General features: G+C 65.2%; 1 protein-coding gene across 10 annotated transcripts; it reads left to right on the top strand.

The window, feature by feature from the left end:
* The first annotated feature begins 16533 nt into the window (after positions 1-16533).
* KIF26A (kinesin family member 26A) lies at positions 16534-59140 on the top strand. 10 transcript variants are annotated; one of them, XM_086708662.1, is made up of 18 exons: positions 18768-19015; positions 19348-19593; positions 31976-32428; positions 36769-36859; positions 37711-37805; positions 39070-39260; positions 45352-45541; positions 49647-49856; positions 50343-50436; positions 50700-50962; positions 51068-51251; positions 51362-51524; positions 51858-52020; positions 52696-55549; positions 56238-56443; positions 56560-56580; positions 56947-57097; positions 57921-59140. In XM_086708662.1, the coding sequence occupies exons 1-18, from the start codon at positions 18974-18976 to the stop codon at positions 58100-58102; spliced, it is 5799 nt and encodes a 1932-aa protein (XP_086564788.1). In that variant the 5' UTR covers positions 18768-18973; the 3' UTR covers positions 58103-59140. The 10 variants fall into 10 exon arrangements, with proteins under 10 accessions (XP_086564792.1, XP_086564798.1, XP_086564788.1 ...); XM_086708665.1 differs by having other exon boundaries at positions 57834-57969; XM_086708666.1 differs by lacking the exons at positions 18768-19015; positions 19348-19593 and adding an exon at positions 16534-16706.
* The last annotated feature ends 8479 nt before the right edge of the window (positions 59141-67619 follow it).

Here is a 67619-nt window from a genome sequence, read left to right as displayed (position 1 = left end):
GCAGGGGAGGGTCACCTTCCGCCACGTGCTAGCTGATTACGTCCCCACTAGGCTGCCGCAAGGGCATGGGCTTCTCTTCCCTCCCCTTTCACAGCTGAAGAAACTAAGGCCCGGTCCTGCGCTCAGGCTGCACGTTGGCACACCGGGCCATGGACCCGCCTGGCACTGGGGCAGCCTCCTCACCTCTCGAAGGCGCCCCCGGGGGACACGGCACGGGGGCTGGGGTGAGCTGTGGGAGCTGGTGCCGGATAGACGTGGGAGGCATCCTGAGCCCCACGGGGTCTCGGCGGTGGCACCAGGAGGAGACCTGCGTTGCTCACACCCACTAATTTCGCTTTGGGAGAGGCCTCAGCTCCCAGCGGCCCATCTCAGATCACCGGGATCCCAGGGTTATCTCTGGGAAACATCTGTTTCTCACTTAGGCCACTATCTGTGTTTACCCAGTGTTTTCCATCATAAAGCCAGACTTCTCAGGGCCCCCAGGCCACCCCACTCACTTCTCTTCATGGCAGGACGTTCCCTTTCGGGACACGCTTCAGTATCTTCTGCTGCAAGTGGGGTCCACAGGTTCCTGTAATGTCACCCTTCCGTCACCAGTCCTGTCTGGTGCTGGACACAGTGACCCACTTTTGCTGGATTGGGGGGGCGGGGGTAGGGCGTGTGGGGAGGGGGTCTGCCCTGGACCAGGGCTGCGCCCGGTTGCTGGAGACGCAGAGGTGCGCTCTTCCGGCCCATGTGGTGATGGCAGTGGTGGTGACGGGGAGAAATTCCCAAGCTCTGTCCCCTCGGTCACATGCCTCTGTGCCCCCCCATCCCATCCCCCACCCCTGCCCTGGTGCCTGACCTCAAACACAGATGCTCAGGCCGTGCACTCAGCCGCGGTGCTGGGCACTGGGTCCCCACCAAGAGCGGTTTGGCCTCTGAGAAGTCCCGGCCCCTCTGTGAACGTTTCTCCAGCTGCAACATGGCAGAGGAAAACCTTCGCTACCCCCTCTGCAGGGGTACGGCTCGAAACCACAAACAGCGCTGGTGAAAATGCCTAGTGGCCATCGTGACTCGGTGGCTGCGGCGTCCTGGCTTGGGACCAACTCGGGCGCCTGAGCCAAGAGGACGCTGGTCTCCTGGGGCTGTGTGTGTGTGTGTGTGTGTCGCCCTGAATTCAGCCCCCGCCACCCTCCCCCAGGCGGCCACACCAGCGGCTCAAAATGAGGGCTGAGGACTTCAGGTTACTTCCGTCCACACTTTCTCTCTTTCCTAAAGCTTAGACCCCCACAAGCCCCCATTTGCCCGCAGCAGGCAGCTCCCTGCAAGAGTCCCTCGAGGGTGCTGCCGGTCGGGCCCCAACATCTCCAGGTGACTAAGTGGGCCGGAGCGCCCGGGGCTGTGCTGACGCATGCTGGGGGGGAGGGGGGCATGGCGTGGGCTGTGGCCCCGGGTGGGGGGTGGGGGCAGCACGGGGCTCCCAGCGCGGGCCCTGGGGGCTTGGGCAGGGGGCCGCCGGGCTGTCCTCCTTACTCTCTGAGAACCAGGGTCTGAGAACCAGAAACCGGCTGGGCGCGTTCCTTCCCTCCCTCTCGTCCTCCGTCTAGTTTCACTTTCTCTTTGTTCCCCCCTCCCACGAAGTTCCCTTTGAAGTGAGAGGGGCAGGGATGGGCGTGTCCGGCCCGCGCCCTCCGCCCTCCCCCCTCCCCACGCCCGACGGGGAGCGCACTCGGGCCGCTGCCGGCTGGGGCCTCACCTGCCCGGCCGCCCCGCGCCCCAGCTGGGCCGGTGGCGGCCTCCGCCCCCTGCGGCGAGTCCGGGTGCCGGGGAGGGGGGAGGGGGGGAAGGGGGAGGGCCGGAGGGAGCGGGTGTGGTCCCCGGGCCCGCAGCGCGGAGCCGGGGACGCCAGGTGCCACCCGGCCGGGCGCTGGAGGCGGGGACGCCGGGCGGGGCCGAGGGGCCGGTGAGTCAGGGCCACCCCCGCGCGGGCGCGCCGAGCAGGTACCCGGGCCGAGGACGACCCGCCGCGCGACCCGTCGGCCCGGGAGCCGCTCGGCCCGGAAAAACCGGTCGGGCCGGCGCGGCGCGGTCGCATTCCGGAGGCGGGGGAGGGCGGCCGCGTGGCTTAAAAGGCGCCGCCGCCGCACGGACGCAGCCGCCCGGCCACGCGTGGCGCGGGCCGAGGGGACGCGCCGCCGGAGCTCGCGGGGCTCGGCAGTGGCGGCGGGGCGCGGGCGGCCGGGCTTTCTCTCCGCAGCGCGGCCGACCGCGGACTTCACCCGGCGCGCTGGGTCCAGTGGTTCTTAACAGTTCAACAGTTCTGTAGCGCAATTGTGAAATGTTTAGGACCACTAGACCCGGCGGGCCTGGCGGCGACGGCGACGGACGCGGCCCGGCGGCAGGGGCAGGGGCGGGGGCGCGGCGCCCCGCCGACCCGACCCCGCTCCGCACCCGCGCCAGCACGCCGGGGCCGGGCCTGGGAACCGCGGGCAGAGGGCGCGCCGGCCGGCCCACGCTTCCTGGCTCCTGCACCCGAGGGCCCCACCCTTCTCGAAAGTCCGCCGAATTCCCACCGGGACCGGACGGCGTCCCCCCACCCCCTTCCCCGGAGCTGGTGCCGCGGCGGCCGCGCCCCGGGTAGGGTCGGCCGGGCGGGCTCGCTGGGAGCGCTGGGAGCCGCGCCGCGGGAGCCCGGGCCCCGTCGGGCGAGCGCGCGGACGGAGCCGGGACCTGGCGGACAGAAAGTGGACGGGGACGCGGTGGACGACGCCCGCACACCACGCGCGGGGTGCGGGGAGGTCTCGCGGGACCTCCGCGTGTAAGCCCCGGGCGCTCCCGGCCCCGGGAAGGGCCGAGCGCAGGGTCTTTGCGCGCCCCGCTCCCGCTGGGGAGACGAGGCCGACTTTCCCCGGAGCCTGCCTGGCCCGCTGGTCCGGCCGCACCCTCTGGGGAGAGGTGGGGGCGTCCCTCAGGTGCCTGCCTCCGTGGCCCAGTGTTTAGAGACGCTCCGGGACAGCCTGGATGGCAGGTCGGACGGGTCTGGGTCTGAGGTCACCAGGCACTGCCCGGCTGGGTGGCCTCGGGCCAGTTCTCTCCCCGAGCCCCACCTGCACGTGGGTGTGTGAGAGGACGCGAGAGGTGAGGTGGGATGCTGGCTGCAGGAGGGTGTGGCCGCCGCCCACAGTGCAGGACCCCTGGCTGCCTGGGTGGAGGAGGTCGTGTTCCTGGAGGTCCACCCCCGCAGCCAGCACTTTCCCCTGTGGCCCAGCAAACTGCTCCGTGGCCACCTCTCAGCAGCAGCAGCAGCAGCAGCAGCAGCAGCAGCAGCAGCAGCGGCAGGAGGAGGAGGCTGGGGCCGTGGCGCCGAAGGGTCCGAGGATCTTAGGTGCGGCCCCCTGACCGCCAGTCAGCTGGTGGCGATTTAATTCTACAGGGTGTCTCTTCCATGTTTGCAGTGAGCCGGGTTCCCCTGCTGAAGCTGGTGAGGGCCAGGGCGGGGCGGGGGGGGGGGGCTTGCTATGGGGTCCTCCGTGTTCTGTAGCTTGGAATCATGTCGTCCAGTGTGGGTATATGCATTACAGACTGACGCAAATAAACGTGTTCAAAGCTTCACCCTGTCCTGGGGCTTGCTGTCCTTTCTTCCCCAGACCTGATGGGACCCCTCCCTCTTCCCTCCAATCCCAGAGGGATGGAAATGAAGTGGTCGTGGGTGGCGGTGGCCAGGTCCCCACCCTGCACCCAGCTCCCAGCCTCACCTTGCTTCTGGCCTTCTAGTTTCCCAGCAAGGCCCGCAGCCTGCTGGCAGCCGTCTTTTAGTGGGGGAGGGGCACCCCCAGGACCCAGCAGACCCCCTCCACCTCCCCTGTCCACACACCCGCCTGCTGCAGGAGCCAGGCTGAGGAGAGGGGGCCTGCTTGCAGCCTCACCCTATACTGGCCCCCTGGCCAGCTGCCACCCGAGCCTGGCAGGGGGCTCTGGCCATGGGCAGGGGCGAGGGTGGAGGGCTTAGGGGTTGGAGTGACGGAGGACCATCTCTGCTCTCCCATCCTGACACAGACTGAGAGTCAGTCGTGGCTTCAAATCCCAGCCCTGCCGCCCACCAGCAAGTGACCCTGGCCGGTCCCCCTTCCTCCCAGAGCCCTCCTGTCTCACCCCTGCAAAGAGGGCGGTGGTACCCACCTCACAGGACTTGCCGGAAAGCCCAGGGGACCATGCAGCCAGACTCCCGGAGCGCGGATGTGGGACGGAGCGAGGGTTCACCCCAGGGGTGGCAGTACCTCCTGGCGGGCGGGTTGGTATGGGGAGCCCGAACGGGGCTGGGCACTCACAATGGCCCCCTCGGTCCCTGGGGGCCCCACAAGGACAGGCAGCTCCTACTTTGGGTCCCAGTCTTCGTTCTCTTTAATTACGGAAGCCCCGAGTGTTCGCTGAGGGCACAGCCCCCTGCACTGTTAGCGGGAGGCCCTGCCCAGAGCGGGGTGCCCGGAGAGACAGCTACCACTTAAGACCTGCCTCGGGAGGACATTGTCCCCACTTCCTCTTTCCCCTTTCCGGGCAGAACTGGGCTCTGTGGTGCTGAGCCCGCTCTCGCTATGCAGGTGGAGGGCCGCCGTGGGCAACGGCAGAGCCTCCCTGGACGGTGCCCACAGGATCACCCCGGTTTGCCCGGGACTTGCTGGTTTTAGCCCTGAAAGTGTCGTGGTCTAGGAGGCCCCTCCGTTTGGGCAAACTGAGACACTTGGTCACTCTACCGGGGACCAGCTCGGGAGACACATCACCCTAGCTCCTTGGACCAGCCCATCTTTTCCACGAGAAATAAACCTGTCTTGTTAAAGTTGCTGTAGTTCTGGTCTCTGTAAGGTGGCTAAACCAGTATTCTGAGTCAGTGGTGTTTACGCTTCGCCGTGTGGCTAAATCAAGGGAGGGCTAGTGAAGAGCACCAAGGCTTGGGCCCCGTGGATAGGATGGGCCAGGAATCCACACCCCTACCGGGTTGCCTGGTGATTCTGATCGAGGCCTGAGGCTGAGGACAACTGTCATTAAGTAGTAGACCTCATCAAGAGAAACAGGATGGAGGAAGGGGACACAGACCCTGAACCTGTGGCTTTTGGAGCTGTTCCAGGCCACTAAACCCCAGGGGAGGGGGAGCCCCCGAACAGAACCTGCCAGTGACCCCCTCTGTCTCTCGGTACCCATGCCCCCAGCCCCTACCCCGCAGGCAACCCACTGGGGGCCCACACCAGGCTGCCCCCGTGTGTCTTCAGCTGCTTGTGGAGCTCATCACGGCAGGGATGGGGAAGGGTGGATGATGGCTTCTTACCTCCTCCACACCCTGGGCGACTTGGCGAGCCCCGTGGGAAGCAGATCTGTCCGCTGTGCGAGGGCTCTGGGGCCAGCTGCCACGGGCTCTCTGAACTTCCGCCGTGGTTCTGAGAGGTGGTTCCAGTTTAATAAGGTGGTTCCAGTTTACGTAAGTACACCTTCAAAGCGTACAATCTGATGACTTTGGACATGTGTACACCCATGAAGCCACCCACCCCCACAATCAAGGTGAGGGACACATCGGCCACCGACAGGATTCATCTGGCTCCTTGTGGTTCCCTCCTCCCTTCCCAATTCCCTGTCCCCGGAGTTTGCTTTGTTAGAAGATTTTCAATTGCTCAGGTGAATTTCAGCCACCTGAAGTTGTCAGATTGTGAAGTTACGCATGATACTCCGTTATCATTCTTTTAATATCCGTAGGGTCTGTGGCATTGCCTCCTCTCCCATGCCTAATATCGATGCCTGTGTTTTCTATCCCTTTTTCAGCTTGTTTAGAGGTTTACTTTTAAACATTTATTTATTTATTTTTTTTGGGACAGAGAGAGACAGAGCATGAACGGGGGAGGGGCAGAGAGAGAGGGAGACACAGAATCGGAAACAGGCTCCAGGCTCTGAGCCATCAGCCCAGAGCCCGACGCGGGGCTTGAACTCACGGACCGCGAGATCGTGACCTGGCTGAAGTCGGACGCTTAACCGACTGCGCCACCCAGGCGCCCCTAGAGGTTTACTTTTATACCGACTTTCTGAAAGAACCAGCTCTTGGCTTGATTTTTCCATATTATATTTCGTGTTCTATTCAGTTGATTTCCACTTTGATGATTTCCCTTCTCCTCACTGTGGGTTTATGCGCTTTGCTTTTCTAGTTTCTTAAGGTGGTGTGTGTGCATTGGGCCACTTGAACTTTGTTCATTGTTTATAGCGTTTTGTTTTCTCTGTGTTTCACATCGGGTAGTTTCCATTTCTATCTAGACACTTGCTTCTTCTGCAGTGGCCAATTTGCAATGAATTCTGTGGGTGTAATTTCCATCCTGGATGTTATATTTTCCATCTATTGAAGTTTGATTGGATCTGTTTTATACTTTCATGGCTCTTAATGTATCCGATCCTTCCTAGATCTTTCTGAACATATTGGAATATAATTACAACATAGTTTTAAAGTTCTCGCCTGTTGATTCTACCATCTGCATCATTTCTGGATCTGTTTCTATTCATTGGTTTTTCTCCTCATCCTGTAGTTTTCTGTTTCTTTGTATCCCTGGTAGTTTTCGATCGGTTGGGAAACATTGTGAATTTTGTGTTGGTGGATGCTGTGTAATTCTGCGTCCTGTGAGTGTTTATGAGCCTTGTTCTGGGACATGGGTCAGCTGATTGTGAAGCGTTTGATCCCCCTGACGATCCCGTTACCTTCGTTGGGACCGGCCCCACCTCTATTCTAGGGTAAAGTTTTCCCCAACGGGGAGGCAGCCCTTGTGAGCACTGTCCCCCATGTCCTGTGAACCACGAGCCTAATTCCTTCTGACGGATTGGAACACACACCGCTCCCAGCATGTATTTTTTAAGATGAATTTTGGGAAAACGTACGTAACGTAAAATTTACCACTAACCATTTTAAGTGTGTAGTTCGGCCGTGTGAAATGCATCACACGGCTGTGCAACTAGCACTACCGTCCGTCCCCAGGACTCTCTCATCTTCCCCAAACTGACACTCTGCCCCCTCCCCCCAGCCCGTTCAACACGAACCCCCACCTGCTCCCCCGGGGCCCCCCCTTCTGCTTCCTGTCTCTACCGATGTGACTCGTCTAAGCACCTCATACAAATGGAACCACGCGATGCTTGTCCTTCTGTGAGTGGTTATTTCACTGAGTACAACGTCGTCAGGGTTGACGCGGGCTGCAGCCCGTGTCACAATCCCCTGCCTTGTTCAGGGCTGAGCAGCCCTCCGTGTAAGGACCTCACTGCATGGGTGGACCAGTTAGTCTCTCCCTTTCCTCCAGCGCCAGACGCGGGGGCTGCTTCCACCTTTTGGCTGCTGTGACAGTGCTACCGGGGACGTGGCTGCGCACGTGTGTGTCCGGTCCCCAGCATGGCTGGAGACACAGGTGGCTTTGCCACCTTTCCCTCTCCTCCTTCCACGTGGCTCCCTCTCTGGCCTCAGAGAGTTTCCTTTCCTTCGCGCCTTGGTCTGCTCTCAGCTGAACGTTCAAGAGGAGCCCTCGCAGACCCCCCAGGGCCACGTTCTCTTCTCTCGGGACACTCTCCCCTGCAGACCCAGAAGCTTGGCTCCCCCAGACTCTCTCGACCATAGTGGTGTCTCTGTCCAGTGACACCTGAGACCTCCTCCAGGGCACGCCCTCCCCGTGCTGGGCCCATCAGCTCTCTTCCAGGCAGCAAGCAGGGCTCACCTCATTTGTGTCCCATCTCAGCCGACCCCTCTCGTGTCCTGCCAGATAGCCAGCGTCTGTGAACTGCTGTCTTATATATTTTGTCTGTTTTTTTTCTTAAAATTTTTTAACGTTTAGGGGCGCCTGGGTGGCGCAGTCGGTTGAGCGTCCGACTTCAGCCAGGTCACGATCTCGCGGTCCGGGAGTTCGAGCCCCGCGTCAGGCTCTGGGCTGATGGCTCAGAGCCTGGAGCCTGTTTCCGATTCTGTGTCTCCCTCTCTCTCTGCCCCTCCCCCGTTCATGCTCTGTCTCTCTCTGTCCCAAAAATAAATAAACGTTGAAAAAAATTTTTTTTAAATTTTTTAACGTTTATTCATTTTTGAGAGAGAGAGAGAGTGTGAGCAGGGGAGGGGCAGAGAGAGAGAGGTAGACACAGAATCCGAAGCAGGTTCCAGGCTCTGAGCTGTCAGCACAGAGCCTGATGCGGGGCTTGAATCCACGAACTGTGAGATCATGACCTGAGCCGAAGTCGGACACTTAACCGACTGAGCCACCCAGGTGCCCCTATATTTTGTCTGTTTTTAAGTTGCTTCTGGGGGTGCCTGGGTAGCTCAGTCAGTTAAGCGACCGACTCTTGATTTTGGCTTAGGTCATGATCTAACAGTTGGTGAGTTCCAGCCGTGAGTTGGGTTCTGCACTGACAGCACAGAGCCTGCTTGGGATTCTCTGTCTCCCCCTGCCCCTCTCCCGCTCACCCATGCTCTCTCTCTCTCTCTCGAAGTAAATAAATAAACTTAAAAAAATTGTAAGTTACTTCTGGTGGGGGTGTGAATCTGGTCCCTGTCACTCCTCCTTGGCCCAAAGTGAGTCTTCGCCTTCTCCTAGTGACCCCGACAACAGTAGCTCAAACCTCCACCTGTGGACTGCTGGTACTCTCCTCCCATGATCCTTTCCTGGGGACATTGCTGGCTGTCCTCAGGGCGTGCTGGTGTTGTTACAGATATACTCTGGTGGCCTCTGTCATGCCCTCATTTGTAGCTGGGTCTTTGCTGGACTCTCCGTGTCCACCTGACGCTGGATCCGCGTGGGGGCCGGGGCGTCCCACCTGCCCAGGGGTGGGGCGTGCCCAGGGGCGGGGCGTGCGGTTCTCCGTCACAGCCCAGCGACAGCAGGTGCAGCACCTTCCGCGCGCACACAACTCCCCTGCTCCCGGGGGAGCATGGAGGGTCTGTCTCTAGGAGTGACGATTGTGGTGTCTAAGTGGCAGAGCTGGCTCAGCCCCTCCAGGGGGACCTCTCTGGGGACCTTCTCCCCTGCCCTGAGCCTCATCCACCAGCCTTCCCTTACCTGCAGGCAGAACGTCATTCAGATCCCCCTCAGGCCTGAATGGTGTCTTGGAAAGACGTGCTGACGGCCAAGGACACGGCCCATGGCCAAGGCAACGTTTGGTCGTACATTTTACTAAGTCAGGCTTATTTAGTCTGTAGTCTTTCCTGTTTTGTAATACATACATTATAAGGATTTAATTTTCCTTTGGAGCCACTTTAGCTCAGACGATGAGCGGTGATATATCGTACTCAGTTGCTTTCCTTGTAATTTCCTTTGGGATTTTTCTCCGCAATTATTCAGAAGTATATTTTTACTTTTATCTACATGTCTAAATTAAACCCATTTTTTTTAAAAAAATGAAATTTAAACACGCATGCCATTTAAAAACTCAAATAGTAATTATGAAGCTTGTTAAGCAACACAGGAGCCTCCTGCCCAAGTTAGCTCACACTGTGTTCACTGTGATCATACTGTGATTTTTTTCTGGTTCAGCTTTTTAATTAAAACAAAAAATAATTACCTCGTTTAAAAAATTTGCATAGTTTTCTATGTCATTGTGAGTAACTCCATGCTCTTTGATGTTTAAACCTTTGAAGTTTAAATCTTTTCTAAGTGTGTTCAAATACATTACATAATCCATTTTCTTCTTTCCTTTCTTCCCTCCCTCTCTCCCTTCCTTCCCTTATTTTTATTTGAGAGAGAGAGACAGAGGAGAGCACTCGCAAGTGCGTGTGTGCGAGCAGGGGAGCCGGGAGGGGCAGAGGGAGAGAGAGAATCTTAACATTCAGCACAGAGCCCCGACGAGGGGCCGGATCTCACAACCCCGGGAGCATGACCTGAGCCCAAATTAAGAGTTGGACACTCAACCGACTGAACCACCCAGGCGCCCCTTCCTTCCTTTCTCCAGAAGGCCTCCCTGTCCAGTGTCCTGGGGGTCCGGCCCCCTTAGGACTCTGCGGACACTGAAAACTTCACTCCCCACTTCCCCTCTTTTTTCTTCTCCCCTCTTGTCTCTTTACTTCCTGCGAGATTTTCTTGACTCGGTTTCTCAATCCTTCTTTTGAATTTTATTGCTGTTATCATATTTTTATCTTCCAAGCGCTTTCCTCATTGTTCTCTGGTTTGCGTCTGTACTTAAGTTCACGGGGCTCAGTGCTTTCTCTTCTTCCGCGGAGGGCCCCCACAGCCATGCCCCGGTGGGGGTGCACCTGTTCTCTGCATCGTCAGGGGTGCTGGGGCCCCAGGGTCTGGAGGGAGTGGCTCCCTCGCCCCCGCCCCCTCTTTATTCACTCAGCTCATGAAGCTTTCATTCTCTATGTGGTGCACCAGTGCCGTGCACTCTTTTTAAATTTTTAATTTGAATCCAAGTTAGTTAACATACAGTGTAGTATTGGTTTCAGTAGGATTTAGTGATTCCTCGCTTACGTATGACACCCAGTGCTCATCCCAACAAGCGCCCTCCTCAATGCCCATCCCCCCCCACCTCCCTCCATCAACCCTGTTTTTCCTCTGTATTTAAGAGTCTCCTGTGGTTTGCCTCCCTCTCTCTTTTTATCTTATTTTTCCTTCCCTCCCCCTGTGTTCATCTGTTTTTGTTTCTGAAATTCCACATGAGTGAAATCATATGATACTCGCTTTTCTTTTCGCATAACACCCTCCAGTTCCATCCACGCTGTTGCGAACGGCAAGATTTCATTCTTTTTGATCGCCGAGTGATATTCCATTGTATGTATATACATCTTCTTTATCCGTTCATCCATCGATGGACATTTGGGCTCTTCCCATGCTTTGGCTATTGTCGATAGGGCTGCTGTAAACATTGGGGTGCGTGTGCCCCTTTGAATCAGCATTCTTGTATCCTTTGCATAAATACCTAGTAGTGCACTCTTGCGTAAGCTGTGTCACGCACACACACACATGCGCGTGCTGAGTTCATATCCACGAGGCTGCCTTCAGGCCCAACACTGGTACCCGTGGCTCCAGAGCTGCCCTGGACTCCGCCCCTGGCCCGGAGAGCTGGGCAATGGGGGCTCTGTATGGGCTCCTCGGGAAGCAGCGAGTCAGATTCTGGCACGGCAGCGCTGAGGGGCTCCCAAGGCTTTCCAGGCTGTACCCTCAGGCAAGCCCCCCGGGGACCCAGTCGGACTCCTGCCCCCTCCCCCGCCACCGTGTGTCCCTCTGTCCGTCACTGCCTGTCCTTAAGCTAGAGGCTGAGCTCAGGCTTCCGGGGGGCGGAGGGAGAGGGAGCAAGAACAGGAGGGGAGAAGGAAGTCAGTGGCACGGGGTGGGGTGTGAGGGACACAGGAGGTCCGTGAAGGGGATGCTGGTGAGGCCACAGGGCCGGCAGGGCCTCTTGCTGCACCCCTCACCTTCAGGGTCCTAGGGCAAGCCCCCGTCTCTCTCAGGCTTCAGTTTCCCTACCTGCGAAAGAACCTTCCGTTTGTTCCTCGTGTTGTTTCGAAATTTCAAAACAGGTGGTCTCCAAAATACTTTTCCTTCACCCAGAGACTGTGGCCGAGGCGCGCCATCTGCTGGCCGTATGTGGCAGTGCCCCCGTTCCAGATGTGGCTGGGAAAACGGAAGATTGTCTCCCCAGAGTCCTGCCTCTTCTCTGACCGCTGGGAACCAGGGAGTCCGGGAGGAGGGCGTCTGCCTCTGCCACCTGTCAACCTTCCCGACTGGCTGCCTATCTTCCTTAAACATTCACCGACACCCATGAATGCTTGGCCTGAGCTGGGCTCTGGGCACCCAGAGAGGAATCTACTTTCCGCTCTGGAGGGGCACAGGCACGTGCCAGGTGCAGCGGACATACGAGGACTGGGGGACTCGTCCTGCCTGGGGCTGGGAGCTTTCCTGGGAGAGGTGGCACCTGAGTTTGACCTGAAGGTGGAGTTGGCCAGCTCTGAGGGAGAAGTCCAGGCAAAGAGGACAGGAGACCAGCAGGGCTTGAGTCCCAGGGGCATGCGAGGAGGAGATCCAGACCGGGCATCCCACAGGCTGGCTGGCCGACTGCCACTTTGGGCTCAGATTTCTACCAGGGGCCAGGAGCCCTGGCAGGCTGGGCACGAGGGTCAGAGCCGGGAAGCATTCTGATCAGGAATTGCTTACATTTGGGCCAGAGCAGAGATCCAGGCTGGGGGCCGGGAGGGCTGGAGAGATAAGCGCCCCTCTGTGATGGGAATTCACAAAGGAATCGGCGACAAAAAGCACGCCTGGGATTCACCCATGCCTTTATTTCTTCAACAAATGTCAGGGGGTATCTCCTCTGTGCCACGGACTAGGGAAGCAGCTGATATTCTAATGGGGATGATGGGCAATAAGCAGACAAAGAAGAAACTTTTATACTCATTCACGGTAGGTGCTACGGAGGAACATGAAGGCCAGGGGCATCTGGGAAATGTTGGGAGGGGCTGGAGTTCTAGCTTTGGTGGGCAGGGAAGGCCTTGCTAAGGTGACCTACTAGAAAACACCTGAGGAGGGAGAGAGAGAGCCCTGTGGGCATCTGGGGAACAGCACCCCTTCAAGAGGGAACATCAGAAGCCGTCACCCCAAGGTGGGTGGGCCCAGTGTTTAGGAACAGCCAGTCAGGAAGGTTTAGGGCCCACTGCTGAGGAAGCCCGTGGGGCTGGAGCAGAGCCAGGAGGTCGGGGAGGCCTTGCGGGGCACAGGGGTCACCGGGGCTCACAGGGAAAGAGATGGGGAACAGAGGTTTTGAGCGGAGAGTGGGTGTGGTCTCACCCACCGCCTTAAAGGCTCCCCAGGATGCTGTGCCCAGAGCCGACTGAAGGGGGAGGCCCTGGTCGCAGAACCTCCGTTAGGGGCTACTGCGGTGAATACGATGTTGGCAGAGATGGGGCTTGGGCAGCGCAGACCGTGGAGGGTAGTTTTTGACTCTGGACAAACTGCGGAGGTAGTGGGGACAGGAGGTCTGGTGGATAGGACGGGTGCCGACGAGACCAAGCAGGGGTCAAGTATGACTCCCGGTTGACTGAACTGAGTGAGTGAGGGAGCAAATGAATAACGGAAAACCCAGCACTCCCGCACACCCCCTCACCCCCCCCCCCCGCCCCCCTTCCTGGAGCCCATCCCAACCGCCTGCAAGAAAGGGCCGAGGGGTGGGCCCTTGAGCAGCACCGCCCCTCTGCTGGCGCTGGCCGAGGTGCTGAAGCCACAGCGCCTGCTGTGGTTTGAGCGCTCCCGGCCCGGGTCCCTCTGGGCTCCTCCTGGCGTGGGGTGCCAGGCAGGGGTGGGCAGACAGCAGAAGGGTCAGTGGGGCTGGCACAGTGAGGGTCCCCGTTCTACAGGGAGCCGGCCGGACTGCCAGTCCCCCTCTCTACTTGAACAAACTCTGATCCCACAGTGCCCTGAGGGATCACCCTGTGGGGGTGACGGGTGACGGTCTTTGGCCAGGTGAGGGCCCCCTCCATCCCGCAGCTCCACAACTGCACTCCTGAGGCCACTGAGGCCAGGCCCTGGGGGCAAAGGGGGCGAAGAGGCAGCAGGACATAGGGGTTCTTGATCATAGGGGCACAGACTCTCCAACCAGACTGCCTGGGACGAATTCTGGCCTGTTTTCTCATCTTCAAAATCGTGATCACAAGAACACTCCTATATTGTCAAGTGGGTAAAAGGGAGTCTGGTCCACAGTAGATGCTAGGGTTTGCTAGCTGCCTTCCTGCCAGCACTCAGGTGCCCCTGTAGGACGGCTGGTGCGAAGGCGGCCTTCTTCTCCCGGCCCGAAGGCTGCCCTCAGAGCCGAGGAGTGGGAGACCACAGCCTCACCAGGAGCTTCCCTCATGGACACGGCTGGGCTGTCATCCCCGGCTGCTCTCCTGAGGCATCCTTCCCCCACTATAGACACCAGCCCAGCCTCTGCAGGGGTGCCGAGGGGAGTCTGCTGAGCTGACCAGGCGTGCGGAAGCATAGGAGGGTCTCAAGGCCCCGTTCAGATGCAGGCGGAAGGTTCTTTCTCTCTCCACTCTTGGAGGGAGTGAGGGTCTGTCCCATGCTGAGGTGGTCCTAGTGCGTGGGCCTCGGATCATTTGACTGCAGGCACTCTGACACTTTCTTATCTCCTTAGCAGATATTAACAGCCAGGGTTAAAACGACGCAAAGGGATATAAAGTGGAAGTGAAAGCCTCTCCCTGGCTCCACCCTCTCCTCTTCCCAGAGGCAAAGGCTGTTACCAGTCTCTGTGTTTCTCCGAGGAAGGGTCCAAGGCTTTATGGGCAGAAATCTCTAGAAAGACAAACCTGACCGTGCCATACACGTGTCGGGGGCATCTTTCCAAGAAGTCCCAGGTTTCACCTGCGTCCACTATCATGGAGGACCCGTGTTAGAATTCATTGTCCACTTCCCTACTGGTCCAGCTTTCCACCAGCACAGAGAGGGCTGCTGCGTGCTCGTTCTCGGGGGTGCACTGTGGAGGGGGGAGTGGGGGTGCCTTCCCAGCTCTCCAGTTGCTGGCTAAAAGGACTGGCCCCTTCTTTTAAAGGCTGGCTTGGGGTGGAGCTGGAGGCCAGCCACAGGGCGTTGGGCCCAGGACGGACTCATTTGTGTGTGGAGTGGGACCAGGGGGGTTCCGAAGGTCCCCAGCAATCCCGGAGACTTGGTGTGCTGGGCTCAGGGTTCTCCACGCCTGAGGCAGGAATCTGACCACTCCAGCCCAGTGTCCTCCTGCCTCCCTGAAATATTGCCACGTGGGGTCTGATTGGAGGCCGAGTCCAGCAATTAATCCCGTCAGAACTCCGTTCAATTGCAGGGGGTTTTCTGTTTTGCTCCCTTGGCCTAGATTTCCCCAGGGACAGCTCTGACCGGCGCTGCGTGCCTGGTAAATTAAACGTTAAAAAAATCTCCACGATGACTTTAATCAATCCACTGAGATGGCGGGCAGCCTCCTCCCAGAAGAGCCGGGTCCACTGGAGGGAGCCCCCCACCCCCAGGCTCGGGTCTTGGAGGAGGGGGGCTGGACAGTTCTCTCCAGTGCCTGCCTGAGGGGGAGGGGAGAAGATGGGGGTCTCCAGGGTGGCCTGCTGGAGCACAGCTCTTCCTAAACCCGGACCATAGGAGCCCAGAAGAAGGGGCTGGAGAGGGGAGTGAGGGCGACCCTGGCCCCTCTTATAGCTGGCCCTGATCTCTGCCCCAGGCCAGGGCTGGCCATGGGGGAAGGGAGGGGGTCAGCTCCTCCCAGGGTCTCTCTCCTCACCCAAAAGCTGGGTGGGGGCGGGGTGCTGGCAATTGCTGGCCCAGTGGCCCACAGATAAGGTGTTTACGATGTGTCTGTCAGGTGCGGTCAGGTGGAAGCACTGTCCTTCAGCTGCCATCTGTGGGAGTCAGGGGAAGAACCTGGGGAGGCAGGAGGGTCTCCTGGTCCCTAGGGGAGTTGGGGGCTGGGGAGACTCCATGATCCTTCCATGGGGCAGAGAGGAGGGTCTGGCTGGCCCCATGGTAGCATCCTAGCCACGCTGCTGCGTCCTGCAGTCTAAGCACCAGGGCCTCTGGAGGGGGCAGCCCTCTGACCTCCAGGCCCCCTGGCTCTCCAGTCTTCTCCCCTAGCAGCTTACCTTCCAGGTCCTGTTCAAGGCCCGTCCCCCAGCTCTGTCCCTTGACACCTCCCCCATAACTCCCAAAGACCTTCCTCAGGGGCCCAGGTGACTTAGGCAACCTGGGCTCTTCGCTCAACTCCTCCCCAGGGGCTGCGCACGGAGGAGCCGCAGGTCTGGCTGGGAGTTGGAATCCGGGCAGATCTACCCTGGATCCGACTGGACACGACTCGACTCCGACCACAATTTGGCCCTGCCGGGAGACTAGCGGGAATCCCCCAGTCCGCAGGGAGTTACTGGAGGGGCCAGAGGGGTCGGTCAGAGGGGAGGAGCTGCTGGTGCTGGGGGGCTGGCCTTGGAGGTCCATAGGCCGAGGCTGGGGCGTGGGATGGGGGCTTCCCAGCAGCCGCCCCAGACGGGGGCGTTCTGGAGCACGGGCAGGATGGGGTGCACAAGGCCACTGGGCTCCCTACGCGTCTCCAGGGCCTGGGAGCCGCGGGACGGATCGGATCAAAGGGGGAAGAGCCGAGATACGTCTCCAGTTGGCAGAGGTTTACGAGAGCCCTGCTCAGCGCCCCCCCCCCCCCCCCCCGCCTCCCCCGCCCCCGGCCCTGCGCTCCCGGGCCGGCGCATCCGGCAGGGGCCTACGAGGCAAGGAATGCGGGCCCAGGCGGGGTCCCCGCGCCCCCACCCTCCGCCCCCCAGCAAGCGGGCCTTGGGTTCCCCGCGCCCCTCTCTTCCTCGGGTGCGTCCGGCCGGGCGTTTGGCTCGCCGGCCCGGCGGAGGGGGCGCTGTCGGCGCGAGCGTGCGGGCGGGCGGGGCCGGAGCGCGGGGGCGCGCGGCGCGAGCGCAGGGGCCGCGGAGGACCGGGGGCCTGGCGGGCGGCCCTGCGCGGTGCGGGGCGCGGCGGCGGCGGGCGCGCGGCCAGTGAGCGCGCGAGCGGGGAGGCGGCGGCGGCGGCGGCGGCGGCGGCGGGAGGAGCTCCTGGCCGCTCCCCGCGCTCCGCTCCTCCATGGCGCTGCCCGGGCCGCCAGAGCCGCCCCGCGGCGCGCCCCGCAAGGTGCCCAGCCTGCTGGAGATGGGGGCGCTCTGCCTGGACTCGGAGGTCATCCTGGGCTTCACCAGCCACCTCCTGCGGCGGCGAGCCAAGGTGAGGGCCGGGCGGCGGGACGCGCCGGCGGCGGAAGCGCTGTCCCGCGACTTTGCGGCGCGGCTCCCGCGGCCGAGGGTGCGGCGCCGGGAGGGAGGCAGCGGGTCACGAGCAGCGTCCCGCAGGCCGGCCCAGGGACTCGCTGCCGCACTTCACCCCGCTGCCGGCGCCCCGCTCTCCCACTGAGGCTGCGTCCTGGCCGAGGCAGCCAGCGGGGCGGAGAGAGCAGCGCAGGGACTCCGGATCCCACGGCGCGCCTGGCTGGGGGTCGGGGGCCTGGCGGCCGACCCGGAGTCCCTGAGGTGACTCCAGGTCCTGCCGGGCTGTGTGCGCGCCCCCCTCCCCGGGAGCCCGGTGTGGGGTGTGAGCGTGTGCACCCCGAGCGCCGCAGCGGCGCGGACAACTGAAGTTGCGGGCGTGGCCGGCCCGGGCGTCGGACCCGGGCGCTCGGCATCAGTGTGTTCCCGCGGGTGACTGTGGGGAGTGTGTGTGTGTGTGTGTCGGGGGGGGGGGCAGAGCCGCACTTCCCGGGCCCGGGTGTGTGTCGCGTCCCGGACTAGTTGAGGGGCGGGCAACCGGGCTGTTGGCTGGCGATGCGGCGTGGGGAGTGCCCCGCGGTACCCAGAGGCGGACGGGGGCTGCCGCCTTTTTCCTTCGGGAGGCTGAGATGAGATGGGAGGGGGGAAGAGCTTCGGCCCCCGGGTCGGCGGGAAAGGGCTGGGGGCTGTGGGTTTGCGGAGTGAGAGTGGGGACCCCCTGCCCACTTTATCCCGTCCCCGCCCCGCCCACGGTCAGAAATGACTCGGAAAGCCGGGCGGGGGGGGGGGGCGTGTGTTACGATGCACTGCTCCTTTTTGGGGAGTGCGTGCGTGGGCAGGGAGGACCTTCCAAGTAAAAGGGTGGTGGGCAAAACGTAATGAAGGAGGGGTCGCTTGGAGGGGCCCAGGCGAGGCGAGGAGCAGTTCTTATCTGTGTGAGCGTTCGTGTGCGCGGGGAGCCGCGCGGGCCGGGGTCTCCGACTGGACCCCGGCCCGCCAGCCGGCCCTTTCTCTGGCTGGGCTCCTCTAGGTTCCCGGGGCGCGTCTTCTTGCCCAGGACTCGTGGCGCCCGGTGTCTCTCCAGCCTCGGGGCGGAGAGCGCGCGGCGGCCAGCAGGGGGCGCTCGCGTCACGGGAAGCCCGCGGCCGCGCCCTCCGAGCGCGACCCGGGATTTCTGGCTGCGCGGGAGCCTAGACCCCCAGCCGTCTGAGCCTCACATCGCGGCGACTCTTAGGGCCGGGCTGGAGCGGGAGCAACCGGTCGCCGAGATGGGGGGCGACCTCTCAGCCGGAGACAAACAGGCAATTAATTCCGCAGCTAAGTTCCCATCTGCCAGGCCGGCTGACAACAGGTCCCGCGCACACGCCCGGGGCCAGCCGCGCCACCTCCTCCCGCTTCCCGGGCGCACAGCGCGCACACGCATCGTCCTGCACACGCGCGGCTGCAAAGACACGCGTGCCGCTTGCAGACTCGCCTAGAGAGAGACCCTCTGGCGCAGGCACTGCACGTTCCGAGGCGCGGACCGCGGCGAAACTCACCTACGTGCGACTGTTAGACCCGAAGGGCGACCAGCGACACGCGGAGTGCGCTGTATTTGCAGGAAAAAGCGAGTGGGAGTCTGGGCCGGGGTTCAGCCCCTTCCTCGTCCCGCCTAGCACCGTGACCTTGGGCGAGACCTTCTCTGCGACCTCAGTTTCCTCGCCTGTTACGTGAGGAGTGGGTCGGTGCCTCCCAGGAGACGCGCAGACCCCACTGTCCCGGGAGAGGAGCAGGAAGGCGCATGCGCGCAAGTGTACCGAGTATCTCACGGGGGCCCCCAGCGCCCCTCCCTCGGGCCGGGACTCGCCTAACAGGTCGGGGTCCTTGGAGTGGGAGGGGCCGCGCGGCGGAGAGGGCTCCCTCCCCCACGCGCAGCCGTGCGGAGGGCTCAGGCGGGGCGGGACGGCCTTCCCGGAGCCCCGCTCCGCCGGCCCCGCCCCCGGGGCCCCGCCCCCGCCCCGCCCTCGCCTCCCCTGCACGCCCGCCGCCGCCGCCGCCGCCGCCGCCGCGGCCGCCGCCGCCGCCGCCGCCGCCGTAGTCGCGCGCTCTCCTCCCACACGCCCGCGCCGCCAACTTCGGAGCGGCCGGCCGGACCATGGGGGCGCCCCGGGGCCGGATCACGTAGCTTCGGCGACCCCGAAGAGCCCTGGCGGCCCGAAGCGCCCTTCCGGCCCTTCCGGCGTCCAGGCCATGGGCGGCCGCGGCTCCCCGCTGTGCACAGCACCACCCGCGGTACGCGCGGCCGGGCCCCGAGAGGGAGGCGGGCGGCGAGACGGAGTCCGGGACGCCGAGGATGCTCGCGGGGTGCGCTGCGCCCCCTGGGGGCCGGGCCTGGAGCGGAACGCTGGGGGCGCCGGGCCCCCTGCTGGGAGGGACCCCGATCCGGACCCCCCCGGGTGGAAGGAGAGGGCGGGCGGCAGGTTCGCGCCCGCGCTCCGAACTTTGTCGCGTGCCTCACTCCGGGGCCGGGACACGCTGAGATCTGGAGTTACTGGTGCTGGGTCCCGGCGTGGCACTGCTCAGGGGCCCAGGCTCACGTCCCCTTCTGCCCCCACCCCCCGCAGGTGGCCGAGGGCGGCCCGGCCCGCGAGCCGCTGCAGCTGTTGGAGGTGTCCCCCCGCAAGAGGCTGCCCAACGGGCCCGAGCAGGACCCATGCGGCAGCCGCCCTGCGCCCGAGGGCGCCGGTGCGGGCGCAGAGCAGGGCCACTCGGCCGGCGGGGGCGGCTGGTGCCGCCACTGCCACACGAAGCTCGCCGAGCTCAAGCGACAGGCGTGGAAGCTGGTCAGCGGGCCCGGAACACCCCTCCGGGTAAGTGAGCCTTTCTCGGACCCGCTTCTCCGGGCAGGGCCCGTGCCGGCTTTGGGGAGACCTCGGGGCCCCGGAGGGAGGCGAGGTTCCGCCGAGTGTTTTCTGCCTCGTTCCTTCCCTTCTCCGGGCCTCGGTTTCCCCTTCTGTAACGCGGTGCGTGTGGGTTGTAGCAGTTCATCCTAAGAGGCTCCGCGGTGGGATTGGAGGCCGGTAGGGCAGGCGCTTCTCCCCGGAGCCACAGATGTCGCACAGCTGGAACCGCAGTCTGTGTTTGGGAGGGGGAGGGGAGAGAGGGAGCCGGCAGGGACTCCACCCAGGGCGGGACAGCTCCTGCCCTGCCGGCAGCCAGAGGTTACTCGGTTGGCGGTCGCCCTTGGGGCCCCCGGGCCCCCAGCCAGGTGTCTGGAAATTGCACACCTGGGGCAGGAGGGCTTGGAGGACCAGAGGGTGGGCCTGCCGCTGTGAGGGGGGCCCTGCCTGCCCCCCTCCCCGGGTCGTGAGTGAGACTGGTGTGTGGGACATGGCCTGAGGCTTTGCTCACCTTAGGCAGTGGCCACCCTTTTGGGAACCGAGTGCCTGGGCCCCAGCCGCCTAGGTGTTTGCCCTGGGAGAGGGCTCTGCCAGATTCTCCAGCCAATGGGCTTGCCCTGGTCTTGGAAGGAGCTGGGACCATTGTTCAAGGAACAATGAGCGCTGGAAGTTTGCAAAGCCTGGGAAGGTGGGGGTCTCCAGAGGAAGCCCTTCCCGCCAGACCTTCAGTCTTTTTGAAAGCCTTCTTGGGAAGTCCGCACAATCCCCATTGAATCTAAATATAGGTCTCTAAGGGGGCTTAGAAGTCTGGGGTGGGGGCCAGGCCCTGGGTTCCAGGGGTCCCCTGGTGTTCCTGTCTCGGGCAGGTGGGGGAAGGGAGGGGAGTCTCGTTTCTGTCCTGGGCGCACCCTTTCTGCGGTGGGGAGAGGGGACCTGCGGCCTGCCCCCCGGGGTGGGGCTGGACCCTCCTCACTTGCTGCTCCGGGCAGCGTGAAGGCTTTCCAAGCTCTGTGACCCAGATGGCCTGCATCTGGTCGAAAAGACAGCAGAGGACCTTCAGGGCCCCACGAGAGGGTGGTTTGGGACAGATTTCCGGGGTCTGTCAGAGCTGCCCGGCCATCTTATTACCCCATTAGGGGAAACTGAGGCCAGAGAGAGGAGGGGCTTCCGTGGCTGGTGGTGCTGGGCATGTCGGCCAGCTGGTTGCAGGTGGGTGGGGGATCCCGGTAGAGAGAGACAGAGGCCCTCATCAAGGGTGGGCGTGGCTCACTGGTCTCCTCCTGCTGATGCTGAGCAGGGAAGCGTCCTGACCACCCAGAGGGCTCACCTGCCCCCTGCCCCGGCCTGTCCTGGGTTTGGCAGTAGCCCTCAGTGCCAGGTGGGGGCTCACCCCCTTTCCTGGCCATCCTTGGTACCCAGTGGCATGCTCACCCAGCAGACCAGGGTCCCCTGCTTTGTTCCTGCTCCGCGGCCCCTCCCCCGCTGTGTTTCCTCCTCTGTCAGATGAGTGAAGTCTTCCCGGGGCCATTCTGGGAGTGAGGTCCAACCTGTAGAGTGCTGTGCCCACGGGAGGGAAGGCCCCATGATCCACTGTTTCTCCCCAGAGGATGGAAACCCTCCAGGCCCTTGGGCTGAGCCACCCACGCCCAGGGACCTAGGGGTTTGGGCCCGAGACCTCCGGGCCTTGGTAGGCGTCATTGTCCTGTGAAGCCCGGGCTCTCCCTGGCGTCCTGGCCCACAACTTCCTTCAGGGAAGGCTGGGGAGTTGGTGCGTAGGGCACGTGCATGGACCTGCTTCTGCTTCGGTTTGGGAGGTAGCTGGGGGGGTGGGGGCTGTGTGTGATTGGCTTCGGGTGAGCCCAGTCCTCCTCAGAGTCTGGCCCATGGTCCAGGGAAGCACGGGGCTTTGTTCTGAGGCCAGAAAGACACTGGGCGGTGGGGCTGGAGCCGGACCGGAGCCTGGCTATCGGAGGCCCTCACCCTGGGGGTCCCTGCTTGATCTCGGTGTAGAGAAAGGCTTGAGAAGGTGGAGGGACTTTGATCTTTCCGCCGGCTCAAGGTCACCCCATTTTCTGCCCTTGGCATCCCCGCCAGGGCTCCACCCAGCTGGCTCCTTGCCCACCCTCCCACCAGCAGACGGCTCCCTGCTCTGGGACCTCAGGCAGGTTTGTTGAGATCCGGGACCATCTGTGTACCCATTTCACAGGTGGGTAGAACAGTGCCAGCACAGGGCGGCTCGAACCCCTTGGCCCTTGCTGCTCTTCCCGGGATGTGGGCCTCGAGGGTCATCTGTGCCCGGGTCTTTGGTGCCCGTGGGGTTGAGTGGGGCATTTGGAGCCTTGCCCAGCCATCAGGTGTCCCAGGTGTAAGGCCCTCCTCTCCTTTGCTGCTGTGTCCTCTTTTCAATCTGTGTCTTCCTCAGTTTCCCCGTCCGGGGAGTGAAGGTGACCGTAGTCCCCACCCAGGGACGGCATTCTCGTGGAGGGGTTAGGACTGTGTCCTGATGCCCCCAGAGGGCACGGGAGGGTTGGAGCCTGGGAGACTGTCCTTACCCGAACCAAGAAGGGCAGTGGGCCTCGGTGTGGAGCAGACGGCCGGATGGGGGCCTCCAGGCTGGGCACCCCTCTCTGCCTCCTTCAGCTCTCGCCAGGTTCCCCAGATGAACCCTTCAGGACCCTTTCACGGACTCTTCCCACTGTGGGCCCAGCTATAGATACCCTTCTTATCCCCAGGCAATCCGGTCAGTTGGTCAGTTCCCTGCTCTGATCTCCCTGTGCCCCTCCCGGGTGCCCCTGTCTCCGAAAAGTCTGCCGGGGGCTCGCAACACATCCCTCGAAGGGACCAAACCTGGGCCTTCCTCTTCTGCTGCAGCTGAGTGCCCCCCAGCTTAGCCACTGGCCGCTGTGTCCCCCTTCCACCGAGGCAGAAACTGGGGCCGCGTCCACACTGTTTGGTTTCCTCACCCGCTGCCTCGAACTGGTCAGCGAGTTCCTGCAGACCCCTGTCAGCATCCCTTCTGTCCCTTCCCGACGCCTGCCCGCCCCCAGCTCCCACCCTCAGTGCAGCCAGGAGGGACCTCTCATCAGGAGGGGTCTCTGCCAGTCCCAGTGCTGCTGTCCTGGCCCCATCAGACAGAGGCTCACTGAAAGGGACACCCCTGCCCACAGAGGCCACTCTGCCTGAAGTCCCCATCCTGTCCCTCACCCCAGGTGGTTTGTCATAGGCATTCCTTTTGCAGACCCCCAGCCCCCGTCCTCCCCCGGCCCCCGTCCTCCCCCGGCCCCCGTCCTCCCCCGGGCCCCGTCCTCCCCGGGCCCCGTCCTCCCCCGGCCCCCGTCCTCCCCGGGCCCCGTCCTCCCCGCGCTCACGTGGCAGAACTACGCAGCCCGAGTCGCCAGTGCCCCCGGTTCTGGTGCCTGCACTGCTGACTGTGGCTGGGAGACTCAGCCTGCGTGGACTGGCTTCCCTCCACGTTCATGGCTCTGACTGCTCCTCCAGGGTCACTGAGCCTCCCTCCCCCATACCCCACCCCACTCTGGAAGGCCACCCGACCCGGGCCTTTCTCGGCCCTTTCCACACCCCTTGGCCACTGTGCTGCCCCTAGGCTGGGAGCTCTGTCCAGGCAGGCCTGGGGTCTGGGTGACCCCTGTATGTTTGTTGAATGACTGAGTGACCCACCCCTCTGTGTTCACCCCCATGGCTGTTGGGCTGGATTCCTGCTCTCCCCTCCCCCACCCGGGTGACAGCCCCCATGGAGGATGGCCATCCTAACTCTCCTTGCAGCAGCGGGGACAGGGCTCTTGCTTGGGGACCCATCCCAGCTGCCATCCAGGTGCATCACGCGGAGGTGACGACTTCTCCAGAGACCCCATGACCTTCGACGTGTCGGTACCGGTGCGGGATTGATTAGCGCCCCCTGTTGAGGGAAAGGGATCAATTCTCATTCGGCTCTTGGAAACCTCTTGCTCACCTGGCAGGGGTTCCCACCCTCCTGCCCCCCACCCCCGCCCACCCACCATGAGCTCCACAGCCACTGCCGAGGTCCCTGCCCACCGGTGCAGCCCCAGGCATGTGCTAGCTCACATTTTGCACCAAGCTGGACAGTCGGTCTGAAGGCTGCTGGGGAGGCCGTGGGTTCCTGTCCAGTGCGCGGCTCAGGGGCGACAGAAGTAGGCTCCTAAGGCTGGAGTTCTGGAGAGCCTCCTGCTTCTCTCTGGGGTCTGGCTTGGGGGTGGGGTTCTGCCAGCTCGACATTCAGCTGTCACTCCCCCGCCAGGAAGCCTTCTGAGTCCCCTGGGTGCTCTGTGTCCATGGCCCCCAGCTCTGACTGCAACAGTGGGCCCCTGGGTCTGCTGTCCCAGCTGCCCTGTGGTCCCGGGAGAGCGGGGGCTGAGCTCAGCTGGCGTGGGACGTTTGCTGCCTGCGGTCAGGGTCCCTGAACCCCTGGTTCCCACGCTGTCGGGAGCCTGGCCTGGGCTCCACCTGTTTCTGGGGCCGCCCCCGTGCCAGGACCAGGGTGTCTGCCTTGGGGCTCCACAGGGCAGGGCAGGCGGCCTCAGCAGAGCACCCCCGCTGAGCCAGGTGTTGGCAGGCTCTGGAGGCGGCTGGGGAGGGGCTGGGGAGGTGTGAGAGGGGCGGGAGCTCCCTGGGGCTGGTCTCCCATCTGGCAGGGGCCCCGATGATGACTCAGCCGGGAAGGGATGAGTGTGTGGGCCTCGGAGGCTCCCAGGCCACTCTGGGGGACCGAGCCTGTGCCGCGGGAGGGAGGGGGGCCGGTTAGGTCTCTGTGAGATTTCAGCCGGCCCCTCCTCCCTGGGATAGACAGTGGTGCAGCTGGTGCCCCCTGGTATACTTGGGTCCAGTAATGGAATGACAGGGTCCTTGTGCCTGTCTCATCTCCTTGCTGGTCCAGGGCTTCAGGGAGTGAGGGTGGGCAGTGCGGGTGAGCTTGAGCTGAAGGGCTGCCAACCCCTGCCTTCTGGGCACCGGCCACGAGCAGAGATGGGGCTTCGGGAGCTGGCCTTGGTGCGGGCCAGTCCCTGTGTCTCGTGGGAGGGAGGACGAGGGGCGTCCCGCTACGGTCAGAGGTGGGGCCGAGCCGGGGGCGTGTGTAGGGAGATCGGCCTTGCTGCCTGTCTGCTGAGAGTGAGAGGTGGAGGGTCAGGGAGGGAGGCCACAGGTCACCCCCCGGGCTGCTCAGAGCCTTGGCCGCAAGACTTGTGATGGTTTGGAATGGGCCGAGGAAATGCATCTGGGGCCTTCTCCTGGGTGCCTTGATCCCTCGATTGTCACGGAAGGATCTCATTTGGGAGTCAGAAGACCCAGTCCTTATTTTGAATAGCAAGGCAACTCGAGTTTCCCTTTCCCTATGCCTGCGGGGAAGCTCAGGCCAGTGGATTCTTCAGCTTCCGCCAATGACACGGGCGTGTTCTCTTGTGTCTTTTGGGAGTTGATCATTCCTATTTGTTCTAAAGCAACTGTCTCTAGTCACGTGGTTTTGTATCTGGCGTCTGCTGTGTAGGTCTTGAAAGCCGTGGCCGGTGCTTTGTGCAAAAAGGTGTGTGTGGAGTGTGAGTAAATGAATAGAATAGAGGTGGATTGGGTGTCCCCTTGGCCCGTGTGGCCTCTGTCTGCTCCTTTACTCCCTGGGAACAGAGCAGGATTCTGTGGGGGGCTGGGGGGAGTGGAGTTGAGGCCAGGCTGTCCCCTGGGTTCCTGGAGGCAGCCAGGCTAGGTGGCTGGGCCTCTGGGAGCCACTCCTTTTTAAAATTTTTTTTAAGTTTATTTATTTTTTGAGAAAGAGAGAGATAGAGCGTGAGCAGGGGAGGGGCAGAGAGAGAGGGAGACACAGAATCGGAAGCAGGCTCCAGGCTCCGAGCGGTCAGCACAGAGCCTGATGCGGGGCTTGAACCCATGAACTGAGGTCATGACCCGACCCGAAGTTGGATGCTCAACCCACCGAGTCCCCCAGGTGCCCCTGGGAGCCACTCCTTGGACTTTGCCCCTGAGCTCTCCCTTCCCATGACTGGGGGGGGGGGGGGGACGTGGTGGCCGGAGACGCTCCCCTGCGGGAGGGAACCCAGGGCGTGGCACCACTGCCTGAAGCGGGAGCCTGGGGCATCACCCCTTCGCAGGGTCTCTGCTTCCCCATCTGCGAACAGGGTCCTGGGGCTGAGTGCCTTGCTCCCCCCCCCCGGTTCAAAGGGGGCATTTTCACTTCCAGTGTCACATTTTGTGGCTGGGGGATCCCCTGTGGGGCTGGGGTGGCTTGAGGGCTGTCTGCAGGGGTCCGGGTGTCCTGTGGGTGGGGGGCTCCCCGCCAGCATCCCAGGCTTCAGTTGTGGGGGCTGGGCTGGGGGCAGGGGTGGGTGGGCTCAGCGGGCGCCTGGGGCTGACAGATTGATGGTCCCGCCGGGCCCGGTGCTGGCCTTCTGCACTCACCTCTGACCCCGTGATGGATGCTGGCCCACCCGTCCCCGAAGGTCCCTGTCCACCCCTCACAGCCATGATGCCAGGCCACCTGGAACCCCGACCGGCCCCACAAACTCGGCCCGTCTAAAACCTGAGGGATTGTCTGGGAACCATTTTGGCTTGGCTTGCTTGGTGGCCACCCAAAGTGCAGCCACGGGCCCTCCTGGTCTCGTCGCTGGGGGCCCCTCTCCTTGCCCCGTCCCTTTCCGAACTCTCGGCATGTTGGGCCCCAGCCGCGCCTCCCAAGCTTGGTGGTCTGATCCAAGAGCCCCTCAGGCTCATGGTGGCCGGTGAGGAACATGGTTTGTGGCCGGCTGGGTGTCTGTGGAGACGGGTCTGAGGGGACTCATCCGGCCGGCATGATGGGCCAGCGGGGGGCCTGGGGGGGCCTGGGGGGGGGCCTGGCAGTCTGGGCGCCGGATCTCGAGATGATGCTGGGACCCGTCCTGTCCCGTGTCTGTCCTCTCTGCTGGGTGATGGGTGAGGAGGGCTGGCTGGGTCTGTGCTGTGGGATCCCTCCTCTCAGAACACCCCTGGGGCTTGGTTAGGTCAGGGGCTGGGGTGCACACCACCCTGGGCTGTGGGTGGTGCTTTGGGAAGGGGGAGGGGGGACAGGGAGCCGGGCAGACGGGAGGGCCGATGCCTGCGAGCCGTTGGCTGACCTCTGTCTGAGCAAAACACGCTTAACTCCACCACCCCATGTGGTGAGGGAGGAAACAGCACGCGTGGGGGTGAGTGACCCTCCCCTGTCTGTGCTCATAACGGAAGTGCTGTGGGGCTGGGAGAGAGGACTCTGGAAAGGGGCATCCAGGAGGGCCTCCTGGACGAGGTGGCATTCGATCTCAGACCTAGCCCCACAGAGATGGGGTGAGGGCCTTCAGGGATGGCCTTCTGGGGTGGGGATGCCTGTCTCGGGATGCCAGGTAGAGGGAAGAGGGGAAGGGGGATGAGGTCAAAGGTCAGGAGGTGTGGGGGAGCGGACTCGCCCTCCAGCCCTGAGCCCTGGAAGTCCTTCCACGAGAGCGCTGCAGCCCTGGGTCCCCCTGGCGGCCTCATCGGAGGGGCCTGGTGGCTGGGTGCACATCTGGGCTGGCCACCCGCACGCAGAGGTTCCCAGCAGGAGAACTTGGGAGGCCCGGGGCCAGCTGAGGGGCACGGGCTCCACTCCGTTTCAGCGGCCGCCTCCTCTGGCTGGGCCACCCAGGGCAGCGTCCGGCCTCCCTGGGGCTCTGGGCCCTCCTGAGTGGCCCTGAGAGTGTGCTGTGGCCCGTGGCTCAGATGAGGAGAATGGGGTCCAGGAGAGCGGCAGCTCACCCCCACAGAGTTGGACTGAAAGCCGTGTCTGGGTGAGCTCCAGGCCCCCCGAAGCGTGTGCAGAGCCCCCTCTGAGTGGGGAGCGCCCCCAGGAAGCCAGCCTGTCTATGCCGCTTCCCACCCCCCAGCCGAGGCCGTCCTGCTGGTCAGGCCGTTAGCCATCAGGGTCCCCACCGCCCTCGCGTGGCGTTGTGGCACGAGGACATGCCTCGCGTGGCGTTGTGGCGGAGGACAGGGGAGGCCATTGAAGGGAGGGGGTCTCAATGAACTAGTGTGTGCCCCGAGCTGTCCAGCTGGCTGGTGCCTGGCACAGGGCCTTGGGGACGGGTGCCGGTCGGCGCCGGGTGGGCCGGGCAGCACCCCCCGCTCCCCCACGCCACCTCCCCGGCAGAGGAGGGGAGCCTGTGTCAGCTATGGGGCCTTCGGAACTGCAGCCTGATGGGACCGGATCAGTGTCCGGGGTTCTGGCTGGCGAGTGGGGGAGGGTCTGGCCCGGGGGTGTGCAGTCTTCCTGTCTTCCCGCCGGACCCAGGGGATGTGGGTGGGCAGGGCCTCTGGCTGAGAGTTGGGCCCTTGGCGAGGTGCGTGGCGGGTGGAGGCGGGGGTGGGGCGGCCCAGGTGTGGCTGGCTGGCAAACTGAACCCCTGCCCCCCACCGCCCCCCGCCCCCGGCTCTGGGTCCCCCGGGCTGCACGCGACATCGAAATGTCATCGCCAACAGAGCCTGCAAGGTTGGAGCAGCGCCTGGTCCGGCAGCCAGGGGTCCCTTCCTGGACTTGTGGTCAGCTCTGAAGCAGTGGCTGCCCAGAGTCACAGCCCGGGGCATTTGTTTGTGGAGGGAAGGGAGGGTGAGGCAGAGGGACCCCAGCGAGGACCCTGGCTCCAGGCGCACAGAGTGGTGGGCTGGGGAAGGGAGCCCCTAGGCCTCAGGGCCCCCCCGCAGTCTTGGCCTCTGGCCCCGTCTGCCCTCCCAGAGGCCCCGCCGGTGGGTGCTGAGCCCCCTTTTTAAAGGCGGGGCGACGAGGGCTCAGAGAGGGTTGTCTCGCAGCTCTGAGGTCTGGGTCTTTTTCCCAACTGGGGAGCACGGTCCCCGCTTCCTCCTGTGTCGGCCTCAGTGTGGGGATCTGGGAGCTCCTGTCCTGCGCCGAGGGTGGGCGCTGCTCGCCCTGGGCTGGGGAGGCCCCTCTGGGTGGGATGACTGGCGAGCTCGTCCCTAGGGCAGTCGTTCTGGGCCTCCGATGCAGGAGGAAGTGGAAGGATTACTTGAAGCAACTTGGAGACCCCAGAAAGGAGATGAAAAATGGAAAGTCATTGCATTTAGGGGGGGAGCCTCCCTAAAACCCTGGCGGCATGATGGGTAGATGGTTTGCAGTGCTAAATTGAATCAAATTAAAAAAACATTTTCCAAATGCAAGTAAGATATCTGCTTAATTAGACTGCAGAGGAAAGCGAAAGGTAATATCTTGCAGCGGGGTAATTACTGTCTTTCTGAAGGTGCTGGGCTCCAGAGAGGGGGTGGGTGGTAGATGGCATGGTGACTGGGCCTTTCAGGGGTCAGAATTCCTGAAATTGGGCCAGTGACCTCTCATGGGCTTGGGCCTGTGGGCCCTGGCAGTTGCAGGGGAGACCTGGCTTCGGGGAAGGGCCTTCCCAGCCCCCGGCATTAAGGTCTGAGGGCTGTTGGTTTGTGAAGGGAAGGCCACCGTGGTCCCAGAGTGGGGAGGCGGGCGGGGCTGCAGGGACTGCCCAGACTTTGTCTCTGTGGAGGCCGCCCAGGGGCGGCAGGCGGTGTGGGTGAAGCTCCCCCTCCGCGGAGTCCTGAGCACTGGGCCAGGGTGCTGGGGGTGGGGAGCCTGTCCTGGCCACAGCTTGCTGTTTGCCAAGCTGGTCCGGCTGCCTGGCGAGGTCATAGGTCCCTCCGGTGTGGGGCGCATGCTTCCAGGTGGGAGCCGCGAGTGGCCCAGCCCAGTGCTGCCCGGCCTGCCAGAGGGGCTCAGGGCCGGGCGGGCTCTCGGCCCCACTGGGGTCTCTGCGTGGTCACGCAAGGCAGGGCTCTCCTCTCGTGTCTCGTGTGTGTGACACGAGACGGAGCTGGGAGAGATACCCTCTGCCCTGCCCAGGTGAGGATCCCCCAAGAGGCGCGCTTGGCTGCCGGTGCTGGGAAGGGGTGGTTGGCCCCACAGTGGGCTTGGGCCACGGGGTGGGCCCAGGTGTGTCTGGGCCGGGCCTCCTGGGGGGCTGGCGAAGCAGGGCTGGGGTGTGGTGAGTACCCCCTGCTCCCAACTGGAGCAGACCTGCCTAGTTTCCTCCTGGGGCTTTGATGGCGGAGCTTGAGGCCTTGGTGGGGCTGGGGCCTCCCTGACAGCTGCCATGTGCGTTCCTGATGACACAGCTGGTGTGGGGGGGGGGTTGCTGTGTGCCTGTGGGGGTCTGGTGCGTGCTCAGGTCAGTAAGTCCCCCCCTTCCCCCCCCCCCCCAGCTTTCCTTCCTGCCTCCTTCTGCCACAGGGCTCCCCCACAGGCCTGAGGTCCCCAGGCCGGCCTCGGCCCTGGAACAATGGACTGCCGGGCCTGAGGGGGTGGGGGCTGGGCTGGGTGGGGCTGGGCTGCCTTTCAAGTCTCTTAATGGCACTTCCTTCCCCTCACGCCTGGCCACCATTAGCAGCCTCCTGCTGAGTGGAAAAACCAGAGTAATCAGAGCTGGGACCTGGAAAACAGGCGGGAAGTGACAAGTGACAGAGCCAGGCCCCGTGTGAGCCCTGCCTGTGGCTGGGGACAGGGCGTCTGGATTCCATCTGTGGCCCCGGGTGCCAGCCCGAGTGGAGGCTCCTGCGGGGTTTCTGTGGGCCTGCCCCCCCCCCCCCCCCGCCCCCGACTGCAGGAGCCCCTGGGGGTGTCTGCTGATTGGGCCCAGGCATGCGGAGCACTTCAGAGGCTCTGGAGCCCTCCGGGCCTTGGCCGGAGAAAATCCAGGCCTTCTGGAGGGACCCACAGGTCCGGCAGCTGGCGCACGTTGCCTGGCCAAGTTTCGTGGGACCCGGTCTCCCTGGGGTATGTGGGGGGCGGTGGGGGGGGCAGTGGTCTGGGCTGCGGCTGAGCCGGGGAGGACCGGGCAGGGAGTGTGACGCGGGGGCAGAGCCACGGCCCCCGGGGCTGACCAGCAGTGGCCCTTGTCAGCCAGCCCACGCTGCCACAGCGGGCCCCCTTGAGCCTCCCAGGCCTCGGTGCAGGGGTCGGGCTGGCCACCGCTCAGGCCCGGGGAACCTGGGTGGGGTGAATGAGATGCCCTCTGTTGGAGGGGGGCCTCAGCTTCCTCTTGTGCGTAAGGGGCGTATCTGGGGAGGCCGGAGTCCTGTGGGGGTGGGGTGGCCGGGAGAGGAAGAAACTCGGAGTCTGGAGGGTCATAGCAGGTCCCGAGGCGGGGGCGGGAGGAGCCCCAGCCGAGCGGCCCAGCTGGCCACGTGAGGACGAACGCCCTGGGTGGTCACGGCCACAGCTGGGCCGGGCCAGTGCTTTGTGGAGGGTCTGGCTATGGCTTTGACCCCGACCTCCCCAGGGCTGCCCCAGGGGGGCGCCAAGGCAGAGCCTTGGTCAAGGGACCGGGTGTGGGCCCTGAAGATATGACTCTTGAGAACTTGTCTCCAGTGAGGTTCCTTCTGAGGACTGGCTCTCTCCTCCTCTCCCTCCTTCCAGAGGTGTTCCCTCTTCCAGAAGGCCTCCCTGACCTCCAGGCGGGGTGAGGGCCTCCCTCGGGCTGACCTGGCTCCTGTCCCTAGCCCCTTCTGGACGCCAGGCTCACGATGAGGGAGAACCGTGTGCCCCCCTCCCCCGGCGCACGGCCGGGACCCTGGGCTGCAGGAGGAGTCACCAGGCGCCGCACGCCCTGGGCACCACGTCCATACCTGCGATCGAGCAGGGTGGGCTTCAAGCCTCCTGCCCCCTTGCCAGCTGGCACCAGTGCCTCCGTCTTCCCGTGGACCTGGAACTGCCTGGCTCGCCTCCGCGGAGTGTCACTGCATGGCGGGACTTCTGCTGGCACACTTACGGCAGGGCCGCCTCGCGTTTTCCTCCAGATCCCCACCAGGGCCCAGGCTTCACCAGGGCGGGGAAACCCCACCTCGCCTGGGGCTGAGCCAGGCCGGCCCTCAGGGTGGGGGACGGTGTTGCTTTTGAGTGGAGCCCTGGGGCGCCTGCAGCCTGCAAGCGTGGAAGGGCCCCGGGGCCAGGGTGGGGGGTGTCCGCCTCCTGGATGCTTCGCAACGGCCTTGGCTACTCGCGGCCGGCCCGGGTGTTGGGGGACGCACAGATGCCTCGTCAGCCGAGACTGAGCACAGTAATGAGGGCGGGAGGAGGCAGGTAGCTGTCAAGGGCACCGTAGGCCCCACTGTTAAGCTCCGATAATTATTTTCCTGCTGGGTGCGCGCAGACGAAACCGTTTGGGGCCTTATTAATCAGTTATGGATTATGCGGCGGCCACGGCGTGAGCTGGCCTGGCGCCGTGGCGGGTGAGGAACGCGGGGCTGGGTCCTGGCGCCCAGGCACCGACCACCTTTGTCCTTGTCCCCCCAGGACCCTTGCCTCTCCGCTCTGCTCCTCGACAAGCTGCCGGCGCCCGGGGCCCCGCCGACATGCCGCCCGGAGGCCGAGCGCCGCTGCGACGTCTGTGACACGCACCTGAACCAGCTCACGCGGGAGGCCCTGCGGCTGCTCCAGGCACCTGCCAGCCGCGAGGACCCTGACGCCCCGCACGGAGGCCCTGGCCTCGTGCCCCCCGGCCCGGGCACCGTAACCAGCCCGCGGGCTGTGCCAGTGGCCGGTGGCCCGGCCGGGAGGCAGCCGGGCCGAGTGGGGCCGGACAGGAGGCAGGGACTGGCCTGGCCGTCCGGGCCCAGCGTCCAGGTGTCGGTGGCACCTGCTGGCCTCGGGGGAGCACTGAGCACGGTCACCATCCAGGCCCAGCAGTGCCTGGAGGGCATGTGGAGCGTCTCGAGGGTCAACAGCTTCCTGCCACCGTCGTGCCTGGTGAGTCCCCTGGGCGGGGCGGGCTGCTGGCCTCTGAGGGGCCCTGCCCACATCCCACCGTGGCTCACGTTGTGCAGACTGAGCAGCACCCCCTTAAGCAAGGGGCCGTGAACACTGGGGGAGGCCCCCGGACATTCCCGAGGCCCCCGTCAAGTGTGCTGGCGACGTCACAGCGGGCAGGGTCCTCACGCGGCCCCGGGGACGTCGGTTCCACGCAGCGCCAGCATGCGTGGCCGGGCGTGGCGTCGGCCGCTCCTGCTTCTGAGAGCACCGGCTGGTGCGTGGGCTGACGGGAGGGCTCCTGGGACAGGGTCGGGCCCTCCTCCTCAGGGTCAGAGGCAGAGGGAGCATCTCGTGGGGAGGGGTCCGGCGGCCCCTCCCCTCCGGGCTGCCCCCGAGGCTGTGGACTGCGCGACAGGGCTTGGCGTTAGGGGGAGGGGCCTGCAGGCGGTGGCCGCGTTCTGTGCCCACTCCCCTGGTCTCTCGGGGGGCACATCTTTTCAGTCGGCGGCAGTGTCCCCTCCCCCAGGGCTCTCCTCTTCGGGCCCTCCTCGAGGTCCCCCACACCAGGGGGCGTGGCCTCCATGGAGCCAGCTCTGGGCACCAGCGGGCCCTGTGGGTGCCATGGACTTGGGCTGGGCGTCCTCAGGCAGAGCGCTGGGCCGGTGTCCCCCACGCAGGTGGAGAAGAGGCGAGCCTTGGAGGGCGGAGCCGGGACCGGCCGCATTCCCCCTGGCCACAGAGCTTGGCTGGGGGTGGTCTCTCCCAGGGGTCTGTGGCGCCCCTGGTTTTCCCTCAAGCAGAAAGTATACCAGGATAGGAGTCGCGATGTGAGGGTTGTTGGGTTAGGGGTCTCCTGGGACACTGGAGGGAGTCCGTTTGGGTTTGGGTGATGAATGAGGTTAACCGTGCTGTCCTGGGAAGGCCTTTCTCCAGAATGCGCCTGGCTGCTCTGCCCAAGCCTCGGGGCTGCCCTCTCCCGGGGCCTTGGGCCCTCAGCTGTGCCCGTCTGTTTCGCGGAGGACTGAGGCTAAGAGCCCGAGGGTAGGAGTTCGCCAGGCAAACACATAGGAAGGGCCTTCCAGGCAGAAGGAGCCTTCTGTGTCGAGGCCGAGGCCTGGAGGTGTGAAGCACGGAGGCCTCCCTGGAGGTGGAGGTGTGAAGCCTGGGGGCCTTATCAGGACAAAGGACTGCAGGGGGAAGGGAGCTGGGAGAGGGGCGGGGCTCTGGGCCAAGTACGTCCGACGCTGCTGCCTTGGTGATTGTGGGTATGTGGAGAAGCCCCCTTGTTGCCCCCCTCCCCCACCACTCACCCCCGGGGCAGAGAGATCAGGGGGTCGCTGTGGAAACTAGTTTTGTTGGTCCATTTTCCAGTGACTACAGAGCCAGCCGTGCGAGCCCGGCCAGTGAGCGTCTCTGAAATAGAGTGGTGGGTAGACCTGCCCCGTGGACTCTGCCTCGTGGGGCTGCAGGGCGTGGAGGTACAGGGAGGGTCCCCAGCTGCTGGGACAAAGTCACACATAATCCCAAAGCAGGACAGACCCCTGCCCGGTCCCCACTCCTGGGCTTGCCGTCCACTCTGTGTTTAGCGAGACAGTGCCTTTGATGACATCCTGCCCTCGCTGGGAGTTGGACCCCGTGACCACTGCTGGGGCCAGTCCTGGAGCGGCACTCTGCCCTTGGGGCCTCCCGGCCCTTGGCAGCTTGGGGGTGGGGTGTGCAGGGGCTCAGGGAAGCACTTGGGTCTCGAACTAGCCTCCAGCTGGTGTGATGACGGGTCCTGGGTGCGGCCTTGCCGCTTCTGACTTCTCCTCTATTAAGTCCCGGGGCGAGGCCAGGAAGGGGGAGGCCAGCCCCTGCCACGCATGCCTGGTACCTCCTGGCTGAGCACTGGGCCGCCTCGGGGGCAGCACTGAGTTGGGGAGGCAGCTCAGGAGAGCTGGGTGGCTGCCCGGAGGAAGTGAGGTTGAGCTGGGCCCAGAGGGAAGCGTCAGACGTGGCGGGCCCAGCTGTGGCGGGTCAGCGCGGGCCGCGGGGAATAGCCGGAGGGCTCCTGGGAAGGGAGCTGGATGCATGTCTCACAGGGGCCTCGAATGCCAGGCAGAGGGAGGGGTCGGCCTTCCCTCTGAGGGTGCCCAGGAGGTAGAGGAGGGACATGAGCTGACCGCGGGGGCCGTGGGGTCGGTGCAGCCGTTGAGAGTCTATGTCTCACGCGCCGGGCAGAGGGTTGCTGGCCTCTTGCTGGGCAGTCCTGCCGGCAGCCAGCACGTCGTAAAACGTGGGCGTTTAAGGCTCCCTGTCCGTTTTATGTGCACATTGATTGCGTTTGGGGTGGGTGGGAACGATCTGTAATTAGACAGCAGCCCTGGCGATCGATGGGGAGATTATTAGAAGCGTAAATAGAACTTTAGGATTCAGATGAGGTAATTTCCCCGGAACCAGGGCATCCATAGTGAGAAGTGGCTCTGGGATGGGAAAGTCTCGCGTGTACATACCTCTGGAGGACATGCTGGGGTGCCCACCGGCGGCCCCGGGGTGCGACTGTTTCCAGCGGACGTGGCTCCAGCTGGCCAGGAGGGCTGGGGGGCGGGCTGCAGCCCCGTGTCTCAGCACGGAGAGGGGGAGGCAGGTTGTGAGGGGGGATGGTCTTTGGAGGGGGAGGCCGGGAGCCAGGACTTTGAGGGCCCAGAACATCCTGGGCGCTGTGGCTGGGAGCCCGCCCCGTGTTCTCTGGGGGACCGTCTGGAGAGCCCCGTGTCTGGAGGGAGCGGCCCTCCGGCAGCCACAGCTGTAATCAAAACCCAAGCCCGCCTCCCTCGTCTGGGAGCACGGAGCTCAGCCCTTCCCAGCTAATTCCACCTCCCGAGTGTCCAGTGCTGCTTCCTGGTTGTGGGGCCCCCCCCCCCCCCGGCGGGACAGTCTGGCGGATGCTTTCCGGACCGTCAGGCCGAGGGGCAGACCTGCCGCCACAGGGGACGGAGGTGCCCACGGGAGCCAGGCTCCGGCCGTCGCCACCCTGGTTGCCCCGAGATGCTGGGTGGTGGCCATGGGGCCAGCCCAGGTCCTCCGCCCTGACCTGCTGCACTGGGTCCTGACTGTGAACTGCAGCACGTCCCTCCGTGCTGACGGAGCACCCATGAGATGTCCACAGGACTCCTGCGCTCGGTTCTTAGTCGGAGACCACGAGCCTGCACGGCGGGGCGGCCGGGGGCGGGGCTGCATGGAACCTGTGCAGACCTTCCCAAGTCCTGCAGACATCCGTGGCCGGGCCCTACCCCGCGCCCTAGGGCTCACGGTCGGCGGGGAGGGGAGAACCCAGAGCCTAGGGCTCCAGGCTGGCCATGGGGGCTGGGGCAGTGGAGGCCCTGCCTGGGTGGGGGACTTCCTGGAGGAGGTGATGTGTGGAACAGGAGCTGAGGTCGTTCTGATGGAGACCGGGGAGCGGGTTGTGTGGCATCGGCTGGGGAGTTTGCCGCCGGTGACCTCAGTACCAGCCTGCCTGCCTCCCCTGGTCCTCACCGTCCCTGGTAGGTGCCCGCCCATCCTCAGGGACGCGGCTGGGGTGGCAGGGAGTGGACGGTCCTGGCCTGTCTCTCTGACCTGGCCTGTTGCTGGTGCCCTCGCTCCGGGCCTCAGTTTACCCCTCCATGGAACAGACATTGGATGAGATGGCCCCCTCTTCCCCGTGGTGCTGCAGCCGAGCTGCTTCTGTGATGGGGTGCGGGGGGGGGGGGGGGCAGGGCACCCGCAGGGGTCAGGTCGTTCCCAGCCCGGAGCCTCTGGTACCTGGCGCAGGCCCGGCGAGCAGTACTGGCCGCACCCCACGGCGGGCTGCGACGGCCTGCGGGATTCAGTTCCGGCCGTTCGTTCGCCCCCTGCCCCCCAGCCGTCCCCGTCTCGTGGCACAGAAGAGCCCCCAGTGAGGGGTTCGTGCCGAGGAGCTGGCGAACGCCGTCCTTCACGTGCCAGAGTATCACAGGCCGAGGGGCTCGGGCCCCGGGGGCCAGTTTGGTGTTTCCCGGACGGTGCTCCCCGGAGCCCCGCGGCAGGCGCTGCCTGGAGCCCGTCGGTGCCGGCTGCCGTCGGGCGCCTCTGCCGGGACCGGCCCTGAGCTTGCGCGCTGGGCCCCGGGCCGGTGCGGCCGCCTCATGCTCTCCTCTCTTCGTGCTTCTCTTTCGTTGCTGCTCTCCTGCCTCCCTCTCGTTTTCTGTCTGGCCGCCTCCCGCCCTCCCCTCCCCTCCTCGACCCCTCTCTCCTGTCCTCCTGTCGTGGTCTTCCCTCTGGCCGCCCTCCCTCCCGCCCCCTCCGGCTTCTTTTGGCCTGGGTTCTGCTCCCGGCAGGAATCGGCAGCGGCCGTCCCGATGGCCGGGGCCGTGTCTCGGCAGCTCGTGGGACGGCGGAGCCGAGGCACGTGCGGGACTCCGGAGACAGGTCAGTGTGGGCGACCCGCGCCATCGCCGGGTGGTGCCAGAACCCTCTGGCTGGAGGCGGAGAGGCTGCATGCGACGGTGGGCTGGCCCGGGCCCTGTGGGAGTGGACGGAGGGGCCGTGGAGGGCCCCTTCTGTGACCCCATGCCTGGGCCCCCCGCTGGCCGGGAGGCCTCACTGAGTGGAGTGACGGCCTGGCCCGTGCTGCTGGGCGTGGGCCCCGCGGCAGAGCCGTCCCGGGGGGCTGGCGGGAGCCAGGATGCCCACAGGGGTGGGTACGGGGGTGCTGCGGGTGGCGGTCCCCTCCCCGGACCTGGGGCGCACGGTGGGTGCTCAAGCCTGCTCTGCTCTGCGGGGCCCCGGTGGTCAGCGTCCATGGGACGGAAGGTGGCAAGTCTTTCCCACCCGCTCTGCTCCACAACGCCGGGTCTTTTGTGGGGAGCACTTGCGTCTAGTGGTGAGAAAGGTCTTCACGTTTGAGGGCAGGTGTGAGCATGTGCGGGAGTCCTCCGGCCGGGCTGCCCTGCGTTACCCACACGTTTGCCTTGGGTCTCCACAGCCTCCTGGAGAAGCAGCTTCTCGTTCTTATCGTCCAGGCCGAGGCCTGGCTGGCCCTCCTGGAATGTTCTCCGGGAGCTGGTGCCCCCTCCACTCCAACAGCCCCATTCCCTCAGGGACAGGGGGCCTCCCGGCCATGGGAGAAGATGCGTCCCTGCCAGGCTGTGTGCTCCTGGAAGACAGATTTACTGAGCACCTACCGTGCCCCAGGCAAGGTGTTGGCACGAGGATGTGGAGGGGACCAGGTCTGTGCGGTAGGCCCCCCCAGGGTCTTCCTGATTCCTGACATGTTTTAGGTGCTCACGGAAGCCGGAGGACTGAGAAAGTATGGTGCTGGGCATGGCCCCGTAGGCGGGGTGCAGAAGCACTAGACAGCCCGAGGGAAGCTGAGGTCAGAGGACTGGGGGAGGCCGGGACAGGGCACCTGGGGCAGGTGCAGGGAGTGCCTTGGAGAAGGAGAGGGCTGGCTGGGCTGGGTTCTGAGGGATGCATAGGAGTTCCTGCCCTCTAGGCAGAGGCAAGGCAGGTGGCAGGGCGCGGAGGGTGAGGGCCTGGGCTGTTTCAGGTGTACCCTTCTCTGCTACTGACCTGTCCTCCATCTCCTGGGGGAGCGGCCGGTGCACCAGGGGCCCCCGGGGGGAGTGCATGGCTTCTATCTAGCTTGAAGTTTGGGGTTCTCTGTGAACTTGCTTTGCAGACGTGGTTTTACTGTGTCCCAAGAGGGGTTTGGAAGCTGGTGCTGACCGTGGGCTGGGCAGGGCGGGACCTTCCGCCGTGGCGAGGTGGCAGGACCTTCTTCAGAACGTTCCTCCCAAGGCGTGTGGTGGCCTCTGGCTACGTCCCTTAGGAGACCCCGAGGACGTTGGGCCCTCCAGAATGTGGCTCTTCACCCTCAGGGTCACCAGGGAGGCCCATGTCCCATCAGCATGAGGACCCTGGTCCTCCCAGGCCTGGCGTAGAAGGTGGCCCAGGCAGTGCTTGTCCACAGCCCTTGGGGCCGAGTGGAGCAGGGGGGCCCAGGGACCAGTGTGGTACCTGGGGAGGCTTGAACCCTGGGGACAGGGGTTCCTAGGGGAATGGGTTTGGGAGTGGCCAGGCGGAGGCAGGCTGCTCCCCCCCACCCCCCCACTCCTGCCAGCAGCCACATCCACCCCCTCCGGGGCCAGGTCTGGCCTGGGGGTCCAGGGCCCGACGTGGGCACATAAACATAATATATGGTGGACGGATCTCAGGTTTTCTGGTGCCGTCCTAGGGAGCATTTAATTACATTTGTGCTTCATTACGAGGCTGTCTCTCTTTCTAGAATTTATTTTAGCTAATTAGCTGGAAATGCCAGAGTAGTATTTCAGATGATGGGAGCGTCATACATTATCATACACGGGGCAATTAGTGCTGCTGACAAATATTTATTGTGGTTTCTCCTCTGATCGTGCCCCTGCGTGCTCCCAGGTGGGTGACCCGGGGGTGAGGGGTGTGGGGGTCACTGGGTGGGCATCTGTGTCCACCTGTCTTCCGTGGGCCCTGTGAGGCTGGCCACCAGCCGGGGTCCTGTGGGGGGGGGTGGCGGGCCCGGGGAGCATGTGGGGGCCCTGGGGTGTGCGGTCCGCTTCCCCAGCAGGCGTGTGTTCCTCACGCAGGCTCCCCCTTCCCCCTAGGCTGAGGCGGCGGTGGCTGCGGTGGCAGTGGCAGACACGGTCCGGGACGGCTCCCCCACCTTGAGCTCTGATGGCGCGTCGAAGACGTGGGGCCGCGGTGGGGCCCGCACGACGGCACTGGTCACCCCGGCCCCGGGCGCCCCGGCTGGGGGCTCCACAGGCCCGTCGGCGGCAGCCTCCTTCTTCATTAGGTACGTCCCCCCCGGGGGTGCTGGGACACACACAGCAGGTGGGGACCTGGGCCACTGGCCCCCGTGGCCTGCGGGCCTTCCCTGGGAGAGCTGTGGCTGATCTGCCCTGGTAGGGTGCGCTGGGGCCTGCCCTGGGCCGGTGTGGGCTGGGGCCGCAGATAGAGGCAGATCCCAGTCGGGGAGCCGGGGGCGGGGGAGTGGAACGGGGCTTGAAGGAGGGCGTCCTGGAGGGCAGGCTGCACCCAGACCCCACGCTTTGCCCTCCCCTCCCCGGGGGGCTGCCGGCACACCTGTCCCTGTTAGATCCAGCTCCCCCGTCGGCCAGGAGCTGGGTGGTCCAGTCCCGGCCTGAGCTCTGGTCCTCCAGATGCTTAGCTGCGGCCCTGCAGGCCCCGGGTGCTGGGGACGGGGGCTGGTGTAGCCCAGGCCCGGCAGGTTTGGAGGTGGGAAGTGGTGCGTGGTGAGGGGCTCTCTTCCCCTGCCCCTGCCCCTCCCGCCAGGGCCCCGGGATTCAGCGGATAGGACAGACACGGCGGAGGACTGTGGATTACAGGATGTAATGGTGGTAATGACTGGTAATGGCAGGCCCAGATGCGGGTCACTGTCCCATTAGCAGCCCTGGCGGGCACTGATAAGCTTGTCCATGAATCACAGGCGGGTGGAGGGGCAGGGTGCCTTATCAGCACGGGCTGTGGGGCTGTGGGGCCCGACGGGGGGCGGGGAGGGGGGTGCTGACGGGCTGGCGAACACTGGCTGTGGGGCCGGCGGGGGAGTCCCCGCGCAGGGGACGACAGGGCCGAGCTGGGCACGTCCCCACCTGGTTAGCCGCCGTGTCTAGGCCTTTCTGTGGCGGCTTGCTGCATTGGGCCATGCCTGCAGGGGGATCTCAAGCCTTCTGAAAAGGAAGAAGCGCTCCAGTGGTCCCAGGTTCTGGGGGCCACGCTGGCTCATTAGTAACCTCGTGGCCGGCTAAGCAGGTGCCGGCTGCCTTTTGTCTCCATCGGAGCAAGGCTGCTGCTGACCTTGGGAAGTTGCCATAGAAACAAGTGTGGGGACAGCGGGAGGCAAGTTTTCTGATGGGGGGGTGGTGCACTGCCCACTGCCATTACTTCCAGCCTGTTGAACCAGCCCTGAATCGTAGCAGCGTCTACAGCAGAGGCACGGGCCAAGTTGGGGGGGTGCGTGTCTGGCCAGGAAGGCCATCGGACCTTGCGCTTGACTTGGGCCACAGCCCCCTGGGTGGGACGGGAGTTCTGTGTACCATACGTCCGCTCTCTTGTTTAGTGTGTGTGTTGGGGGGCCGTGGAGCTGCCGGATCCTGGCCTGGGGGGCTTCAGGCGTGTGCTGAGTGTACATTCTGTGCTTCCACCTCTGCCCCTCGCCGGGCTCCTACAGGGGCAGAGCTGAGCCCAGCCCACGCCCTGCCCCCTGGCCAGCGGGGGTGGGTATCTGTGCGGACGGCCTGTGATGGCCGTGTGGCATCTGTGAAGGGACAGGGCAGAGTGCTGTCCGTGGTGCTGAGCGCCACGGAGGTGGACTTTGAGGGGTGAGTAGGAGCCTGGCATTGGCCGGGGGAGGCGGAATGGGGTAGCTGTTGGCAGTTTGGGATCTCCTTTGGTCCTGGACCACTCGCTGGGGGCCAGCCTCGCCCCGGGCCTTCCCAGGACCTCTGAGCCCCCCACCCCGATTTGGGAGACCAAGGCAGAGAGTGGTTGCGTGGGCGCCGGGTGCCCAGGACCTCATTAATGTCGCTGCGCTGTACGGCTCAGGGCTGAGGCCTGGCGCCCTGCTCCCCGCAGCTGGGCCTGGATGGGCCGTTCACACATGGCGGCCACAGCTGTGGCCGAGAGCTCAGAGTGCCAACCGACCAGAGCTCCGACAAGGCCGGGCTCCGTGGGGAGGGCATAATTACATTCTCTCTGGAGGCCTTGACCCCCTTCCCCAGCTTTCCTGCTCCGTGGGGTGCCCTTGCCCTTCACCTCTGCTGTCTCCCCTCCTCCCAAGATGTCTCCTCTAGTGGTCTCTCGCCCACCCTTCTGGGTCTTTCTGGGGGTCAGCTCCCAAGTCGCTGAATGTACATGCTTTGGAAGAGCTGTTGGGGTCTCCCGGGCAGGGGCTGGGGAGGTGGCAGGGTGAGGTTTCCTTCAGGTGCCAGGACCCCCGCCCGCACTCATAGATGCCCCCGCATTGCCACCTCGGTGGAGCCCCTCCTGGGTGTCTGCCTGCCTGGGTGCCCAACCCGAGGACTGTCCGGCCTGGTGCCAGGCAGAGGTCCTCAGCCAGAGGGGGCACCGCTCAGGGGCACGCGGTCAGCATAAGCCAGGTACCCCGAGCAAGATGGCTCTGCCGAGAGTGTCTCCACTGCGAGGTGAAGTTCCCAGGTGACACGATGCAGCTGTGGGAGTGGGGGCCACACACGTGTCCAAAAAGCCCTGGCTGCCTCCTCGAACAGGGAAGGGCCTCACCATCAAGGCCACCTGCTTGTGCAGTCACCTCGTTTGTGAGAGGCAATTGTTCTTTGTAAAAAGGCAAAATATTCCCTGAGGGATGTTGGAGGGGTCTATCCCCCAGCCACCCACCCACTCACCCCCTGCACCCACGCACCCACTCACCCCTGCACCCATGCACCCACTCACCTACTCACCCCCGCACCCACTCACCCATGCACCCATGCACTCACGCACCCACTTACCCCTGCACCCACTCACCCACGCACCCACTCACCCATGCACCCATGCACCCACCCACTCATTGTCCATTCACCCATGCACCCATCTATTCAGTCACTCACTCTTAGCCATGTCATTGCGTCCCGAGCTTCCCCGGTGTTTGGCCTGGGCTTGGCAAACACCTACCCTTCTGAGACTCTGCCTGGTGGATGGACACGGCCTTATAAACTTGTTTCTCAGGACAGGGACTGGTTCCTGTAGTAGCAGGAGGCAGAGACTTGGGAAGCCCAGCTTGGGGGCATCAGGGCAGGCTTCCTGGAAGAATAGCTTCTGAGGATGCGGAGAGCTAGATGCACAGGTGAAGTTCCTGCTTTTCCAAGCCTCCTCTTCAGAGCCAGACCACTCAGACTTGCCTACGCTTCCCGGCATGTCTCGCCTTCCACTTCTCATCACCCCTGCAGGTCCCACCCTGGGCCCCCACCTCCAACAATGCAGTGGGCATTCATGGTCCTGGGTGTGGTGCTTGTGTATTCTCTTAGCCTCTGTGAGGCCTGGTGGCACCTTCCCACTGCTCTCTCTACCTTCCCTGGTCAGAAACCAGGCCCGGGCCTCCAGAAATCTGCAGCCCTTAATGACAAGCCCGGCCCCCAGGGGCCCCCTCCCCCAGGCCATAGAAACCGAGGTGTGGCTGCTGGGTTTGTCCCTGTTAACAGGGGCCTGGATTTCATCAAAAGAGAGAGTGCCCGTCCTGGGCCCTTGTTAATGCAGTGACATGTCTTTGAGTCATGCCTGGTGGGGTGAGCCTGTAAGGGCAGGACCTGGAGGGCCAGGCGGGCCAGGGCCCAGCTCCTCAGCTCCCAGCCCCTTGGGGGCCGACCGCAGGGCTGAGGAGGGAGGACAGGGTGCCCTGAGTTAGGTCAGACCGTAGGGTGGAGCCCTGGCCAACAGCGTTCCCGACTCCCAGGGCTGGCAGGACCTCAGAGAGTGCCAGGCCCAGCCCCTGTCCAGGCGCGACCGGAACGTGTCTGGGGGAAGGACACCTCGCCGTGCTTTGCTGCCAGGGCCCTGAGGGTGACCAGCTGTGCTGAGGTCTGTGCCGCAAACCCCTGGCTCTCGAGAGGATCATGGAGGGAACAGGAGCCATCTGGCCTCGTGTGTGACCCACCAGGCAAAGAAAGCACTGCCCTCTGGTCGTGCAGATTGGAGGTTGTGACCCGGGGTTGCTCCGGGCTCCTCCACCACCTTACCCATCAACCCTGGGTCCTCCTCAGCCCCTACGTCCCCCGGAGATTTAGGAGTGTGGGTTCAGGATGCCCCGCCCCCCACAGCGCCAGGGTCCCAGGCCGACCTTGCCCGACCTAGGGAGGAGCAGGGAACTGGCAGTTGGCGTGGGGGAGGCCTGCCTTGGCCAGGGCTGTCCGCTGACCTGTTCCGTCGGCCCGCGGGCCTGGTGGACACCCTCCACACGCTCGTGCTGGGCGGCCCGTCCGTGCTGGGCTTTCCTGAAATCCTGAAATCCTGGGAGTGAGCACCACTGTACCTATTTACAGAGGAGGAAATGAATCCTTGGGCCTCGCAGTCCTTCAGAGTCCCACCCTCCCTGGCCACCTCAGCCCCTGGGGGCAGTGTGGGGCAGGTGGGGCTGGGCTGCCTGCTGGGCGCTAATGTTCTCCAAGTCCTGCTACAGCGCCCCCCCCCCCCCGCCCCCGAGTGCTTGGCAGGAAGCCTCTGCGGAACCCGGGGTGGCTGGGGTCCAGGACAGGAGTCCAAGGCTGGGCAGCGGGCCGGGCGGAGGAGCCCCAGGAGCCGAGGCTCTGATGGAATGGCCTCATTTCCTCCCACAGCCCCTGCCCAGGTCTCCCTGGTCCTCGCCCTGCCGGCCCTGGCTGACCCCCGGGGACGGGTCACACTCAAGTTTGGGCTGTGGCCGAGGCCTTGCCTTCTCAGACTGGCTCTTGTCCCCTGCCCTCAGGCGATGCTGCCAGGCCCCTTCCGCCCCTGACTTGCTGTGATTCTCAGGCAGTGGGGGGGTGGGACGAAGGTCTTCTCCTTGCAGGGAGTTCTGAGGTTTACAAGTCCGTGGGCTCGGTCGGGAATCGGGTTATTGTTGGTCTGTGGCCAGAGAAGCCCGGTGGCCCGGCTCGGGGCTCCCTGCGCCCCCAGATGCTTGGGCTCCTCCTGGACAGCTTGTGGGCTCCACTCTCCACACCCCCGCCCCACCCGGCCCCGGGCACGCATCGGCACCACCGGCCACCGCTCTATTAAGGACCCGCCACGCATCGTAGATTACTTTTATTTCCCGCCATGACACCTCACTAGGAGGAAAGCCGTCCCTGGGGCCTCTTAAAAGACAACTCCTATCAAAGATGAGTGGGGTTAAGCAAAACGCTGGTGGTAGACGGCCGAGCGGGAGGCTGGCTGAGGGCTGGGCGGGCACCGCGGGGTGCAGAGGAGAGGAGGAGCCGCGGGTGCCACAGGGTGCTTCAGCCCCGAGCTCGGATCACATCCCGGCTGCCCCCCTTTCACGGGGGCCCCACCCTCGTGGAGAGGTGATGAGGCCAGGCCTTCTGCGCACTGGGCACGGAGCCTGAACGCGCTCCGGGGCCCACGGTGTGTTCTTTCGTATCTGTGTCACCTGGTGTCACCGTGCCGGGAGCCTGGGGTGGGTGCCGGGCAGCCCGGTGGCCTGCAGTGGAGGGTGCGGGCTCCGGGGGCTGACGCGAGCCAACTCTAACGTGGTGCTGGGGGAGGATGTGCTGGACGGCTGTGGGAGCCCCTGCGGGAGCCCCTGCGGGAGCGTGGTGGGCCCGTGGGGCACGTGTGCCTGTGACGATCCCCTGGGGGTTCACAACAGTGCTTCTCAAACGTGCACCAGATGTCGGGGTGGGTTAAGACTCAGGGGCTCTGCACATTCCCCGGGGGTGCTGTGGGGTCGGTGGGGCTACACCGTGCAGGGCTCGAGTGCCCGGCTGAGGATGCCGGTATGGTGGGGAGGGGGCCGGGGGCCACGGTAACCATGGGAACACTAGGTTTTGTTGAGCTCCTCCGGTTTGCAGGGTGCTTCGAACCCTTCGGCTCGTCAGGGTTGCACACAAGAGCCTGTGCTGGTCATGGCAACCCATGTTAGAGATGGGGAGACCGAGGCACAGAGAGTAAGTCGACACGCCTGGGTGCCCCGGCCTAGGAGTGGCTGACCCCAGCACGCTCCAGCCACCCCCCTCCCCATCCCCCCAGCAGCTGCTGGGCAGGGGACCCAGGGCAGCTGGAGGAGACCCGGCCTGCACTGAGCCAGCCGCCAGGGATAGGACACAGCAACCCCAGCCCCGGGGGCCCGTACCGGGCTGTGGGGCCGCACCCGGGGCGGGGCAGGTGAGAAGGACAGCACTGAGTGCTCCCACCGGCCCCCGTCCTCCCCTCCCCAGGGCTGCCCAGAAGCTCAGCCTGGCCTCCAAGCGCAAGAAACCTCATCCGCCACCAGCCCCTGCTGCCCGCGGCGCCTCCCCCTACCCCACGGACTTCAGCGGGGTCCTGCAGCTGTGGCCGCCCCCCACGCCCCCCTGCCTGCTCAGGGCCGCCTCCAAGGTGAAGGACAGCCTCGGCGGTGTCGGAAAGGTAGGCCTGCTCCTGATTGGAGGTGACCCCGGGGGCTGGTGGCTGGGACGAAGCCAGGGGTGTCTGAGTAGGTGCTGGGAGGGGGCGCAGGAAGCGGAAGGATCCTGCTTCCTTCTCCCAGCTTGGATGAGGTGGGGTACGGACGGGGAGACTGAGGCCCAGGCCCACGTTGGCTGCTCTGGGTGGCAACAAGAGCCTAGGAGACTGCGCTGGGGGTCCCAGGGGCATGTTGTGGCCTCAGAGTGGGGTGGGACAGCCAGGGCTTCCTGGGGCTGGGGGTTGGGGTCTGGCCCCCAGGAGCCCCCCTACCGTGTGTCAGTTGGGACGCTGCCCTCCGCTGTTCAGAGTCCGGGCAGATCCCAGCTGCCACCACCCCTGGAAAGGGGAACGTATGATCAGCTGGTTCAGGTGGGGAAACTGAGGCCCAGAGGGGGGAAGGGGCCCAGCTGCCTGGTCTTGGAACAGGCCATCTGGCCCCTGGCTCTGACCCCTGGCTCCCGTGGCCTTTTGCCCAGACTGGGTTTCCGTCCTGGTCCCATGTGGTTTGCTGGGAACTACACCCTGGCCCGGCTCGGGGCCCTGCATGTGTGGGGTCTGCGTGAGCACGTTAGCTGGGCTCTTTGTGAGGTGGGCTCTTTGTGCCCGTGGAGGGTGGGGAGACTGAGGCACCGTCACACAGCCGTGGGGGTGAGCATTGGACCTGACCCTGAGTGTGTACCCCGACATTTTCCCCTGACTTCCTGCCCACACTCTGCGTGCTGGCCACTCCCAGGTGCCTCCCCGAGGGTGGTTGGGACTGGGGTGGCCCCCTTGCTGCACACCCCTGCCCCCGGCCGGCCGGCCACCCACCCGGGCACTGGGCGCAGCCTCTCCAGCGCCCAGAGGCTCACCCTGCAGAGGCTGGTTGGCTGGGTCCATGCTCCCCTGGGCTCGGTCTGCCCCACCCGCCTGGGCTGCAGAGGGGTCTGATGTGTTCACAGAGGGTCCCCTGCCCGGGGCCTGAGCCACTCCCCGGACCACCCCCTGACGCTCCCCGCCCCCTGGCCCTCCTGCTGCGCCCCTCCTCCTCAAGCGACTGCCAGCCAGCTCTTGCTGGAAGCCTTCTCTCACGCCTGTCACCCCGACAAGCCTCGCTGCGTAGGTGGTCCTGGGAACCTCAGTGCCGCCCACGTGCAGGTGTATGTGTCGGGGACACGAACCCCGACTGAGCAGAGTGGCTGCGGGACAGGGCTCTAACAGCTCTGACCTTGGCCTCCTCCCTTGTCGCTGGCTCCCTCGGCCAGCTCTCTCTGAAAGTGGGGGGGTGGTGGGCAGGGCGGGCCTCGTGTCTCAGGCGTGTTATGGGGGGTAGCAAGCCTCTGCCACCTCCTTCTGGGGTCCCCACCCAAGTATTCTGGGGCAGGGTCTCCTCCGTGGTACACCAGCTCCCTCCCCACCCCCTGCCCCCGTCCCTCCACATGGAGCCCTTGTCCCCCAGTCCACTCACTGCCCACCCAGTGCCCCCTCCCTGGCTCCCGGGCTGTTATTTGCACGAATGTCGCATAGTCAGAAATGCCTCTTGAAAGGCGTTTAATATTGTCACAGAAAAGAAGTTAGATTACACTCAGTTCCTGACATTAATGTGCTACTTAAGGTAATTCATCATCTTGCAGTATTAAAAAAGACATCGCTTCTGTGGGTGCTGAGCGGCGCCCCTCCCCCCTCGCCCCGCCTGGGCCACCTCTTAGGAGTGGAAGCCCTTTTTTATGCAAAACGTGTTTTTTCCCTACCTGGCAGCATTCCGCGGCTCTTTGTAATATCTGAACATTTGGGGAAGAGACTTGATGCCCTTGTCTGGTGCAAAGACCCTGTCATTTCCTGGCTGTGATGACAGGATCCTTGCAGACAATGGCCTGTGCGTTCGGCTAGGACAGGGCGACGGCCCTGGGCGGCCGCTCTGCGCCCTCCCCGCAGGCCAGGCTGTGGGTCCCTGAGTGGGGATGAATGTCGCTGCCCTGCAGGAGCCCAGGCGGAGGGCCTCACCCCCTAGGAACCCCCTCCAATCTGCACAGCCCATTTGGCTCCTGAAGTGGCCAGGAGTTCAATGCTGGAAAAAAAAATTGCCAGAAATTACCGCGAAGTGCACGTTGTCGTCTGCTTGGCAGCGGCATTTGGAAATGAAATAGTTTTGTTCGTGTCGTCGGGGAATAAAGGAATCGATTCTCGCCCGACGGAGCCCAGGTTCGGGGAGTGCAGCAGAAAAGTGTTTTCTTTCCGCTTCTCCCCTGAGAACGTACCCCCCCTTCCTGGAGCGATTTTGCATGTCAATTTGCCACGTGCTGAAGGGGAGAAGACGGGCCTCGCGGAACTACCCACAGTAAACCAATCTTGCCCGCGTATGTATCTGTCACTTACAATTAAATCCGTGAAAGATATTGGCTCTGAAATGAGTCTGGTAATTTGATTTACGCTGTGGCGGAGAAATCGAAGACTTCATTGGGGAGTGGAAGGTGGTGTCCTTCAGCAGAAAGTGGGGTCTGGCGCCCCTCCCAGCAGGCGCCCCAGTTCACGGGGGGCACATCGTGGTCACGGCCCTGCACGAGATGTAGTTTGGGGTGTTTGTTCTCCACGCAGGTTTTGGGGTGTCTGCAGTGCAGCTTGCGCTGGGCTCTTGGGGCCAGGTCCCGGCCCCCCTCCCCGCTGAGCCTCTGTTCCCTTGGGGGCGACGGGGCTGCTGGTCCAGCTGTGCGGATGCCAGTCTTCCGCGGAGCCCGGCACAGGGGTGGGGGGCACACCTTTGTGTCTATTTTTGGTTTTAGGGTCACGTGGGAGCTGAGGCTGCGCGGTCACCTGCCAGAGCCCCCAGGCGAACACCCTCCCCCATCCTGCCCTTTTCTTTCTCCTCTACTCCCCCACCTGTGGCCGCCTGGCCAGGCCTCAGTGTCGCCAACGCCTCCTGGCAGAATTGAGCCTTTTCTTGGGGAGGATCACCGTGTCCTCCTGCTGGCCGGGACCCTGCCAGTGTGTGGGGTTTTGGGTTGGGTCCCGGCTGGCTCCCCCAGCTTCCCCTCCCAGGGCATCATGGCTCTCCAGCCAGCCCCCTTTTGTGCCTTTGTTCTTCCTCTCCCTGTGCCGGACCCTGGCTGAGGAGCTCGAGGCAGGGGCTCCCTGGAGGAGGCAGAGGCTGGACCGACATGGGGGCTGGGGCCGCCCTGCTCTGGCCGTGGGGAGGGAATCCTCGCTGGGGGGCTGCCCCAGCCCCCATCCCGCGCCTGCTTTCCTGGGAGCTGCACTCGACGGCCTGCTGACCTGGGGCCGCTGAGGTGGGGGTGCGGGGCAGCACCCCGGGGCCGGGCTCCGTGGGCAGGAGTGTGGCCTGTGCATCTTCCTTCGGCGGGGGGGTGGCTGTGCCTGCGGCCTGTACTGGTTGCCCCTCCCTCCCTCCTTCTCCCTCTGCCCTCAGTTTGGGATTGGGTCTCAGGCTGTGTGACCTGTCAGTGTTTCCTCCCTCCTGGGATGGAGGTGGGCCTGGGAGGGGGTCGCCGGGCCGAGAGCCGCGCCGTGTGTGTGCCAGGGGCTCCTTCTGGTCCCAGGGGCTCTGTGACTCCGGGTTGAGCTCGCTTAGCTTCCAGCTCTGCATCGGAGTCAGTGAGCGGGCCAGAAACCCCACATCGAGGGTAGGCGGGTGCACTTGTGGTGCCATACTTCCATCCCTGTGCTCACGGGGGCATCCAAAGCCTGTTCCCCCACTCCTGACTTTTCCCCCTGCTGTCCTCCACCACCCAACCCCCTCCCCCGCCCTGTCCTCCCCGACCCCATGCTCCTCCACCCTGTGCTCCCTGACTCCGTGCTCCCCTGTCCTGGCCCCTGCTCCTCCTCCTGTGCTGACTGCCCCCACACCAGGCTCCCATCCTGTCGCTGAGCCTCGCGTTCTGCCTGCCTGGCTGATCTCTTACGGGATCTGCTCCGGCTGGAGCTGGGGTGCAGGCATCCACATTCCTGCGGTGGGGATCCCCGTGCCGGGGCCTGGCCCGCTGTCTCAACTCGCGCGAGTTCCTCCTGCCTTGTAATTAGCGGCCGCTGGGCGGGCGGCTGCTCAGATGCCCGTTCCCGCCTCCCCTGCCAGGTGAAGGTCATGTTGCGAATCTGGCCGGCACAGGGGGCGCAGCACTCGGCCGAGCCCACGTCCTTCCTGAAGGTGGACCCGCGTAAGAAGCAGGTGACCCTGTACGACCCGGCCGCCGGGCCCCCGGGAAGCTCGGGCCCCCGACGAGCCGCCGCTGTGGCTCCTAAGATGTTTGCCTTCGATGCGGTCTTCCCCCAGGACTCGGAGCAGGTGAGGGCGGCGGGCACCCCCGGGGCCGGGGCTGGGGCCGGGCCTGTGCTTGCTCCTGGTGCCCAGCGAGGAAGGAGGAGGGCGGCAAGAGCGAGGCCAGCGGCCCAGGCCCAGCGCCTTCTGCTTTTCCTTCCTCCTTGGCCCCGGCCCAGGGGGTCTCCGACTCTGCTGCTGGCCTGGGGAAGTGCACGATTTTTGGTGGGCTCTGTGGAAGCCTTGTGTGCGAGGTGTGCGTGAGCGCCTGGGGTGTGGTGTGGTCTCCACGACGGCGGTGTGAGTTGTGTGCCTGGCGGCTCACGCCCTGTGCGCTGTGTGTCTGTATCCCATCCGTGTGCGTCCCGTGTGCACGTGGAGGTCTGTGTCCTCGGTCCTGTGCGTGCCGGCCTGGCCACCTTGTGAGCTGGGGACAGACAGGCGTGGTGGGAGGCTGGGTGTCGACTCCCTCGATTCTGGTGCCTTCCTGACACCCGGGGCCCCCCCTCGCAGGCTGAGGTCTGTTCCGGGACAGTGGCTGACGTGCTCCAGGCAGTGGTCGGGGGGGCTGATGGCTGCATTTTCTCCTTTGGCCACATGAGCCTTGGTAAGCATCCCCCCCTCATCCCCTCTCTGCAGTCTCTGGGCCTCATTTCCCGGTGGGGAGGGGGCTGCACGGAGGGAAAGCCCAAACCCTGTCGTCCTGGAGGGCAGGGGGCCTTGGACTGGAGGAGGCCCCCTAGGTCTCAGTGGCCCCCAGTCGGCCCCGAGGGCCCCGGGGCAGGTCCAGGGAGGAGGCCGGGTGTGGCTGGGCTCCCAGGGCATGTCGGGCTGAGTGGGGGGGCCCTGACACGCCCACGTGGCCCCCAGGCAAGTCCTACACGATGATCGGGAAGGACAGCTCGCCTCAGAGCCTGGGTGTCGTGCCCTGCGCCATTTCCTGGCTCTTCAGGCTCATCGACGAGCGCAAGGAGAGGACGGGCACCCGCTTCTCCGTCCGCGTGTCGGCCGCGGAGGTGTGCGGCCCCGACGAGAGCCTGCGGGACCTGCTGGCCGAGGTGGCCTCCGGCAGCCTCCAGGACGCCCAGTCCCCGGGCGTGTACCTGCGCGAGGACCCGGGGTGTGGGGCGCAGGTACGCCGCGGCCCCGCGTGCGGTCTCGGGGGGCTGCGAGGGGGCCGTGGGGAGGTAGGCGCGGGCCGCAGCTTGTGGGGCGCTGTCCCCTCCGCCTGTCCCCAGCTCCAGAACCAGAGCGAGCTCCGGGCGCCCACGGCCGAGAAGGCAGCCTTCTACCTGGACGCCGCGCTGGCGGCCCGCAGCACCAGCCGGCCCGGCTGCAGCGAGGGCGCCCGGTGCGGCTCGCACACGCTCTTCACGTTGCACGTCTACCAGTACCGCATGGAGAAGTGTGGCCGCGGTGGAAGTAGGTGTCCGCCCGGCGTGGCTCCGGTCCGCAGGGCCGTGCCTGGGCGGGGGGGGGGGGGCCTGGGTGCCCTGGGGCCCTGCTGTCACCCTCCCGCCCTGTGGTTTCAGTGTCTGGAGGCCGCAGCCGCCTGCATCTCATCGACCTGGGCAGCTGTGAGGGGGCGCCCGGCAGGGGTGGCGAGGCCTCCGGGGGCCCCCCGTGCCTGTCTCTGTCGGCTCTGGGCAGCGTCATCTTGGCCCTGGTCAGCGGAGCGAAGCACGTGCCCTACAGGTGAACGGCGGGCTCCTCGGTGGGCGGGCTCCGGCCCTGGGGTGGCCCCCGGGAACCAGCCGAGGGCAAGGCGGGCCTGCCCAGTACGTCTGGACCCCTGAGCTCTTTGGTCTTCTGTTTGTCCCCGTCTGCCAGGACTTGCCGTCGGGGTGGGGGGGGGCCCACAGGGTGGCCGCCCAACCGGAGCTTGGGCTCCAGGCACGGCCCCGTCCCGGCGAGGGGCCTGTGTCCTGCCCTCCCCCGCCCCCCGCCCCGTAGCACCCCGCACGCCCAGCCTCCCACCCTGACGTCCCCTCCCCAGGCCCTCAGCCTCTGAGCAACCCTCGCCCCCAGGGAGCACAGGCTCACCATGCTGCTACGTGAGTCCCTGGCCGCCCCCAGCTGCCGAGCCACCATGATCGCCCACGTCTCGGACGCGCCAGCACGCCATGCCGAAACGCTCAGCACCGTGCAGCTGGCTGCCCGCATTCACCGCCTGCGCAGGAAAAAGGTCAAGGTCCGTTCCGCCTCCTTCCTGCCCCTCCCACCTTGAGGACCCCTCCCCCCCCCCCCCCCCCCCCCCGCCCGGGGTCCTGCGTCCTCTGAGGGCCCCTGCCTGGCGGGGTGGGGAGCCTGCTGCCCATCTCTGGTTGGCCCCGTGGGGCTCTGCCCAGAGAAGGTAGGGAGCCGGGCCTGGGCCCTGGGCATCTGATGCAGGGCTGGAGCCTGTCCCCGAGGGGGACTTGGGGTTGCTTGGCCTCTGTGTCTCCGGCACAGGGGTAGGCCTGTGGTCCGGGCAACCTGGCGGGGTCCCCGTGGCCCCCGGGCGCCAATCAGCAGAAAACTTCCCGGGCAGCCCTCGGAGGGGCAGGAGGATGGCGTTAGGGCCACCCCGGGGTCACATGGACCTGGGTCTGAATCCTGGATTCGCAGTTACGGGTGGTGTGGCTGTGGCCGCGTGTCCTTGCGTCCCTGTGATTCAGCTTAATGCTATTTCCTTGGGCTCCGGAGAAGGTGCGGTTGTGCTTGGTGCTTGCGGCGGCCCCACCCCAGGGGCCACCCGGTGCCGTGGCTGCCATCGCGTCCTCCGGGGCGGTGAGCGGCACGTGTCGCCGGGGCGCGGGGGCGGGCGGGGGGGGGGGGCGGTGAGCGGTGGGTCAGGCGGCCGCTCACCCACTTGCTCTGCCCCCAGTACGCGTCCAGCTCCTCGGGCGGGGACAGCTCCTGTGAGGAAGGCCGCGCCCGCCGCCCACCGCACCTGCGACCCTTCCGCCGCTCCATGGCCCCTGACCCTGGCCGCCTGGCCCCCAGCTCACCCGGAGACCCCGAGTGCTCGTCCAGCAGTGAGCAGTCCTGCGACACCGTCATCTACGTGGGGCCTGGCGGGACGGCACTGTCCGACCGCGAGCTCACTGACAACGAGGGCCCGCCCGACTTCGTGCCCATCATCCCCGCGCTGAGCCGCCGCAGGCCCTCCCAGGGCCCTCGAGACGCCGACCACTTCCGTTGTAGCACCTTCGCCGAGTTGCAGGAGCGGCTGGAGGGCATTGACGGCAGCGAGGGTCCCTCCGAAACCCTGAGCGTCACCAGTGGGGCCCAGCCCGGCCCGGCCTGCGGGGCCAGGAGGCCCTCCCCGCCCGAGGCCGCCGCCCCCAGGAAGGCTGTGGGCTCCCCGCTGGCGGCCAGCACACCTCGAGGCAGCCCCGGCCCGGACACCCACCGGGGTGCCCCAGAGCCCTCCAGGGCCAGCGCCGACCAGAGGGAGGGAGGCAGCGTTAGGCCTGTGCCACCCGGGCCGGACAAGGTCACCGCGGGCGGAGGCGGGAGGCCACTGCCCGGCCCGGCCCCTCCGCCTCCTCGGCAGCCAGAAGCCGGCCCAGCCCCCGAGGACCCCGGGGGCGCGGACACAGATGGTGCGGCACGGACACCCCCCGTGGGCATGAGCGGGCAGACCGGCCGCCCCCGTCCGTCTGCACGAGGCCGCCGTCTGGAGCGGGGCCTGCTGACCACCACGGTGACCCTGCAGCAGCCCGTGGAGCTGAACGGCGAGGACGAGCTGGTGTTCACGGTGGTGGAGGAGCTGTCTCTGGGCGGGCTCACCGGCTCCGGCCGCCCCGCCAGCCTGACCAGCTTCGGCAGCAACTGCTCTCTGCAGGCTCTGGCCTCCGGCTCGAGGCCCGTGAGCATCATTAGCAGTATCAACGACGAGTTCGATGCCTACACCACCCAGGCGCCCGGCGGGCCCTCAGAGGGCGCAGCCTGGGCCGGGAGCAGCCAGGGCTCCTCCATCAGCTCTCGGCTCAGCGAGGTCAGCGTGCGCGCGGACGATCGCCACAGCCCCGCGCCGCAGCCTCCCTTCGGGGCCGGCCCTGACTCGCCGGCAAGGCCCGACCCTCCGGGCCCCCCCGTCCTGGGTGGCTCCCCGGATGATGGCCGCTGTCGGTTCCCGGAGCACGGGCGATCGGACAGTCCTGGCCCGGCCCGGAGTCCTCGTCCTGGGGAAGCGGCCGCCGCAGCCCCCGCCCGAGTTGGCCGGGAGTGCCTGGCCGTGTCCCCATGGGGGGCAGCCCCGGCACAGACCATCCACTCCAGCCTTCCCCGGAAACCGAGGACTCCCTCAGCGGCCAGCCGTGCAGGCTGCCCTCGCCTGGCCCCGAGCCCGCCGGGCCCTGGAGGCCTGTTCGAGGACCCTTGGCTGCTGCGGGCAGATGAATGTGGTGCCCTCCAGGGGGTCTCTGCCGGCAGGGCCTCCAGCCCGGCCCCCGCGCTGCCTTGTGCCCGCAGGGTCGTGGACGGCTGTGAGGTGGCAGCCAGGGCAGGCCACAGGCCGGAGGCCGTGGCTCAGATCCCACCGCTGCGGAGGGGAGCCACCACACTGGGTGTGAGCACGCCCACCGCATCCTGCAGGGACGCCCTGGCTGACGCGGCTGCCTGCTTGGGCGGCCCGAAGGATGCCCCCAGCCGCAAGAAAAGTGTGGTCCCCAAGGGAGGCCTCTTCCCGAGGCCCAGCGGGGCGGCCCCCCCAGCCCCTCCTGTGCGCAAATCCAGCCTGGAGCACAAGAGTGGCCCAGCTCTGGCCGCTCCCCAGGCCGGGGGCCTCTCGCGACCTGCGGCTGCCGCCCTCCCCCGAGGGGAGGAGGAGGCCAGGCCCGGTGGCCGGGCTGACCACTCCGTCCCCAGGGCCACGTCGAGCCTGAAGGCCAGGGCTGGCAAGGCGGAGGCAGTGTCCCGTCCCACCACCCACGGCTCTCTGGAGCGGTGTGAGCTCCTGGGGCACAGCAGCGGCAAGGCCAGGGAAGCTCCCGGCAGGCCAGCCCGGGCCGTGCCCAGGCTGGGTGTACCGTCCACCAGCCCCACGCCTGGGCCCGCTCCTGCCTGCAGGGGCAGCCCAGCCAAGGGAGTGGGGGCCCCGAAGCCCCCGGCCGCAGGGGGCAAGGGCCGCAGCCTAGCAGCTGGCGGGTCGAGGGCTCTGGGTGTTCCCGTGAAGCCACTAACCCCAGCAGTGGGCAGGACCCCCGGTGGCCCCGTGATGGCGCCCCGGGTGGCCCCACGGGCAGTGCCTGGCATGGGGGCCAAGGCCAGCCGCGGCACCATCATGGGCACCAAGCAGGCGCTCCGGGCCGCCCATAGCCGCGTCAATGAGCTGGCAGCCAGCGGAGCCCCTGGCAGAGGTGGCCCCCCCTGGGGCTCAGTGGACTCGGACAGCGGCAGTGACAGTGGTGTGAACGTGGGGGAGGAGCGGCCGCCCGCGGGCCCGGCGCTGCCCTCCCCCTATAGCAAGGTGACTGCCCCACGGAGGCCCCAGCGCTGCAGCAGCGGCCACGGCAGCGACAACAGCAGCGTGCTGAGTGGCGAGCTCCCGCCCGCCATGGGCCGCACCGCCCTGTTCTACCACAGCGGTGGCAGCAGCGGCTATGAGAGTGTGCTCCGTGACAGCGAGGCCACCGGCAGTGCCTCCTCTGCCCCCGACTCCATGAGCGACAGTGGCGCCGCCTCCCCTGGCGCTCGCTCTCGAAGCCTCAGGTCTCCCAAGAAGAGGGCCACAGGTGGGTGCGGGTGCTGCCCTCCGCTGTTGGCACCTACCGCGTGCCCTCCTCTGACCCCCTGCCACCTCCGAGGCTGGGGCTGTGCTGTTAGAGCAGGCTGGCGAGTGCAAGTCTGTGCGGGTCACCCCGACGGGGCACCGGGAGCCGGGGAGGCCTTGCATTTGGGGCTCCCAGTCAGGTGCTTCCCTGGGCTCGGGCCTAGCTGCATGGGAGCCCCCTGCCATGGCCGCTCCTGCCTCCTACCCTGACCTGGGGGGACAGGGCCAGCTCCTTGCTCTGTGTGTGTGTGTGTGTGTGTGTGTGTGTGTGTGGCTGGGACGTGGGGGTGGGGCGTGGGGGTAGGGGTGGGGAGCAGGGAGGGACATCCTGGGAGCTATGGGTGGGGCGCGCCCCTCAAGCCTGGCTCAGGAGTCTGTCCTGGGGCAGCTGGGCTAGGGAGTGTTATGTTGGGCCTCAGCCTGGCTGGCTGGGGTATTGAGGGCTGCCCTCAGGGGAGGGCCAACCAGGAGGCTGTAAGCGGCAGCTGGAGTGGCTGTCCAGGTGACAAGTGGCCTGGAGAGGCTGGGGATTTCTGGATCTGGCCCCGGTGCTATCTTCTCTCTCAGGCCCTGGGCAGGCTGGGCCGGGGCTGGGGCCTGGGCCTGGGCCCCCAGTCTCCGTGCATCCAGGGCCCGGCTCTCTGTTCCAGGTCTGCAGAGGAGACGGCTGATCCCAGCCCCAATGCCCGACACGGCTGCCCTGGGCCGCAAGCCCAGCCTCCCCGGGCAGTGGGTGGACCTGCCCCCGCCCCTGGCCGGCTCCCTGAAGGAGCCCTTCGAGATCAAGGTGTATGAGATCGACGACGTGGAGCGGCTGCAGCGGCACCGCCCGCTCCCGAGGGAGGATCCGCCTGAGGTCAGGGCCAGCAGGGGGCTGGGCGGCTGGTGGTGAGAGGTCCTGGGATGGCAGGGTGGGCCCTGGAGGGTGTGGCCCAGCGGCCAGCTGACCCTACTTTCCCCTCTTGCCCTCAGCCTTCCCAGGATGTGGAGAAGGTAGGAACAACCTTGAACCTGTGGTGGCTGCTGATGCCCACTTGGGCAGAGTGGGTGGTCCGAGGGGTCCTGAGGTCACCACTGTTGTCCCCTGGAGTTGCATCTGATGGAGCTTTTACCACAGCTGTTTCCCACAACCTGGGCCCAGGCACTGGCAGGCTGCTTTGGGAGCACCTGGTGGGAGCCCCACCTTGTGGGGGGCCCGGGTCTGACCCCTGCCCACCTCTGAGGCCCCACCGTACATTGGCCCAGGCCTGGGGGCTGGAGGGAGACCCTCCTTCCAAAGCTGGGGATGGTGGGAGAGCATGGGAGTGGGCTGCCCTCCATGCCTGAGCACCCCCACCCCGCCCATCCCTTGCCCCCCAGGGTCCGGCGTGCAACAGTGCCACGCTGCGGCTGGCTGAGCGCAGGCAGCAGAGGCTACGAGAGGTTCAGGCCAAGCGTGAGCACCTATGCGGGGAGCTGGCCGAGACCCAGGGCCGGCTGATGGTGGAGCCCGGCCGCTGGCTGGAGCAGTGTGAGTCCCCGGCCCCTCGGTGCTGGGAGGAGCAGTGTGGCCCCGCCCCTCTTCTGGGAGGGTCAGTGTGGCCCCGCCCCCCTGCTGGGAGGATCAGTGCGAGCCCCGCCCCTCTGCTGGGAGGAGCAGTGTGGCCCTGCCCCTCTCTGCTAGGAGGGGTGGTGTGAGCCCCGCCCCTCTTCTGGGAGGAGCACTGTGGCCACGCCCGTCTCTGCTGGGGGGTAGTGTGAGCCCCGCCCCTCTCTGCTGGGAGGGGCAGTGTGAGCCCCGCCCCTCTCTGCTGGGGGGTAGTGTGAGCCCCGCCCCTCTCTGCTGGGAGGGGCAGTGTGAGCCCCGCCCCTCTCTGCTGGGAGGGGCAGTGTGAGCCCCGCCCCTCTCTGCTGGGAGGGGCAGTGTGAGCCCCGCCCCTCTCTGCTGGGAGGGGCAGTGTGAGCCCCGCCCCTCTCTGCTGGGAGGGGCAGTGTGAGCCCCGCCCCTCTCTGCTGGGGGGTAGTGTGAGCCCCGCCCCTCTCTGCTGGGAGGGGCAGTGTGAGCCCCGCCCCTCTCTGCTGGGAGGGGCAGTGTGAGCCCCGCCCCTCTGCTGGGAGGAGAACTGATATCCCCATCCCGGGAGGCGCAGGGTTGTAGGACTCTAGAGTGAGCCCTCACCGCCCTGGTGCCCCTTGCCTGCTGCGCCCCTAAGCCAGCCACTTCCCTCTAGAACTCCAGTTGCTCACCTTCACCTTGGCCCAGACAGGGACCCAAAAGCCGGGAGGGGAGAGAAGCCTTTCCTCGGCCCCGTGGGAACCCCTGGCCTGACCAGCTGCTTGCTGTCCCTCCCCAGTCGAGGTGGACCCGGAGCTGGAGCCCGAGTCAGCAGAGTACCTGGCGGCCCTGGAGCACGCCACGGCCGCCTTGGAGCAGTGCGTGAACTTGTGTAAGGCCCACGTCATGATGGTCACCTGCTTTGACATCAGCGTCTCCGCCCCCGCCGCCACGCCCGGGCCGCAGGAGGTGGACGTCTGAGGCTGGGCACTGGGGTGCGCAGAGGGGGCGTGGGAGGGAGCGAGGATGTGGTAGGGGTCGGAGGGAGGAGGATGCAGAGGGTCGGCTGAAGGACCGGGGGGGTCTCAGAGGCGAGGGAGCGTGAGGGAGGGGCTGGCCGAGTGCAGTGAGCGGACAGGGAACGAGCGTGCGGAGACAGAGACTGTCACCATCCAGACAACGACACAAGTGCCTTTAACCTTGAACTGGACTTCTCTCCTTTTTGCGTTTGGTGCTAAGGACTCAAGACACCAGCAGACAGTGTGCTCAGGCTGTGGCCTGGCGGCCGCGGTGGCCATCCAAGTGCCCAGCAGGAGCCTCTCTCCAGCCAAGCAGATTCATGTAGCAGGACAGCTCTGGGCTCAGCAGGCCCGAAGGTCAGGATCACTTCTCCTTTACAGCTGTCTCCTCTCGGCAGAGCCGGCCCTAGTGGTCACCAGGCCCTGGGTCTGCGTGCAGTTCTCTCTGCAGATGGAACTGGGGGTCCTCCGGGCAGGGACGGCCCACCTTCCCTTCCCCGAGGACCTGCTCTGTCCTGAGGACACAGGGAGGGCAGCACCCATGGGCTGAGCTGAAGGCACACGGCGCCTTCTTCTACGGCAGGAATTCTTACCAAAACCACAAGCAAAAACAAAACAAAACACACACACAAAATGTGGGGGATAAGGGTTTTGTAAAGGTTCTGTTAGGTTCATATTTTTATATCATTTTGCCTATAAATGCAGTATTTGCAGTGGGAATTTGGAGACAAATGATCTATGTTTTTATGGTTTTCTATGGAAGGTATTCCTCAGGCCAGGCTCTTTCTGGGGGGCACCCTGGGCAGGGCAGGGGTCCTTGGGAGGCACTTCTTGCCAAATGCAGACCAGGGGTGAATTTGCTGAGGTATGTGTTCCCGGCACAATGGGCTCTGTTTTCTGACCGTTGTGCATTTTCTAAGGGCGTCCAAACCTTTGTACAAATGTGTAGATAACATCTTGCTGCAGCTTTTGTGAATAAAAGACACATCAGTTGTTAAAATGGCTCCTGAGCTCACTGGGCGAGCTGCCCTGCAAGGGTCCTGGGGTGAAGTGGCCTCAAGGCATTGAAGGATGCATCTCCAGGACAGCAGGGGACTTACCTTCTGCTTGTCGGCCCTGCAGCAGCCCTGCAGGGACCAACCTTGCAGGTGAGAGGGGAGAGTAGGGACAGACCGAGAGGGGACAGCAGGGACAGACCAAGGGGACAGAGAAGGGAAAGACCGAGAAGGGACAGAGCAGGGACAGACTGACAGGGGACAGAGAGGGACAGACTGAGAGGGGACAGAGCAGGGACAGACCGAGAGGGGACAGGAGGGACAGACTGAGAGGGGACAGAGCAGGGACAGAGTGAGAGGGGACAGGAGGGACAGACTGAGAGGGGACAGAGCAGGGACAGAGTGAGAGGGGACAGGAGGGACAGACTGAGAGGGGACAGAGCAGGGACAGAGTGAGAGGGGACAGGAGGGACAGACTGAGAGGGCAGAGTAGGACAGACCGACAGACCGAGAGGGGACAGAGCAGGGACAGATCGAGAGGGGACAGCAGGGACAGACTGAGTCAGGGTCCACGGGATGGGGCTGGGCTGGTGGGAAGCAGCATTTTCTGGCGGGCTCGGGGCCCTTCCCAGGGGTCATGCTAGCTGGGGAAATTGAGGCAGGTACTGCAGTGGGAGACCCTTGATCTCTTTCCTTTGTCCCCTGCCTGTCTCTCCAGGAGACAGATGAGCAGACACACAGGACACATCAGGCTCAGGACCCCCGGGCTGGCAGGACCCCCGCCGGGCACGGCCGCCCTCCCCACCCTGCACCTTCTGCAGGCCTCAGGCGGCCCTGCCCGATGCTCACACCCTGGTCCTGAGCGGCCCCACTGCTGCCCCCACCCCGTCTGCGCGCCCCCGGCCCCCGGGCCGTGGTGCGGGCACCACGGCCCCTCCCAGCTGGCCGGGCCCTTCCTAGTGTGGTCTGGGACTCCCCCTCCGGCACGGGGGCTGTTCCGCCCTGCACCCCACACCTCGTGTGGTCTCTGCCTGTACTCCCCGCCTCCGTGGGGCCTCTGAAGGGTGGGGTGGGGTCTGAGTCATTGCTGTGCCCCCACATTGGGCACAGCGCTGGGCCTCAGTGGGGCCTCAGGGGATACTTGCCGGAGGAAAGAACGAGGGAACGAGGGAACGAGGTTTCTCCTCAGGGGGGAGGCCCAGCTGGGGGCAGAAGCAGGGCCCACACCCAACAGCATTTGACAGCGTGCAGAATGCCTCCCCGGCCCCTCCTGGCCTCTGCACTGAGCCCTCCCCCCCCAACCGCCCCAGGCTGCCTTCTTGCTCCCTGCTGCCTATGGCACGGCCTCCAGCCCCTGGGGTTGGGCTCCCATGTCAGCCAGAGGCAACGGCAGCCCGGAGCACCCCCGGACTCTCCCTTTCTATTCGGAGGCCAGATCTGGTTCCCGGCCTGGGCTCAGGCCTAGCCACCAAGCCTGCTTGTCTGCCACCGAATTTGGGAGGCGCTGAGGGGTCCGGGTGGCTGTGGTGGGGCTCTGGGTGGGATGGGAGACAGGCTTTCAGGACCTGATATCTGAGGGGACGGGCTGAGAAGCCCACCTGGTCTGGGACTCCCGTGAGCCAGGCCCAGCTGGCTGTGACCCATGGTCTGACTTGCCATGCAGGGGTGCTGGGCGCCCTCCTCCATCCTGAGGGACCAGCACAGTGTTGGGGCCTGGGTGGGGTCAGGGCCACCCCCACATCAGAGAACAGGGCGGGGTTGGGGCTGGGGTGGTCACACAGGAGACTGGGGGAGGCCTGCCTGAGAGCCAAGGCCATAGTGTCCTGACCATCTGGCCAGAGCTGTTGTGGGGGGTGGACTGCACTTGGGGGTGCTGTGTGGGTCCCTTCCTCCTGCAGAGAACACCCCTTCCTTCCTCTCCTACCCCTCAGCCACTGGTGGGGCCCAGAGCCTGCTCCTTGATGACAAGCCCTTGATGCCCTTGACCCTCTCCGACCCCCCCCCCCCCACCGCCAGCTACTGCTGGGGGTGGCTGACCTTTGGGGCCAGCTAGGGGAGCCTCCTTCCCACAGTCCAGGGGAGGCTCTGGGAGGGTGGCGCCTGCTTTTCTGGATGGGAACCCCCTGTTCTGGGGGCAGCTGGAGCCTGGGGCCCGCCTTTCATCTGGGACATCAAAGCCTTCAGCCCTGTCATTACAGGCTGGGAACCGAGCTGGGGAGTGCCCATTTCATGGATGGGAAAGCCGCAGCTGCCTGGGACCCAGCTCTCGGACCAACGCTGAGGCGGCCCTCGTGTGATGCCACCTATAAGGGGTCTGTGGGCATCCCGTTTATGGGATGTGTGGGGACACAGAGACCCACAGTGAGCCGGGCTACCTCAGGCTCCTCCTCTGGACTTTCTTCTTGGAGGAGGCACGGATTTAGAACACTCAGGGCTGGGGAGAGGGGGTTTCCTGTGTCGGGGGGCCAAGGTCAGCCAACCCCAGGGGTGGGAGTGATGGTGCCCTGAGAGCTGGTGAGACGCCTGCCTGGGCCATCTGGGGACAAGGACAGGAGCCAGCCCCGGCGGGCGTCTCTGCCTCCGAGGCCGGCCTGGCACCCGGCCAGCCCACTCCCGGGGGTGAGGTGCCCGCCTGACTCACTCCACGAGTCCAGGCCTGCTCTGCCCGCCCTGCCCACCGTGGCCCCGGGCACTGGGGGGCCGCTTGGGAAAGTGAGGCCAGGTGGAGGTCAGGCTGGGCTGGATGACCAGGGCAGGGGGCTCACAGGGACCTGTGGTGGCTGGGAACCAAGGTGGGGGCAGGTGGGTGGGCAGGAGCTGGGTACCTGGCCTGCAGCCCCACCAGGGTTCAGAGCCTGCCGTCTCCTTCCTGGGCCTTAATCTGGGCAGAGGGGCATGATGCCCCCCACTCCCCCCCCCCCCCCGCCTGCCACCCGGGGGGGATTTCAGGAGCCAGGGGGACGGCCTGAAGCTTTGGGAGTGACTGGGTCTCTGAGCTTCCTCTTCCCGTCACCTCACACAACGATGGCGGTGGGGAGGGCCGTGTGGCCGCTGCGGTGACAGCCATGGTGGCAGGGTAGGGCCATCACAGTGGCAGCGGTGATACTGGGGATGGCGGTGGCAGAGGTGGGGGAGCCTGGCCTTCCGGAGCTCCGAGCAGCACACTGTGTCTGCAGGGGCCGTGCTTCTGCCGGGTCCTGGCCCCGTGAGGCCAGCTATGGGGCCTCGACCCTTCCTGGCCCGTGTCCTGGGGTGGTGGGGGGAATGGGGTGAGTCCACACTGCAGCCTGAGGTGATGGGTCCGCCGTCTGTCAGGGCCCTGGGCTCTTGCTCGAGGTCTGGGTGCCTCAGTCTTCCTCGCGCTTCAAGAGTGCCCGCCCGGCTGGGCGTCGCTTCGCCTCGGGGTCCCCCCCCGCCGGCGCTCACCCCTGGCCCGCCTCGGCCCCACTGTCCCGGGGAGTCTGAGCACCCCCCTCCCATGGGGCCGCCCTGCAGCCCTGGGTGGGGGAGGGCCTGTCTCAGCGGCTCCACTGGGACAGGAGCTAGGGGGACGGAGGCAGACAGGGTCCCCGAGGGCCCTGGGGGGCTGGGGCCTGGCCCTGGAGTCGGCCGCAGCAAACAGGAAGCCCGAAGGGTGACTTCTCCCTCCCGATAACGTGTTTACCAAGGCGGGATCCAGGCCCCGTTTCCACACAGGAAGCCTGGGAGGCTGGGCGGGGGCCACGGAGGAGCTGGCTTCCCGCGGGCTGGGTCTGCCTCGTGGGGGCGGGGGGCACAGCCCTCAGCCCGGACAGAAGCCTCCCGGCCCAGAACCCAGGGCAGGGGGCCCCGGACGTCCTGGTGACCCCGGCCCGTGTTGTGGTTGGGGACCCCGAGACCCCATTAGGCAGTTAGACAGGGCCAGGGCCGAGGGGCATGGTGTCCCCAGCGTGGCCTGGCCCAGGGGGGCTGGCGGGAGTGCAGGGACACCGAGGTCTCAGGGGAGGGGCCCTCTGGGAGGGGAGGGGCCTTCTGGGAGGGGTGGGCCCACCGGTGTCTGTACCTGGAGCGGCCATGGGCCCTCCCTCCTTGCCCCCCTGCCCTGCCCCAGGGTCACCGGGCTTCAGGCCCAGCCGTAGCCTCACCGTCCTCCCCAAATCCCCTCCTGACCAGGTCACCCCGTCCCAGACTGACAACCACAAATGCCTCTCGGCCTTCTGAACAGATGTGGGCTGCTGAGCTGGGTCCTGGAGCCTTCCAGGAATGTGCTTCTCCCCTCCCCTCCCCGCCCCCCTCCTCCACTCCTCTTCTCCCTCCTCTTCCCCTGCGCCCTTCTCCCCTCCCGTCCCGTCCTGCTTCTCCCCTCCCATCCGTTTCTCCCCTCTCCTCCCCTGCCCTTCCCCCTCCTCCCTCCCCCCTCCTCTCCTCCCTCCCTTCCTTTCCCTTCGGTCCCCTTCCCCTTCCTCCTCCCTTCCCCTCTCTCCCCTCCTCTCCCTCCCCTCCCCCTCCCTCCCCGCCCTTCTTTCCCTCCCCTCCTCTTCTCTCCCCTTCCTTTCTTCCCTCCCCCTCCCTCTTCTTCTCCCTCCACTTCCCTCACCCCACCTCTCCCTTCCCCGATCCCTCCCTCTTTCCCACCTTGTGAAACAGACCCCCAGTGACAAGCACAGAATGTCATATGCACCTGCCTCACAGCCCCATCCAACCTCAGTCTTTTGCCTCTATCTGTTTCAGAATCACCTTTTAAAAATAGATTTTATCTTGGGGCCGACTGGGTGGCTCGGTCAGTTGAGTGTCAAATTCTTGGTTCCTGCTCAGGTCACGATCCCAGGGGCGTGGGACCGAGCCCTGCGTCGGGCTCCGCGCTGACAGTGGAGCTCGAGGTTCTCTCCCTGTCTCTCTGCCCCTCTCCCCTGCTTGCCCGCGCGCACTCTCTCTCAGATAAAGAAATAAGCAAATAAGTAAACACATTTTATCTTAGGTTTACAGGAGATTTCTGAAGACAGTACAAATTCCCATACGCCCCACACTCAGCTTCCCTGACGCTAACGTCTTACAGAGTATAATGGAGCGAGTGTTGATACGTTTTCAGGAGCTAAAGCCAATATTTGTTCACATTTCCCCGCGTGTCTTTCTGGTCCGGGATCCGCCCTCCCCCAGGACAGCACACCAAAGCGGGGCACCTCCCCAGATTATTTGGACTCACTCCCGCGAGAGGCCCGTCTCTTCTCTCCCCTTTGTTAATTAGTCCCTCGCTGCTGGGGACACCGATTTCATACTCGGGGTTATAATCCAATACCGCCTAATTTTCTTCCAGCTTTGGGCACTGGGAGCCTTGCATCGGGCCAGAGCCATTTTTAGAGCCCTCGCCCGCCGCGCGGAGGCCCCTGTGCCTACCAGGGTGGCGCGGTCCGGGATGGGTGTCCTGTGGCACAAGGTCCCTGCCTGGCCCGGTCTCTCTGCTGACTCCTCGCTGGGTACCCACCGGCACTGGCGCCCGCAGGCCCTGGCGCTCTGAGATGACAGCTGCGAGGCCCCAGGGGTGCTGTGTCTGGGCGGAGGGGAACGCAGCAAGCCTGGGCCGTCGTCTGGGGCTCCCTCACAGTGTCTGACCACGGGGCAGGGGTGTGCGGGAGGCGCCTGCTGGCTGGTTGGTGCCGGGCTGCGTAGGGCGCAGGACCGCGTGGGCGCAGGACCGCGGCCATGGTGCCCACGGTGTCCGTCTAATTGTCTAATGGCCCAGGTGGGCCCGGCGGCTGGAGAAGAGGCAGTGACGTCTCCGAGAACCCGCAGGGCAGCTCCAGGGTGAGGTCACCCCGTACCTGCCTTCACGCCGTCACCGCGTGGCGAATGCGAGGCCAGCTGGTCCGCCCTGCTCCCGCAGTCTCTAGGCACGGCCATTCGGGAAACCATGGCCTAGGTGAATAAAATGCCTTTACCTGTCCCTTGAAGAGGACCGTGTGCCCCACGGAAAGAGAGCTCCCAAGTCGGGGCCCTTTGAAGGGAGCCCCACACAGCTCGGAGGCAGGGACCATGGTTTCTGGGATGAGTTGGCTCGAGGCCGGACCCCCGGGTGTGGGGCCCAGCACGGCTGCTGCACCGTGGGCCCCGGGCGGGTCCTCCCCTCCCGTGCCTTCAGCTCCCCTCCTGCAGGGGGAGGTGCCGCCTGGCTGTGTCCGAGTCGCCCCAGACGTTGAGCACAGGTCGCCGTGGTTTGGAATAAATCTCTCCTGTTTCTCCAGCAGCGGAGACATCGGCCGTATTTCTTGCAGCCTCGGTGGCCGTCCGGGGAAGCTGATCCGCCGGGCAGGGTGGTGAAGTTCTAAATCTAGAACCCAGCCCTGATTTGTGGGCCTGTCTGCGCCGGTGCGGGGCACGCCGGTGTCTTTATGAGGCGGGATGAGCCTCGGCTGAGAACCCCGGGCGGTGTGTGTGGGGGGTGGGGGGACAGTCTGCAGCCCAAGCCGCCCCTGCTGGCCAGCCACCGCACGCACCCGTGTCCCCCGCAGTGGCTTCTGGGCTCAGGCTTCTGGAGCCTTCTGGGGGTTTCCAGGGCTTTCTGGAGGCTGAGCAGGAGTGACTCAGGGACACGGTGCTTGTATGTTCGTATGTCTTAAGTCAGTGCCCTCGAGGGCCACCCCCACTGGTCCACTCAGAGGGCATCCAAAGGCCCAGGATTTCCCAAGGACGGAACATTCCAGGCTCCGTCGTGTGCTGGGGGAATGCCGAGAATGCCCCCCGCCTGGCAAGCTCCAGCTGGAGTCTCCCCTCCTCAGGGCCTTTGGGCTCGGAATCCCCAGCCTGAGGGTGGCCCCCAAACTGCACATCCTGGCCCCCAGGCTCTGGGGTCCCTGGAGCAGCAGAACAGAAGGTTCTGAGCCGGGCGGACCCCTTCTCCGAGTCCCAGGCGTCAGGGAGCACCCACTGTCGGGTCTCCCTACTGCGACCACCTTGCTTAGCAGGGAGAGACGGCAGTCAGTTATCCTCCACCATCAGACGGAGGGGCACGGGAATCTGGGAGGGGTGGCAGCAGGAGGTGCTCTGGGCTGGGAGAGCAAGGTTGGCGCCCCCCCCCCCCCCCCCCCCCCCCCCCGTAGCTGGGGCTCCTGGTGGGCGGTCCCTGCCTCAGCAGTGGGCGGGGCCTTTCTTAGCTCATTATCTCCTCGCAAACATCTCAGTGGCCCTGGGACTGCCTCTAAGGACCACCCCCCACCCCTACAGTTAGCCTTACCCAGGGGAGTGGCTGAGGGCCTAGGTGGGTGCGGGTCCCTGGTCTGGCAGCTGTGTGAGGGGACCCAGGAGGCCCCGGGGACAGTCCCCAGGACCCCGACAGACAGCTCGGGCTGGGAACCTGGCATGCTTTGAGCCCTCGGTTCGGGGGAGAGCTGGTGACGACTCAGCCAGTCCCGTGGCAGGACCCAGGGGACCAGGCAGGGCACGGGGTCAAGACGAGGAGGGGCTGGCTGAGTGGCGGGGGGCTTGTGTATCCCACTGTTCACTTATTTCAAGTTGTGCTGATGTGACGGGGAGGTGGAGTCCCAGGGGGAGTGCGTGGCAGGCCATGCAATTTGTTAATAAGCCGCGGAGGAAAGTGGATCTCTGCGGGAAGCGTGCCTCCCCCCGAAGGCCGGACTTATGAACGGGCGTGCATTCATGCACACACTCGCGCTCACACACGTGTGGGACTTGCCGCCCCACGCTCCGTGCTCGTCGTGTCGGAATTCTTGGAGTCCTGGCCGGCCGGGGATCCTTTCTCCAGCCTCCCACCCTCCCTCCAGCCCGTTCTTTCTGGCAAGTCTGTGGGGAGGACCCTGGCGTTGGTGCCCGCAGATTTGGGCCCCAAGACCGGTGGGCCCGCCCCCCGCTGCCCAGAGCCCGGGTCCCGGCCTCTTTCCCCACATCCCCTGGTCCTGGCGGGACAGCAGACTCAGGGGCTCAGTGGCAGGAGAGGTGATTTCCCGAGCAGTGAGCGTGCCACATGTGATCAGAGGATGGGCGGGCTGGGCGTCCCAAACCGGGCATTGCCGGACACCTGGCTGTCTGCGCGAAAAGTCCGCATTCCAGACCAACAGGGCAGCGGACCGCCGGCCCCTGAGCAGCTGGTGGGAGGAGGGAGGCTGGGGGCGGGGCTCTGTGCTGCGGCTTCGAAGGGATGGTGCCCTTGGCGGAGGCAGCGATGCGGCGGGAATACTGAGGCGGGAGACCCTTCCTTTCTGAGGGTCCCCCCCCCCCTCCTCCCACCGCCATCGGGACTGGGAGGAGCGGGGGTAGGGAGGCTGCAGGAGACGGGCGTGGAGGGAGCACTCAGGCACCAGGACCCACCAGGGGGAGAGCAGCTGTCTGATGGGCCTGGTGGATGCCGTTTTGAAGGCACTCACCTTTTAAAAAATGGCTATTTCCGTATTCTTTCTCCTGGTTGGTTTGTTTCTCCAGGAACGATCCTTTCCGGAGGCCCCTGGGGCGCTATGGGCAGATTGGTGCCTGGCCCTGGAGAGCGCAGGGTGCGGG

The sequence above is a fragment of the Puma concolor genome, chromosome B3, assembly GCF_028749965.1.
Source record: "Puma concolor isolate L17-30 chromosome B3, mPumCon1.1.hap2, whole genome shotgun sequence".
Lineage (NCBI taxonomy): Eukaryota > Metazoa > Chordata > Mammalia > Carnivora > Felidae > Puma > Puma concolor.
The sequence above is the reverse complement of the archived record's forward strand: the minus strand, read 5'-3'. Positions and strand labels throughout refer to the sequence as shown.

Coding starts and splice junctions, on each gene's coding strand:
- KIF26A (XM_086708662.1), top strand. CDS start 18,974: ATGGGCGGCCGCGGCTCCCCGCTGTGCACAGCACCACCCGCG. Junction 51,525..51,857: donor GCGAAGCACGTGCCCTACAG/GTGAACGGCGGG, acceptor CCTCGCCCCCAG/GGAGCACAGGCTCACCATGC. Junction 52,021..52,695: donor TGCGCAGGAAAAAGGTCAAG/GTCCGTTCCGCC, acceptor CTCTGCCCCCAG/TACGCGTCCAGCTCCTCGGG.